Below are 60,948 nucleotides of genomic sequence, written 5' to 3' on the forward strand. Positions count from 1 at the left end.
TATTGTAATACTATCTCCTTTGTCGAAAGTAAGATCAGTTGCTACAGGCTCCTCTATTAAAGCGCACAGCGGTAAAATTGCATACGCATGTATAAGATTATCTTCATGTTCTCAAGAGCTTTAAAATCTAGTGAAATGAATTTTCCAACTCTGAAAGTTATAGCTTGTCCTTAGTCCACCTTCAACAGCTTAGTGATCCTCTATTCATATGTAGCAAAATCTCCAACTTCCCTGATGAGACTCCTCGTAAACAAAATGCTTCTGTTTATTTTCTGAATACAAATCTTTATATCATAAAAGGCAGCCATCAGAGATGAATTATCAAAATTTTACTTTAAAAATGACAAAAGACCACAAACTTGAAATCACAAATAAGGAATATACAATACATAAGTCAGATTTCCCACTGAAAATGAGAAACATAACCGGTTGCATAATGAATGTAATATTTAGAGGCATGGCTACACATCGTCGATGAGATAAATTGATTTTTCAAAGACATGAGACATATTATTATTGTTGGTTTAACGTATTGTGGATCTTTGATGAAAGCATGAAGCATATCTAGATATTATATTAGTTAGAACGTGTTCAATAGGTCCAACTACAAAATACACTACAAGAAAACATAACCTTAACGACTACAATATTAGTAGCTATTTAGTCGTAATATAGGCTTTACGACTAATTAGCTTCGAAAAACGATTGGTCGTTAGAAGATGGTCGTAAATAATTATTCGAGGCACATTGGTCGTAAAGTTACGACTAATGGTGTTAGTCGTAAAGCAGACGTAAATGTACGACTCCATTAATTGGTCGTAAGTTAAACGTAAATGCATTAGTCGTAAACCAAACGTAAATGTACGACTCAGACACTTGGTCGTAAGTTAAACGTAAAATCATTAGTCGTACATGTGACGCACATTTACGTCTCATAAATTTGATGGACATAGGTCGTAAACTTACGACCAATTTGCTTCTACGTCGATGTTTATTTGTCGTAATGTAACGACCACTTTACATCGACGTTAGATGTTCAGCTGAAATGCGTCTGTGCTTCCAATACAATAAGGACAAGATAACTTTCCATGCGTCGTCCAACCTGACAACATCCCGTATGCAGGAAAGTCACTAATGGTCCACAAAAGAACTGCTCGCATTGTAAAGTTTGTTCTCGTTGAACAATCATATGTCTGCACGCCTGTTGACCATAATTCCTTCAACTCTTCTATCAAAGGCTGTAGAAAAACATCAAGGGACCTCTTCGGATGCTTTGGCCCATGTATCAATATACTCATGAAAAGCAATTCCTTTTCCATACACATCTCTGGTGGAAGGTTGTATGGCGTTAAGAAGACTGGCCAAAGAGAATATTGTCTTCCAGACATTCCAAATGGATTAAAGCCATCTATGCAGAGCCCAAGATAAACGTTGCGGGGGTTGCTTGCAAAATCAGGGTACACCGAATTCAAGTGTTTCCACGCTTTTGCATCAGAGGGATGATTGATCTCGCCTTCCTTCTTAGTATGTTCTGCATGCCATCTCATCGCTGCTGCCGTCTTTTCAGATTGATATAATCTCTTCAGTCTATCCTTGATAGGTAAGTACCACATCCGCTGGTACGGCACCCTATCCTGCCCACGTCCTTGCGTTTTATATCGTGGCTTCTTGCAAAATTTACACTCTAACAATTCTGCATTTTCTCACCAGTATATCATACAATTGTCTATACACACATCAATCATCTCCGAAGGTAAACCAAGGCTATGAACCAGTTTCTGAATCTCACAATAAGATTCATCACACTGATTATCTTCAGGCAAATACTCTTTAAACAACTCAGCCCATGCATCCATACAAACTTCAGGTAAGTTATGATCAGTTTTGATATTCATCATCCTAGCTGCCAAGGATAATTTAGAAAGACCTTCTCTACAACCTTCATAAATTGGTTCATTAGCTGCTGCTAGCATTTCATAAAATCTTTTTGCATCCAAATTAGGCCCCTCTACATTTTCTACCTCCTCTATTACTGATCTTGTTTCACAAAATGCATCTGTAACCATATCATGCATCCTATCATGATCTACCATATGATCCTCTTGAAGGTTACAACTTTCAGAAGGTAAATGTGGTTCCTCTCTGTTACGAACATTTTCAACCTGATTACTACTACTAGCTTCATTCCTATTATCAGCTTCTCCGTGGTTAAACCAGATATAGTAATGTGGAGTAAATCCTCTATTTACTATATGTTTCCAAACTGTTTCACTAGCAGAAAATTTGGTATTGTTGCATTTACGACAGAGACAGAACATTTTACCCGTTTTTAGTGTGAGAGACGTCTGTCTGGCGTGGTACATGAACATCTCTGCTCCGTTGAGAAATTCTTCTATTACTCTTCCGCTTTAATCTTTATGCGCATACATCCAACTCCGAAACTCATAGATATTTCTAGGCATTTTTTTTTACTCTTTCTCGTTTTTTTTTTGTGCATCTTAAGAATGAGGGAGAAGATCATATTTATTGGGAAATTTCGATTTTGGTAGGTAACAATGTTACAACGAATTTACGTTTGATAATAACTTAACCACCAATGTGCAACTGCATTCCTCGTAAATTGGTCGTTAATCAGATGGTAGATTTTTGATGTTACTTAGTCGCATATTTACGACTACTTTACGACTACTTTAAAGTGTAGTCGTAAACGCGAAGTTAATTTACGACCAATTTTCGACGAGAACTATTAGTAGAAAACTTACGTCTAAGTTACGACGAACTTTCAGGTAGTCGTAACTTAGTCGTAAATGCGAAGGTAATTTACGACTACACATTTGTAGTCGTAAATCGTAGTCGTTACTCCCACGTTTTCTTGAAGTGATATGACATGTCACACGCACACTAAATTCAAATGGGTTGCCTGCCTATTCCCCTCCCTAGATACACTGACCCTATTTATTCCATCCCAAACTATCAAGCTCTCCATAAACCCACCCAATCATATACTTTCTCTTTAAATTTCCCCCCCAAACTTTTTTAATCCCCCTCTTTAATCAATTTCGAAATCGCAATTAGATAAATTATAGAAAACAGTGATTATCCAATTTAAAAAAAAACAGACTCGGCTTAAATTAAAAAAAAAAAGTGAATTGTGTTATGAAAGATTAGCCGCAAACGTTGAAAAATAAAAAAAGATGTAGGGTCCGCTGCACTATTTGCACAGTGAATTTCTCTTCTATATAAACGATCATTTCGATCGATTGTAAACACACCATTCCTTCTTCTTCTAATAACACATCCTCTCTTGTTATCAGTGTTATCTTCTCCTACGGGTATAAAATTTTGCCCTTATTTAAATTTCTTCGATACAATAAAATTCTAGTTTTTTTATAACACGTTATCAGCACGATCACTCTGCAATTCGGTAAAATTTATTTGTATCATTTATACCCTGCTATAATGGTCGGTATACCTTCTCTACTATTATTTATATCATGTTAAAATGGCCGGAATACCGCCTATATTATTTATTGATAATTTAATTAATTGGTCGGCCAAGTCGCCTTATATTCTGTTTATTGTTAATTGGTCGGCCGAGCCGCCATATAATTTATTTATTACTCTGCATTGACCGGCTGAGCCGTCGCGTGATTTGTTGTCATAACATAAATATTTCATTGCCATAATTTTTTTTACTTTTATTAATTTTTATGAAATTTTATAGATTTGATTGACCGTTTAATACAATATTTTCAAACTGATTTTTGGTGCACTCGATTTAACCCCAACGGTCACAAAGAATAAATTTCAAAAATTTTCCCCTTTCCAAACGGTTATGAACAGTATTTTTCATCTATAAATACACTCATTTTCACTTCATTTTCTCATCCAAAACATTTCATCTTCTCTCTAATATCTTCAAATCGCTCTCCTCCGATTTTTCATTTCAAGAAAGATGATTCGCGCATTTTTGTTTTTATGTGCTATTTTTATTTGTGTTTCTATTTATGGTTTATTCGTTGGAGAATTTACTCCGGGTGAATTTAAGATGAATATCGGTTTACTTTTCTTTACATCGCTTCTCCTTGTAATTGCTTGCATGATTAATGTAATCGATTCATTTTAATATTAATAATATTCTAATAATTTTTATTTATGTGCTTTAGAAATACAAATGGCAAACATCGAGAAACTCCAGTTCCCGGCGTTAAAAATAACTGGCGAAAATTACGCCGGATGGGTCACAAACGTGAAACCATATCTGGTGATGAAAAAGATAACCGAAACAATTGTAATCGGTAACAAATCACCACCCGAGCATATAGCCGAAGCGATAATCTTCCTGAAGAAGCATTTAGATGAAAATCTAACGCACGACTATGCAAGCGTCGAGGACCCAGCTGAACTGTGGCAAACTTTAAAAGAAAGGTTCGATAACCAGAGACAAATCAACCTCCCTCACGCTCTAGAAGAGTGGAAAAATCTGAGGTTCCAAGATTTTCAGAAGGTTGAGGATTACAATTCCGCTGTCCTGAGGATAGTTGCACTCCTGAAGTATTGTGGTAATCCTGTCTCTGAGGCAGAAATGATGAATAAAACATATATCACTTTCCACAAACAGATTCACTTCTTGCCCGAAATTTACAGAAAATGCGGGTACACGAGATTTTCTGAATTGATGGTTGCGCTCATGTTGGCTGAAAAGAACAATGAGCTCCTCATCAAAAACCAAAATTCCCGACCTACGAGAGCCAAAGCATTCCCTGAAGTGAATGCTACGGCGGTAGAAAATTCGGAAAGAAGGAACTAGACCGACCGAGGTTATGGTCGCCGTTTCAATAATAAACGTGGAAAAACTTACAATCCCAAATGGAAGGGATCTAACAAGTGGGTTAGAAGCGTGAGACAGTGTGTTACAAATGTGGTTGTAAAGGACATTGGTCCCGTACCTGCCGTACTCCTCCACATCTTTGTAAGTTATATCAAGAATCCACGAAAGGCAAAGCTAAAGAAGTGAACCTAACTGAAAACTTTGAAGGGACATCGTACCTCGATGCCTCCGACTTCGCTAATGAGCTGGACTAAGATTACTCCTGAAGAGAGCCGAAATAATAAGACTATTGAATAGTTTTCAATATTGTCATGTATAATTATTACATTTCCTGTTTTAAACAAATAATGATGTTTTAACATCACCTTAATGTATAATTATTGTGTTTTTCCTTATATGAATGAATTTTATTTTTTCTTTTATTAATATTTTTGATAATTTCAGAAATGGATCAAAATGCTAATGGAGCAAATCCAAGAAACGGATTCGTGAAATATGCATACCAGATAGTGGAACAACGCACACTATTCTGAGACAAAAGAGATATTTCTCTGATATAAAACCGACAAGAATTGTCGTCAATACAATATCAGGTCCTGCAGACGTGATTGAAGGAACTGGTAAAGCAAACTTTATATTGCCGAATGGAACAAAATTTTCCATAAATAATGCTTTATATTCTCCAAGTTCTAAAAGGAATTTGTTGAGTTTTAAAGACATATATCTTCACGGATATGATACTCAGTCTGCAACTGAGGATGGAAAGAAGTACATGTATGTAACTTCTGATAAATGTGGCAGAAAACACATATTGGAAAAGTTTCCAGAACTTCCTTCGGGACTACATCATACTTATATCGATGAGATCGAATCAAATCTTGTAGTAAAACGGAACCAGAAAAGTTCACATTATGGCATGATCGCCTTGGGTATCCAGGCACTACAATAATGCGTAAAATTATAGAAAATTCACATGGTCATTCACTGAAAATCCAGGAGATTTCTCAAGGGAATAAAATGACATGTGTTGCATGTTCTCTAGGAAAATTGATCGTAAGGCCATCGCCAACCAAAATCGATAAAGAATCACCAAAGTTTCTTGAAAGGATTCAAGGCGATATATGTGGACCTATACACCCACCTTGTGGACCATTCCACTATTTTATGGTATTAATTGACGCATCTAGTAGATGGTCACACGTTTGTCTATTATCATCTCGAAATGTGGCATTTCCGAGATTTCTAACTCAGATAATCAAACTGCGAGCACAGTTTCCTGATTATACTATTAAAAGAGTTAGACTAGACAACGCTGGTGAATTCACATCCCAAGCATTCAATGACTATTGTATGGTAATGGGAATTGAAGTTGAACATTCAGTTGCTCATGTTCATACGCAAAATGGTTTGGCTGAATCTTTAATTTAGCGTCTGCAATTGATTGCAAGACCATTGATCAGGAGATCAAAACTTCCAACCTCTGTATGGGGACATGCCATTTTGCATGCAGAAGCACTCATTCGGATCAGACCGAGTGCATACCATAAGTATTCCCCACTACAGTTAGCGTTTGGTCGAGAACCAAACATTTTCCACTTTAGAATCTTTGGTTGTGCGGTATATGTGCCTGTAGCACCACCACAACGTACAAAGATGGGACCACAAAGAAGATTGGGAATATATGTTGGTTGTGATTCTCCATCAATTATACGATATCTGGAACCATAGACTGGTGACGTCTTTACGGCTCATTTTGCCGATTGTCATTTTGATGAGAAAGTATTCCCAGTTCTAGGGAGAGAAAACAAAAATGTAGAAAATGATATCAAATGGAGTGTACCTTCATTACTATATCTTGATCCTCCTACTAAAGAGTCTGAACTAGAAGTTCGACGAATCATGCATTTACAGAGTATAGCTAATCAGCTACCTGATGCATTTGCGGATACCAAGACGGTAACTAAATCTCATATACCAGCCGTGAATGCTCCTGCTTGTATCAAAATATCAAATGAGCAAGGAAAAACGGACGATACACGAGAGTCTAAAACACGCCTGCAGCGTGGCAGACCTACTGGTTCTAAGAATAAAAATCCTAGAAAACAAAAAGATGTCAAGGTAAATGACACATCCAAAATAGCAGAAAGTATTTTGGAAGAAACAAATAATGAGGATACTGAGAAAGTTGAGCATCATGAGTCGGAAAGTAATCATGAAATTTCTATCAACTACATCCATAATAAAAGGATATGGAATAGAAATGAACAAAATGATCTTGATGATGCTTTCTCATATATTGTGTCAAGTGAAATAAATGAAGAAATCGATGAATGTCAAAAGAGACATGATTGGGAACAATGGAAAAATGCAATACAAGCTGAACTTGATTCGCTTAATAAACGAGAAGTATTTGGATCTATTGTGCTCACACCTGCAGATGTGAGACCAGTTGGATACAAATGGGTTTTCGTTCGAAAACGAAATGAGAAAAATGAGGTTACGAGATACAAAGCCCGTCTAGTGGCTCAAGGTTTTCCTCAAAGACCTGGAATCGATTATGAAGAAACGTATTCTCCAGTTATGGATGCCATTACGTTTTGATTCCTGATGAGTCTAGCAGCTGATAAAAATCTAGAGATGCGTCTCATGGATGTTGTTACAGCCTATCTATATGGATCATTAGATACTAATATCTACATGAAAGTTCCTGATGGATTTAAAATGCCAGAAGCATTAAGTTCCAAACCTAAAGAGTTATGTGCAATAAAATTGCAAAGATCATTATATGGGTTAAAGCAATCTGGACGTATGTGGTATAATCGTCTCAGTGATCATTTAATAAAAGAAGGATACGTGAATGATCCTATATGCCCATGTGTTTTCATCAAGAAAACGATATCCGGATTTGTAATAATCGCGGTATATGTTGATGATCTTAACATTATCGGAACTCAAAAGGAAATACAAAAGGCATCAGACTATCTCAAAGGAGAATTTGAGATGAAAGATCTTGGACAGACACAGTATTGTCTTGGCCTACAAATAGAACATTCACAAAATGGTATATTTGTGCATCAATCCAAATACACTAAAAGAGTGTTGAAACGATTTAACATGGATAAATCAACTCCTCTTAGCACCCCGATGGTCGTTAGGTCACTTAATATTGAAAGTGATCTATTTCGACCACCTGAGGAGAAAGAAGAGATACTTGGTCCGGAAGTACCATATCTAAGTGCAATTGGAGCGCTGATGTACCTTGCAAATTGTACACGGCCTGATATATCATTTGCTGTGAATCTTTTGGCAAGATTCAGCTCATCTCCAACTCGAAGACATTGGAATGGGATTAAGCATGTTTTTCGTTACCTCCAAGGGACCATTGATTTAGGCTTGTTTTATCCTAAAAGTTCAAAAGGTCAAATGGTTGGTTTTGCAGATGCAGGATATCTTTCAGATCCACACAAAGTCCGATCGCAAACAGGATACGTTTTCACGATCGGAGGCACTGCTATATCTTGACGTTCTCAGAAACAAACGCTCGTGGCTACTGCTTCAAATCATGCTGATATCATTGCACTCCATGAAGCAAGTAGAGAATGTGTATGGCTAAGATCAATAAGCCGACACATCTGTTCAAGCAGTGGAATTGACGAAAATATAGAGCCAACTATTCTATATGAAGATAATGCAGCATGTGTTGCTCAAACAAAGGACAGACATATCAAAAGTGATAGAATGAAGCATATTCATCCGAAGTTCTTCTCATACACTCAAGAGCTCGTGAAGAAGAAAGAGATTGAAGTAAGATATGTCCAATCATGCGACAATGCAGCTGATCTCTTCACAAAATCACTTCCGACTTCGGTGTTCAGAAAACATGTCCATAACATTGGAATGCGTCATCAGAAGGATCTGTGACTGCTCATTCGAGGGGGAGCTTACGTAGTTGTACTCTTTTTACCTTACTATGGTTTTTCCCATTGGGTTTTCCTAGAAAGGTTTTTAACGAGGCAGCAAAGACGTTAAGCGAGAGTGGATAGTGACACCGGTCCCCAAGGGGGAGTGTTATGAAAGATTAGCTGCAAACGTTGAAAAATATAAAAGATGTGGGGTCCGCTGCACTATTTGCACAGTGAATTTCTCTTCTATATAAACGATCGTTTCGATCCATTGTAAACACACCATTCCTTCTCCTTCTAATAACACATCCTCTCTTGTTATCAGTGTTATCTTCTCCTACGGATATAAAATTTTGCCCTTATTTAAATTTCTTCGATGCAATAAAATTCTAGTTTTTTTTATAACAAATTGGGAATAAAATTAAAATTAGAGTTTCTGTGTTCTTCACTCACGACACAGACGGACAACGAAGAACAGAGAGAGAGAGAGAGAAAGAGACGACGACAAGAAACAGAGACGACGACAACGAGAACCAGAGACAGAGACGACGACGACGAGAAACAGAGAGAGGACGGCGACTAAGAACAGAGGAGAGAGAGAGAGACAAAGAGAAGAGTGACCACGTACAGAGGAGAGAGAGAGAGAAAAACAATCCGAAAGAGTGACGAAGAACTTCTCCATTGATCATGAGCAGCTCAGCCTCATCTTCTTGGCGACAGAGAACAATGGGAGGTGAGGCTGTGATAGATGAGATAGGAAAGGTGGATGCAGAACATGATGAACTTGTGAATGATGTTCATGATCTGCGACAGAGTGTGATGAAGCACTTTGAGTTTCAAGAAACAAGGCTTGAGAAGATGGAAGAAGAAGCTATGAGAACTAAGATGAATGAAGAGATGATTGAAAGCGATGATAGGATATGGTAGAAAGGGGTCTGCTAACTGAAATGATCACATTCTCTTATGTGTTTTAGACTTATGAAAGACTCATATGTTATGTATTTAGTATCGAAAATGGTCATGTTCTTTATGTGGATTTGTGATGTTAAGTTCAGAACATGAGTTTGACTTGTTATGATCGAAAATTATGCTTGGTTTTGCATGTTTATGCTTAAAGTTTTAAGGAATACAGTGTTTGTTTTTCCTGTTCTTCTTTTCACTCTCTTCTTACGAACATCAATCTCATCCTGAGAGGAGTCATCCGAACTTTCTAGAATCTCTTTTCTCTCAGTTGGCATCTCATCCTCAAAATCAGCTACTGATTCCTCAATCTCATACTCAAATCGACCAAGATTATCCTCAGCTTCATCCATCTTATCTCATTTTCCAGATTGCATATCTTCCTCGTACTCTGTCTCATAACCTCCTTCTAAGTCTTTCTTCTTTGTTTCAACCATGGTGTCAGCACTTTCGTTTTCACCTCTTTCATCTCTGTAAAAAAAAATTCAAACTCAAATCCAGACATAAACAATCACGAAATCTAAGTTAAACAAGCTTAAAAATTCTCCATACCTAAAAACAACAGCCCCTTCAACATTCCTCACTGTCTCTCTCTCCTCCGCATCTTCCTTGTTCCTCACTGTCTCTCTCTCCTCAGCATTCTCTTCTCTCGTTTCTCTCTCTCTCTCTCTCTCTTTTTCTGTCATCTTCTTCGTAATTGTCGTGAAGCAGAGGCTAATTTCAATTAGATGCCAATCTGTTTTTTTAAGTCAGGTCGGGTTTTTTTATATGTTGGGTCGGGTGTGGTTTTTTTAATTGGACGCGTTTTTAATTTATCTAATTGCGATTTCGAGATTGATTAGAGAGGGGGTATTAAAAAATTTTGGGGGGGGAGGAGATTTAAAGAGAAAGTATATGATTGGGTGGGTTTATGAAAAGCTTGATAGTTTGGGGGGTGGGGGGGGGGGGAATAAATAGGGTCAGTGTAGCTTTGGGGGATAGATAGTGACCCAATTCAAATAGGACTCTAAATTAAGAATTTTTTACATCTAAAGACACTTTTTCACATTCAAATTACATTACAAGACACTTATCATTTGAGACACACTTTTTTTTGTCAAAAATATTCTTATGACCATAAACTAAAGAGAATCTCTCTCCTCTTCTTATTTCATTTTATTATTTTTTTTATTCTATTTTATGTATTTATTTACTTTTATCTCAAGTTCTAAAATATATTAAACAAAAATAATTGTCATAATAAACTATATATAAAATTTTCTATCTTTTAAGATCTATGTTCATATATATATTATATATATTAATGTGTAAACAAAATGTGGACGTGGACACGAAAGCGTGGATAACAGAATTATAAATTAGTCGTGGACATGAGCATCTTAACAGAATTATAAACTAGTTATGGACATGAACAATATTCATTCGATTACATTCATCATCTCGGGATCTAAATTCAATTCTAATCAACATTACAAGATCTATTACTCTCCGACAAAAGGTAAACGCTTCTTCGATTTTTCTCTCCGCTCATACTCACAATATCATCTCTTTCTCATCTTGATTGAAGTTTAAATGCATATAATTTATCAATTGAGCTGAAGAAGCCAAGTGTTTGTATTGGAGATAACAGAGTCTGTGTCCACGTTTTATGGTATAATTTTAGTAACATGAGTCTATGTCCACGTATTGTTGTATAGTTTTATGGAATCAAAACAGAGAGTTTGTCCACTTATCTACTATAAACACATTAACATCACATATCCACACATTACTCATCACTCATCCAAACATCACCCGTCCACAAATCACCCAACCACACATCACTCGTCCACAAATCACCCATCCACAACTATCCTTTCCATTAAGGACAAAATTGTCCATAATCTGTTGCTGGCCCACAACAAAGTGTGTCACATGTAAGAAGTGTCTCTAGGTGTAATAGAAAGTCAAAAAGTGTCTCTTAGTGTAATCAACTCGGTAAGGAGTCATGCTCCCTTTCGCCTCCAAAGTCGCTTGTTGTTGTTCTCTGAAGCACTTACTGGCGAGACACAGGATATGGAGTCCATACCTGAAGGGATCTGGATCCAGAAAGAAGATAGGGTTGAAAAGGTTGCTGCTTTGATGATGATGATTGAGAAACCTGCAAGGAAAGAAAAGGCACGCTCTGTCAAGGAGGTGTTAGAATATAGAATATTCTGTAAATAGATAAGATGCAATCTTTGTGAAATCTTGTAGTTACGATACTTGTGTAACAACCTTGGCTATTTATGCCGTGTGAATAGAACCACTCTCCTCAAGGAGATTAACCAAACTTTCATGGTATCTCTCTTCTCTATCTTTCTCTTTTCCTCTTTATCGCAATCTCTTTTATTTTTTCTTCTTGATGGTTGTTCCTCAAACTCATCTCGATAGAGCTTTTGGTGTCACAAACATCAAAACTCACATTCCAATCATCCTTGATTTGGAAGATCATAACTATGATGTGTGGCATGAACTCTTCCACATGCACTGTCTCACGTTTGATGTGTCGGGCCATATCGATGGTACGTCGCTCCCTGATGGTGACAATGATGCGGCTTGGAACAAACGTGATGGACTTGTCAAGCTCTGGATCTACGGTACATTGGCTAAGAAGCTATTCCGAAGCTCGTTCAAACCAGGTGGCACGGCAAGGGATGTCTGGATCCGCATTGAGAATCAATTTCGCAACAACAAAGAAGCAAGGGCGATTCAACTCGACAATGAGTTATGTACCACTGAGATTGGAGATACGACCGTTCAGACTTATTGTCAGAAGCTGAAATCTATCTCAGATCTTCTTGCTAACGTTGATGCTCCTGTAACTGGCCGAACTCTTGTCATGTATCTCTTAAATGGACTTAACGAAAAGTTTGATAACATTCTAAATGTCATCAAACATTGGGAGCCATTCCCTACATTTGACCAACGCAGTCTATGCTTGAGATGGAGGAAAAGCGCATCACCAAACCGACAAAAACAACAACGTCTCCATCTGACACAGCCTCTTCCTCTACTGTTCTCACGGTCACAGAGGACAAGCCAGTCAACAACTCTGCTCAACGCTCCAACAATCCGGCATACAACAACAACAACAGAGGAAACATGCGTAATAACAGAGGAAACATGGGTCATGGCAGCAACAACAACCGCTACAACAATCAGTCTTGGGGTCCTAATGCGTTCTGGCCACAACAATTCTTTCAATGGCAGCAGCAACAACTTCAACCATGGGCTATGCCGCCGAACCAGTTCCAGCGCGGCCTGTTAGGACCATGTCCCTCAGTCGCTCATCAGGCTAATATGGCTATAGTTCAACCTCAGCTTACAACTGATTTAGCACACGCCTTCAATACCATGACGTTAACTGATCCATCCGCAGGCGAGTGGTATATGGATTCAGGTGCAACAAGCCATATGGCCGCAAGTGAAGGTATTCTTGAGTCTAATCTGAATAAAAATATCAATCATTGTGTAACTGTTGGCAACGGTTCTCGGATTCCTGTAATCTCCTCTGGTAACACCTCTTTACCTTCATTCACTCTCCCCTTATCTCTGAATAAGTGCTTATCAAACCTCAAATTGTAAAGAACCTGATCTCTGTTAGAAAAATCACTAGAGATAACTTTTGTTCTGTTGAGTTTGATCCTTTTGGGTTTTCTGTGAAGGATCTTCTTTCTCAGACGGTTCTTCTCTGCAGTAACAGCTCTGGGGACCTCTATTCCATTCCTACAAATCTGCATCAACCATCCAACTCATCTACTGCTTTTCTTTCTTTCACGCCCAATGTTTGGCATACGAGACTAGCTCACTTGAATAATAAGTCTCTCTTTTCTTTACGTGCTTTATATCAAATTGCTTCTACTAATGACAACCTCTCTTCTTCTTGTGAGGTTTGTCAACTTGGCAAACAAATAAAACTTCCATTTCAAAAATCAGATTCTTTCACTACCAAACCTTTTGATATCATTCACTCTGATATTTGGACTTCTCCTCTTACAAGTATCAGTGGTTTCAAATATTATGTTATTTTCTTGAATGATTTTTCTCATTTCTTATGGGTATTTCTTTTGAGAAGAAAAAGTGAAGTGTTTTCTAAGTTTCTGCAGTTTTTTAAATATGTTGAAACTCAGTTTAAAACTCGCATTAAAGCATTGCAGTGTGACAATGGAGGCGAATATCAAAACTCCAACTTTCAGACTTTCTCTCACTCAAATGGGATGCAATTTCGTTTTTCTTGCTCTCATACATCTCAACAAAATGGAAAGTCAGAACGTTTGCTCAGAACTATAAACAACTCAATCTGGTGCCTTCTTTTCCAAGCTCACCTCGCATCCGGTTATTGGGTTGAAGCTCTTCACGCTGTGGTGCATATTCTTAACATCTTACCGTCAATGGCTATTCAAAATAAAGTCCCTTTCTCTGCTCTTTTCAAACAGAAACCGAGGTACGATCACTTAAGAGTTTTTGGGTGCCTTTGTTTTCCAAATCTAAACCACTCCAACCTTCCTAAATTGTCTCCTAGCTCAACTCCTTGCCTGTTTCTTGGTTATCCTTCTCAACAAAGGGGATACCGTTGTCTTGATCTTAAGACAAACAGGATCATAACATCACGTCATGTCTACTTTGATGAAAGTGTGTTCTCTGCTGCAGAAAAAGCTACTTCTCCTTCAACTTATCACTTTCTGCAACATGGAGATGAGCCATCCCCTATCTTCAAAGCCATTCTTCAAAACAACCAAAACACAACTTCTCAAGTGCCGGTTGCTTCTGTTCAAGCGCCAGCGCCTTCTCAACCGCTTATTCAACAACCTCAGGCAGCTCCACCGGCTTTTCAGTCAATGCAAACAAGAGGTAAAGCGGGTATCACAAAGCCAAAGAAGAAGTTTTCTCTTCTTTCAACTGTTTCGCCAATTCCCACTAGCCATAAAACTGCTTTGAAGGATCCGAACTGGACACCGGCAATGGATGATGCCATTGATGCTTTTATTGAGACAAAGACTTGGGATCTTGTTCCAAGGCCAATGAACACTAACATTGTCAATTCGATGTGGCTGTATAAGCACAAGTTTGATGCAGATGGCAAACCTTTTAAACACAAAGTGAGGCTTGTTGCTAATGGAAAGTCTCAAGAAGAAGGTGTCGACTACAATGAAACGTTTGCTCCCGTTGTGAAACCAGTCACAATACGCACGGTTCTTGATGTCAGTCTTGCAAATGGATGGCCAATACATCAGCTTGATGTCAAAAACGCTTTTCTCCATGGCCTACTTGATGAAACTATATATATGCATCAGCCACCTGGATACACAAACAAGACTCATCCAGACTATGTTTGCAAACTCAACAAGGCCATCTATGGTTTGAAACAGGCTCCTTGAGCTTGGAACTCTCGCTTCGCCTCTTTTGTTACTAACATGGGTTTCAAGTGTAGCAGGAGCGACGCATCTCTGTTCATCTACAACAAAGGTTCAAAGCGAGTGTACTTTCTACTCTACGTTGATGACATTATCCTGACGGATCAGACGATCACTTCCTCAACAAAATTGTGACAGACCTTCAGACTGAGTTTCCCATGTCCGATTCAGGAAAACTGCACTTCTTCCTTGGTGTTAAAGCAGAGTTCATTCATGATGGGATCTTTCTCAGTCAACAGGCGTACACAACTGACATCATCAATAGGGCAGGCATGAAAGACTGTAAACCTCTTGCGACACCAGTAGACTTGAACTCGAAACTAAAAGCAGAAGAAGACTATTTAATTCTATAAAATTCTCGATTTTTTTAAAAAAAAATAAAGGGTAAATTCGTCATTTCGCGCTCCTTTAATGAATCAGGGGCATATGGGATTATGTAGACCCATAGGAGATTTGCGAATTACATGGAGGGGCAGGCGAGCCATTTCCCCCCAAGTATTATGGATTTCACGAGTATAAAAGTAACAAAACTAACCCTTTTTATCTTATCATGAATGCTTCAGCTTAAAAAAAAAAATGTTTCAGCCTTTTTTCAACACGGCCAATCTCTTTCAGCTTTTCTTGGGAGTTTCATTCACGACTCTTGGAGCTGGCTCATCTGACCAGCAAGAATCAATAAGTAGGTCAAATGGTTACTAAAACTCTTAGATCACCTAGTAGAAATCTGAAAATAGATACGATCTTCCTTGTGAGGAATCTATTCTCCTAAATAATGAAAGTTAAACTTGGTTTGGGCCACTTCCTATGATAATGTATAAGTCTTCTAGTCATTCAGAGAAAAAGAACAATCTTGTACCGGAAAACCAATGTATAACGATAGAACCAGGGACGACAGATGAAAGGATACTTGAAGGAGATAACGATAGCCTACGAGACCTTCATTTGTTACACTGTGCTGACGAGCATCATAACTCTCGATAGAGTTTGTCTTAAGCAAAAGGTATTTTTGGATGTCTCAGTTCCCTACTTTGAGTTTTCTATTTAGAGATAACACTCAGTATGTAGACTTAGTAGTGAAGTAATGTGAGACTTGTTTTCTTTTTTGTTGAAGTTCCTCTGTGAAGAGAGGATGTGAATCTTTTTTTGAGTGAAATTCTACTAATTTGATAGGTTGTTGATGCATGGAGTAATGTTTTTGCCTAGTAGCGGTCAGATAAACCAGATGAAATTTGATTACAAGTCACAGAAGATAAGTATGATAAGATGTGGAGCAAAAGAAATAGTCGGTGAAATAAAACTCACTAGCTTCTTCTTCTTTACATATAGACAGATGTAACTGAGCAAGACAAGGAAAGTGGGATGGTATGTATTTGTTTCAGGCCACTCCAAAACCGCTCGTTCCATAATCATAAATGATTACTCTCACACGCTGAGTTTTAGTTAACTAAACACTAACCCTGTTCGTTTACAAAACGCGGCCGCAAGCGGTGGCGACTCGAAATTGCACTATAAACTCCGCGAATACAACACAGGTTAGTCAACACCGAATTGTTTATTCAGTCGCTGCGGTAAGTTGAAGCCAACAAATCTGACGCGGAAAATTTCTGCGGCAGTTACATCTCCATTTTCTTAACTCCGATAGTCCAGCAGCGATTGCTTTTAGTTTCAGCACCATTAAATTTGTTTTCGTTGTAGCTTTGTTGTTCGCCGCTGCGGCTGATCTCAGCGTTTATCAAACGAACATGACTACTATGTAACATGAAAAGAGAAGAAGAAACAGGGTGGTCCAAGCTTTGCTATTTTCTTCAATATCATGGATTCTTTACACATTATTAAAGGACCAATCAACATTGTAAGAAGCTAATGTAGACTACGAATTGGCAACACACAGTTTTTGTAGTCCATTACAAGTGCAAAATGTTTTATTGGTCAGTAGCACATAGATAGTACATAAACGAAGACCTTTCTTAAAATAGAGTTGAGAGAGAGATTTCAAAGATTGAAGGATTGAGAATATAAAAGTTTACAGTGACGAGTTGAAGTTAACATATATCCAACGATAGAAACACCGTCTAAGAATTCATTTTACAGAAACCAAACACGCATAGCCTATTGAATTTTGCTGAATTTAATTCGAGCTTGTCCTCGTTCTTTATTGTGGTCAAACACAAGCAAGCTGCTGTTTTCTGGTGAACAATCTGCAAACAAGTCATCAACAAAGGAATGAGAGAACAAAGATCAAGTACAAGATTCTTTTTAACAGTAAGTAAACAATCATAGTTACCGATCCCAATCATAATTTTCCTTTGATAATGCAGTAAGGAACTTCCATTTTCCTGCACAATGCTGGCAACCAGACAACCAACTCAATTGGGTCCACATCATGAGCAATCACAACTACCTTGTTCTGCAATCGTAAGAAAACAGAAAGAGTTTCAGGCAAGAATCCTGCAGAAAAGCTTTAGTTCCTCTGGAGTTACAGATCTGGTCAATGAGGTATGTAACATGGTTAAAATCATACTTCAAAACAATTGGCTTCTTGGACTGAAGAGGCTTTCCCTCGGCTTCAGACTGAGCCTTCTTGAGAAGACGTACATTCTTTGGCTGCCCAGTCTTCAGGCCTATACTTGAGGAGAATCTTGCACAGAGAAGTTGCTGCAGTTATACAAATATTGCGTAAATTAGCTACAAGGTAACCAAAACAGAGCAAGGAAATGGAAAGAGATGGAAGACGTACGTTCTTGTCAAGGGTCTTAGTGAGCTTATTGAGTGCAGGTGGGACCTTCAGCCTCTTTATTACAACAATATGAAAGATTAGGAGAACATCAGGTGGCCTAGCGGCAGTACTAACGTTTCTCACACACGACTATACGGGGTCGCCAGTTCGATACTCGGAGACAGCGTGATAGTACTGGGTTAGCTAAAAAATCCCTACGGGAATTTCTGGCGAGATGGCTCTTCGGGATGAGCCCATTCACTATAAAAAGTTCAACCTATACAGTATTAGAGAACGTCAGGTGGCCTAGCGGCAGTACTGAACGTTTCTCACACACGACTACCCGAGGTCGTCAGTTCGATACTCGGGGACAGCGGAATGGTACTGGATTAGCTAAAAAATCCCTACGGGGATTTCTGGCGAGGTGGTCATTTGAGGTGAGCCCAGTCACTATAAAAAGTTCAACCTATATAGTTTTATTTTACCAAAAAAAAAATATATATGAAAGATTAGAATCCCTTTAAAATAAAGTTTAATTCTGTAACAGAAATAAAATGTTATTATATTAGTTTTATAAATACATTGATACGGATTTAAAATATTTAGATAAAGCATGTCTTCACTTTTAAAATGTAGCAAGCTTACAAAATCTGATCAATTCAAAATCTAATGGACTTGATTTCAACATAAGCAACCAATAACACCCCCTAAACAGACACAATCCTTCCTCTCTTCTTATTATTATCTCTCACTCTCATCACATTCGAAGACCGGCAAGTCAAATAAGAAAATGAAGTCGTACTGGTCTCTCATTATCAGTCTTGAAGGAGTTCCTCATCTCATGTGTATCACCTCTGCCTCTGCACATGACCCTATCGTGTTGGAGAGAGCATCAGCTTTCTCGGAGGGTTAGTTTTCCACAAACTCAAGAGCTTCTTTCACCAGTGATATCCGAACCTGCACATGAGCTTTTGCCTGTTTGCACGGTGGCACAACATCACTCATCTGATGCTTAATCGCACGTGAGGACTTTCCTCTCTTTTTTACCATTTTTTTTTCTTTATAAGAAAAACTTCAGTATGAATTAAGAGTAGAATGAACACAGAACTTGGTTTACAAAAATACAAAATCTTAGTAAAATTATTTTAGAACTTTTCATAACGTAAATAGAATGTCATAGATAATCAGTGTTAGATGAAAACTCAGGACTCGGTGGTTTTAACAGGTAAAAGAGTTGAAGATGTCTTCCATCACACCTTTCCCATCTTGGGCATCATAGTAGAAGAAGTTCTTTACTGGGTCTCCTTTCCCTGATACTGCTTTGATCACTTCCTGCAATACCATCAAACCCCTCTCTTGTCAAAATTACAAGTTTCCAGGGAGAAGATATACAAATATGCCAAAAAGAGAGAGAGAGAAACCTGTGCTAATATTCCTCCTACAATGGCACAAGCTGGTGGGAATTCGATTGTACCACTGATAAGTCTCTCCAAGAGAGTATCCGGTATATGGCTCTCGCTCACAGACTGTTGCAATATTTAGTTTCTCAGTGAGCTTTGAGTGAGATTTATAAAGACAGAAAGAAAAGAAACACTCACGTTAGCCTCACAGAGTTTCTTTTTGGTTTCCAAGACTTTAACAAAAGATCAAGCAGTGAGCATTCTCCATGTTTACGCCCTTCATTCTCCTCAAACACTTCTATTACTGAAATATTAACACCAAAGTTTACTATGTTGTATGTATCTCTCTCTCTTAGGATCCCAAATATCAATTGTAGTAATAACTGTTAGCTGCAGTAGTAACTAGTAATCACCTCTCATAGCAAAGTAGAGCTTTGCTGTTCTCCTAGGAATCAGCTTCCAAGGTACTGATATAGCTTCCTGTGTCAATGAACCAACTTCTTACTTCTTATTCACATGTAAACACTATTCATAGCAACACTTAGTGTTAGAAGTACCTGAAAACTCGGAAAATGTTGTTCACATTCAACTGTCTCTTTAAGCTGTTTCTGTGGAAAACAATTTTCCAAGGAAAACAATACAAATGAAGATCAAATAGCGTATTGAGGGAACTGTTAATGGAGTCTAAAAATCTCCAATGGAATGTAATATGTGGCTGAACGCCAAAACAGAGTATATAATGCGTGTAAGAGATGCAACATCAAAATCATGTAAGTACCTTTGTGTACTTGTAATCTTGAAGATCAAAAAATATCTCACCACATGAGTCTCTACAATCTATTGTATAGAATGCCACACGCTTTGATAACTTCCGACATTGTTCATTGACAGACATCTGCAAAAGAAAAGAGAGAGGCAACGTTATACAGAAATGTATGGAGCAACCAAAAGCATGAAATGGATTGGGAGCTATACTGAAGATTTTATCAATACCTTGGTGGCACGACAGCCGTAGCCAATAACGACCACATCAAACTTCTCAAAAAAATCCAGTGCCAAGTGTTGTCAAATCACCTGAAAGATTTTGAAAGAATGATCAGATGATCAAAGTCATTATAGTCTGAAGCTATAAAACCCGTTTTGACGAGAGAGGTAAAACCTTTCACTACAGAGACAAGGACCATAGGGTTAAAGTCCCTGAGTGAATCACAACAGATCTCAGTCAAAGTTTTGCCTCTGTAAGCATTTTCATCGGGAGGAATCAAGAAGTTTGCGTTCAAGGCCTCCTCAGTCACTAACCGATCATCCATTAACGTCACACTACCAACTCTTGCCAGCACAGTGTTTTTGCAATACTACACACACAAATGGAACCAAAGCCAAAAAAACAATGTATCACTTCCAATTAAGTAAAGCATGACATCTAAGAAAAAAGATGAAAGAGTTACAGCTACCTCAGCAACAGTCCCCTTTATTCCAGATGCTAAGATATGAAATTTGGTCAATCTGCAAGCAAAAACATCAACCTCACAGTATATCATGAGGTGCCAATGTAAATACATGGACTGTATAGTATCAATAATAAAAGCTTCAGCAAAATGCAAATTGTGAATGAAACGAGTATTGCATCTATCAGTAGTAGTACCAAGAACATATCAAGTTAATACTCTACTAGAACATGAACTCAACACTATGATAATGTCTCATCTCAGACCAAACATAACGAAACTCAGAAGTTACCAGTTTACTAGCCTAGGAGTAGAATCCAAACTCTGTACTAACACGGAATGCGAAGTGCATAAAAAGAAATCGACTTTAAGAGTTTAGCACTCGAACCAAAGCGAGCTGAATCAAAACTGGATAAAGGCTGAAAGACACAAAGCTTTGAGAAATTGAGAGAAACTAGAATCAGTGTTTTGGAGTGAATGAGAAAGAAGTTACCTTCTTTGAGCATTAGCGCCCCCAAACCCTAATATGGCGATCGTACAAGGCAGTCTCCTGCTCCGTCAGCTCTTCTCCCTCCATTTTCAAACTCAATCTCACAATTCAGCAAATCTTTGCCTTCAGAAAATGGAGCTTGCGAAGTCTTCAAAGGTCTAAACTTTTTGGTCCAAGCGGTCAAACTTTATCTGCTCTGCCATTCCAGCTGAGAAAAAAATACACCAACAATGGAGCTATTAAAATCACACAGAGAAAAAGCAAGCAAAATGCATACACAAATAAGACAGTTCAGCAAGCTAATCTGGACACTGTATTGTACTAACCAAATGCTGAGAAAAACGCCTTGTACTGGCACTCGTACAGGGAGTTCAAGAACTCAGAAAGGAACGGTATCTTCCCAAGAACGGTCAAGATCTCAGGTGCATCAACAACCTGTCCCAAATTAGTAGCAATTTAGCATTTTACCCAAAAAGATTCACAGAGGAACTGAGACATGGATAAAAATACCTTTTGCTTAAGAGAAACTCTGTCCAGAGTTATGATGCTGGTCAGGACGGTGTAAAAAATGAAGGTCTCGTAGGGAAAGATCTCATAAGTCGTGAAGGTTGATATAGAATCCAGAAACAAGCTGGCAGCCTTCTTAAAATTTCTGGTGGACATGCAGTACAAGCCTTCATAGACCTTTAGTCTGTTCTTCCTCTCCCAGTCACCACCCTCTTCAAACAACCTGTCATGGGAGAACCGATCAACGGTTTTATTTTCCCTTTACATTAAGGGTAGTCACAGCCAAAGAGCCTAAGCAACACTTACTTTTTGGCTTTGTCAATGCTCTTTGATACCAGATCAAAGTCCATGTAGAAAAATGCAAGCTGCAGTGTGTAGAAGACAAGGTCCATCTTTTGCCCAACAGCAACAGTTTTTCCTTCTGTGAGTTTTAGTTGCTCCAGAGCTTTTTCCTAGACTCACAAAGCAAAAAAAAATTTAGTGATTTCTCTGAAGTGCGTAGTGAATACTAACTTTAACAACATGCTCAAGTACCTTATCACTAATCCTAATGAAATACAGCCCTTTAGCAAGATGAGCTTCACGGACTTCACTTTCTCCCAAATTTTCTTCTGCATCTGCAATCCTAAACAAAAGAAAACAGAAGGAATAATGTAAGTGAACATCAACACCACCTATATGTAAGAAAGGGATGGAATTTTAACATCGAAGGTCCAATATATATATATATATTGTATAATGTTGTTAGCCTTCGATAGAGCACAACAATATGTAATGATGATTATCTCCAATTCAAAATGCAAAGACATCATGTTATGATGGAAAAGCTCAGTCCAATCTTGAAGAAGATCATTGGTAACATCCAATTCAATCAAGACCTAACTCCACCCAATACGCCTCGTATTCTAAACACAGGACACTTATTGATCATTCCTTTCCATCAGTCTAAACACAGGACACTAGAAACTATAGCTACATGAATCGAGGAAGCTGAAGATATATAGAAGCAAGATGAAGAGGGAAGCTTAGCTTCATTACATCACCTACACCTAACTCCACCCAATCGGCCTCGTATTTTAAAAACTGCACATAGCTCTGTAACATCCAATTCAAGACACCAACTTATCATAATGCTAGAGTTGCTCTCCATCAGTCTAGACAGTAATAAGAGAGAATGCACTACCGATTATATCCATACGCAAAAAAAGTTGCAATTTATTAGTCGGAAACTATAGGTACATGAATCTAGGAAGCTGAAGACGTAACAAAACTCTCCAAGAAGGAAACAAGCAGAAACTTAGATATAGAAGCAAGAGGAAGAAGGAAGCTTATTAGCTTACTTCTCGTCGAGCTTTTTAAGCTCTTCCTCGTTACTAGCCCGCATAGAATCCAACAAGCTCTGATCCAATTCCAGCACAGAAGACGCCGCTAGGGTTTCGTACAAAGGAGCCATACCTTATTTAAAAAAAAAAAAACATCAGTAAACGAAAACCCACATAGAAAGTTTCAAACTTGTGTTCAGAGATTAGAGAAAGGAAGCTACTTTACCATCGGATTTGATGGAACTCAAGACGTCAGACTTGAGCTGGACTTTCTCGATGTCTTGGACATCGGGGTGAGTGAGGAGGAAGAGCTTGTGAGCTAGAATAAGGTGAGGCTGCTGAGTTCCTTCTGCTCCACCGTCCATGGTTGCTTGCTGCTACACACCTAATTGAAGAAGAAAAACTTGAGACTGATCTGAGAATTAGAGGACGAGTATAAATGAAATATTAAGTTATTAATGTTATGAAATAACTTATAATTTATAGTATCGAGAAATTTAAATAAGAGTAGAATTTAATAGCCGTACGAAGCAAATAACACTAGTATAAGGGAGAAAGTTTATTATAAGAAAGAAGAAGAAGATGTAATGGTTCTTTGATTATAAACTCTTGTTCTTGTTTATGGTGTACAAAAGAGTGAGATGAGTGATGGTATTTATAGTGAACAACAATACATAAAATAACAAAGATAGTGCTTAATTTGGTAAATGAGTGGGTGATCATAGTGTTTGATGAGTAGATGATCATAGTGCTTGAGTTGGTAAAGGAGTGGAGGATCATTTCAAAGTTTATCTTATAACACTCCCCTTGATCATCCATCTTGTATTACGTAATGCCTCGTTAAAAACCTTGTCATGGAAAACTCAATGGGAAAAACTGTAGTAAAAGTAAAAAAAGTACAACTACGTAAGCTCCCCCTCGAATGAGTAGTCATAGAACCTTTAGAACAATGATAGATTTTCATCTCTCAAATTGTAACATTCTCTTTGGGTGTCTATCTTTTGTATGTTCTTTGTTGCCTCGTTAAAACCTTGTCATGGAAAAACCCAATGGGATAAAAAAAAACCATGATAAGGAAAAAAAGTACAACCACACTTACTATCATATTTCTTTCCCTGGAAACAATATCTTCAGGATATGCATTTCAATCAACTCTCTTCAGAGAATTAAGCTTAAGAGAATAAACTCTATTCATTTCTATTATGATATCTAGGGCCTTTAGACTTCTTGTCCATAATTCTCTTTTGACTTAGACAATAGTTTATTGGTCTATTTGGATTTCAAACCAAATTTCTTACATATAATCGTATAGAAATTCGTCTCGTACATACGAATTATTCATTTGTAACTATAGAAGTTACTATTATGATTTTCTTTCTTTTCATATGAAATTACATCTTTCAGTAATGAAAAAGATTAATAATTTTTTTAAATAACACTCTTACGTATGGTATTTCAGGACCAAACATATACGAGCGTCTTAAATAAAATACTTTAAGGATCTTTATGATAACATCTCAGTTTTAGATCTCCAGTTTAGAATACATAAAAACAATATAGTATTGTCAAGAGTTTTCTTTCAAAATATAATTTTTCTATAACTCTTCAGGAGTTTTGATTATATTCAAATCATGATTCTATTGATTTATAATCTCTTGATAAATACAAATGGATACATTTGTTAACCTTATAATATTTCATATATCCCATAAAATAGTTTGTTTCAATTCGATCGAATATGCAGAGTTCCCGGGAACATGATTTTGATATCATCAATCCTTCATGGATTATACTTTCAGGGATTAACATTTTTCAAGTGGATTGTTTTATTCAAGTTCTTCCTTTATTACCAGACTATAAGGAACTTGAAACTAGTTGCATCTACCATATGAAATTATGTCTCTTCACAATCAATTTCATATTGATCCTTCTTTGTGTGCAACGGTTCATTTACATCTCACTTGTTTTACACCTTTTAGTGTATGGACTACTGGTCCAAATACTTCTCTATTTCACAAGAAGTTTATATCTTTGTCTATTGCATCTTTCTGATTTGGCCAATCATTTCTTTGTGTACACTTTTCAATAGACTTTCTTTCATGATCCTCTTTCTCATTTATTATATCAACTGCTACTTTGCATGTATAATATCATCGACGTCAATTTTCTTATCGGTTCCATTTTGTTTCATACATGACATAACTTATTGAGATCTCTTCATTTGTCTCAGGTACCTGAATTTTCGTCAGTCATGTTTAATTTCTCTTCTGGAGATCATACAAAACTATATTGCCTCGTTTTGACCATTATCAATATATGCTCCTTTTTCATTTACGAGGATTTATCTTTGGAACCAATCTGTCTACCACCCTGCAGGCGTGACTAGCAGTTTGATATTGTTCTTGTAGAACATTTATTCTTATTGGAGCATTTACAGCTGGTATATGTGACTTGATCACTATATTTATATGGGTCGTGTCTGGCAACTGCTTTAGTAAGTTTTGAAATGAATTATCTTTTGGACTTCTATTTCACATTGTGTTTAGCCCGAGGATCAATGATAATTCATTTCAACTTATTTTCTTTTCCAGCTGTTTATTTTCTCCCCCTTATGTTGGAAGTACTAACTCACTTTTAGAATTCATGTATAGCCTTACTTATAGTTTTCGGGGATGGCTCTGGATTCTTAAGTGTCAATAGAGATTTATATCCAACATATATTTCCAACCTCATTTAAAAACACATCTTCATTTGAAGCTCTGTGGCGGAGCAACATCCAACATTCTTAGATGAAAATGATTGGTTTCTGATTCTATACCAATGATGGGGAGAACTAGTGAAATTTATTGGCTTGATGCGATCCAATGTTGCTCAAAATGTTTAGCACTTATCTCAGTGAATGTGCTATAGTCGTTAAAGACTTTAAGAAGTGAATTCACCAATATTATAAAAATGCATAGTGGGTGATCAGTCCACTAACATCTTCGTTATTTATGCCAATATCTTATTTTGGCTGGTGAAAACCATATTACCCTTTTATCTTATGGGTAAGCAACATATGTCAAATCATTCGGAAGAATCTTCTGGTTCTTATATGACTATGCATATGACCTTTAAGTATATATTCGCATTATTAATGAACCAAAATGGTCTAACTGATTCATGCCAAATGTAAACTTCTAGTTTACTATACATTTATCTTCATTATACTAATCTTTGTGTAGTACAATATATAAGAGGCTGTAGATATTTTCTCTAAAATACTTATACTGCTTTGAGAATTATTTCTGATTGAAATGTATATATCATTTCGTTTGCTTATTGTCTCAACATAAGTGTCTCAAAATCTTACGGATTTACTTTGAGAAAAATTCATTAATCTTAGTTTTAGTGTAAACATAATCTTCTGGATGTTTGACTTATCATAAAAAGTGAGATTCTTTAACTCTTCCCCTCGAGAGTATAATACTACAGGTTTATCAATCTCGAATGTATCTCATTTTCTTAATCAACAACATATCCTACATGGGTTATGTATTTTTCGTAGATCCTTTTAACTTTTGATACTTATAAAAATACAATACCTTAAGAACTTTAAATTGCATTCTTAAGAACTTTAAATTAAATTTTTATGTGCAGTAATACTATGTATACTTCTGGAGCATCATATATATCCTCTTTTTAAGCATTCTATAAGTTTTACTACCTTGTATTGTACACACAATAAATTTTCTTTCATCTTCAGATGAATTCATAATTTTTTTCTTTATTACCATGTTTATTTTCTCAACTTTAAGTGAGAGTATGAGTTCTATAAAGAAACTCTTTGGACCTTGACCTCATTTATGCTCACGTCTAAAACCACAATTTATGAGTTTTTAAATGTCATATTCTCTTCAGGAGAATGAATCATAATCAACTAGACGTGATTTATCAATAGATATTTTTTCAATATATATGCATCATAAAACAATTTCTTGAAGAAATTTTACTTTTAAACTTAACATCCAACATAGTTGGCTTTATTTACCGACTTCAGGTCTTGTAATCTTTAAATGCAAAATACAAAATGAGCTTTAGGTAATCACTTCAGGTGATAATACCTTTTTTATATATATTATCTTCCAAAACTTATGGATCTTTTAGAGTCAAGCTTTAAACTTAAAATCCTCAATATAAATGGTAATAAAATCAAAATATTTCAAATATATATAAATATGTATTAACAAAGGTGTCTTATTATATCAGAAAATAAATAAAACTTTCATAGTAATTATTATATAGACTATATTATTACTCTCATGCTTTTTAACAAAGTTTAACCTATCAATCAATTTAATGAACAAATTTATATCACTGCCAACTTCATGCAAATTGATTTATCTAATCAAGTTTGTTAAACTTGTATAAAGCATAAAAATACTTATCTTATAAACAGAAGTATATCGGCGATGAAAGTTTCAGCTGTTCACGTTTCTGAATTGGCTGATAACTTGTACATATCTTTCCGAGAGAATACACAATCCTGAAAACTTTAAATTTTTGCTCATATAAACATGGCCATTACATTAGTAAATATCAACATATAATCCAAATTCTTTTATGATATTAGACCAAAGACTAATCGACAACAAAACTAACCGATTACAAATAATTTCTTTTATGATGTTAGACCATGAATCATAAAGTATGTTTCCTTAATACCATTAAATCATGAAGCATATTAAAGTATAATAAGCAAAATTTAATTCATAAAATAACTATTATTCTTACATATAGACAAGCGTTGATATATATATATATATATATCATCGTCTAAAATGACTATATATATATATATTTTTTTTTTTTTTTAGAATTTCGCAATTTTAAAATGAATCATTTATTATGAACTTCATAATTTAAAAACCGTTTACATTAATCATACAAGAAATTACAAGGAGAAGCGATGTAAATAAAATTAAACCGATATTCATCTTAAATTCACTCGGAGTAAATTCTCCAACGAATAAACCATAAATAGAAACACAAATAAAAATGGCACATAAAAACAAAAGTGCGCGAATCATCTTTCTTGAAATGAAAAATCGGAGGAGAGCGATTTGAAATTTTTGAGAGAAGATGAAATGTTTTGGATGATGAAATGGAGTGAAAATGAGTTGTATTTATAGATGAAAATTACTGTTCATGACCGTTGGAGAAAGGGGAAATTTTTGAAAAATTTTCTTTGTGACCGTTGGGGTTAAATCGAGTGCACCAAAAATTAGTCTGAAAATATCGTATTAAACGGTCAATCAAATCTATAAAATTTCATAAAAGTGAAAAATTATGACAATGAAATATTTATGTTATATGACAACAAATCATGCGACGGCTCAGCCGATCAATGCAGAATAATAAATAAATTATACGGCGGCTCGGCCGACCAATTAATAATAAACAGAATATAAGGCGGCTCAGCCGACCAATAAATAATAAACAGGATATAAGGCGGCTCGGCCGACCAATAAATAATAAACAGGATATAAGGCGGCTCGGCCGACCAATAAATAAATTAAATTACTAGTAAATAATATAGGCGGTATTCCGGCCATTATAACATGATATAAATAATAGTAGAGGCGGTATACCGACCATTATAACAGGGTATAAATGATACAAATAAATTTTACCGAATCGCAGAGTGATCGTGCTGATAACGTGTTATGAAATAACTTATAATTTATAGTATCGAGAAATTTAAATAAGAGTAGAATTTAATACCCGTAGGAAGCAAATAACACTAGTATAAGGGAGAGAGTTTATTATAAGGAAGAAGAAGAAGATGTAATGGTTCTTTGATTATAAACTCTTGTTCTTGTTTATGGTGTACAAAAGAGTGAGATGAGTGATGGTATTTATAGTGAACAACAATACATAAAATAACAAAGATAGTGCTTAATTTGGTAAATGAGTGGGTGATCATAGTGTTTGATGAGTAGATGATCATAGTGCTTGAGTTGGTAAAGGAGTGGAGGATCATTTCAAAGTTTATCTTATAACAATTAAGTTATTATTTATTCATATATATTGAAAAATACTTGTCTTTTTTTTTTTTTTTTGTAACCACGTAAATTTTATTAAACTGTAAAAGAATAATACAAAAAGTTAATTAACCAAACAGATCTGTAAATGATAAAATAGAGTAGAAGTACTTTGATGAATAGCATTTTTAGCAACCTCAAAAAAATAGAGTAGAAGTACCTTGATTATTTTCTCTATTCACAAAATCCAGTGAGCTTTCCGGAAGAAGTTGTATCCAATGACGTATGTCACACGGCAGATTCCCCAATTCCATATGCTCTTTAACTTGATTAATAATTGTACATAACTCTTGATTATCTCCTTCAAACCACACTCTTCGCAAACCACGAATCCAAACTTGTTGAAGTTATAAGGAAACTTAGAGCTTCCCCTTCTAAAGATGTCTGTATCCTTTGTACTTGAACACTTCCCGCACCCAAGAATTTTCCTGAATCATCTCTTAAAATCCATCCACCACCATCCATTGTATCTCCAGAGCTATAATCAAAGTTACACTTAATCCAGCCTTTCGGAAGAGGTTCCCATTTTGAAGATTTTACAACTTGTTGTCTTGACCCAGAATTATGAAGAACAACATTCCTGTACCATTCAGTATTTGCATCAATAGCTCGCCGAAGATTTTCTATAGGATGGAGGTTCCTCTTCTCAAAAATGAATTCGTTTCTTGACTTCCATAATAACCAAAGAATCCAAAACACCAATTGTCTTTTACTTTCATTCTCAGGTAAGGATTCCATGAATCCAAATAAGGCTTGTAGATTATCTTTCAAATTAAGTGTTAAAACATGAGATGGTAAAATACCTGAGCATCTCCACATCGCCATTGCATGAGGACACATAAACAAAATATGATTGATTGTCTCATCATCTTGACAGCATCTTTGGCAAGTTGGATCAATATTTATTCCCCGAGTACACAACTTTGTATAGGTAGGAAGAGCTCCAGAGACAACCCTCCATAAGAAATGTTTGATCTTCGGTAAAATATTGAGTTTCCAAATATTTCGTTTAATAATCAAAGAACCTTCAGGTCTGACAATGGCTTCTCCCTCTTGATAGATATGAGTTACTGTCCAATAACCCGACTTGACTGTATATCTCATATCCTTCGTGAAAGGCCAGACCAATCCATCCTCATTAGCGAATCTAGACAGCTTGATCTTTAACACTTGCTCTATATCTCCCGGCTGAAGATGTCGTTCTAACATCGGCACATTCCAAGAATAAATATCCTTATCAATGAACTCCTCTACTCTCATGTTTTGATTGTATGACACCTGAATCACCTTACGAGGTGGGATCATCGGTAACCACCGATCCAGCCACACATTTGTATTTTTTTTTCATCACCTATCCTTACACGAAGTCCCTGTTGAAGTAGTTCTTTACCTACTTGAATAGACTTATAGCCATAAGAGGCATGCTTAACATATGAAGATTGTAAGAAAGTCATCGAATTAGTTCTTCCTTTGTATATTCTACTTAAAAGAGAGTTAAGGTTTTGCCATATCCGCCAAGCTTGTTTAGCAAGTAACGCTTTATTAAAGCTATATAAATCTCGAAAACCCATTCCACCCTCTTTCTTTGGTAGACATAATCTTTTCCAAGATACCAAGGAAATCTTTCTTCTTTCATCTTCTTTTCCCCACCAGAATTCAGAAAGAATTGCATTTATCTCATCACAAGTGGTTTTTGGAATCAAGAAACAACTCATTGGGTAAACCGGTTTGGCTTGAAGAACATACTTGATTAATACCTCCTTGCCAGCCTGAGATAAGAACTGATTATGCTACTGTGAGGTAATATCTTTGATATTCTGAACAATTCCTTCAAAATCATTGACTTTACTTTTACCAAATTGTTCAGGAAGTCCTAAATATTTTTCCCCTCCACCAATGACATGAATATTTAAAATATTCTGAATTTGAGTTCTCCTTTGTTTATCTATTTTCGCACCAAAGATTATCGAAAACTTCTCCAAATTGACCTTCTGACCAGAGGCCTTTTCATATTTAACAAGAACATCAGCCATACATGATGCATTCTCCTCATTAGCTTTGTAGAAAAATAGGGAGTCATCCGCAAATAATAAGTGAGATACTGATGGACACCGTCTTGCTAATTGCATTCCTTGAAACTTATTTTCTCTTTGTGCTTTATCGATCATCTGACTAAGAGCTTCTGCACAAATGAGAAAAGGATACGAAGACAATGTATCTCCTTGTCTTATACCTCTTGATGGTTTGATCTCCCCAAATGGTGTTCCATTAATCAATATCGAATAGGTAACATACTTGACACAAGACATTATCCAAGAGATACAGTTCTTATGGAAACCCAACTTAGACATAACAGCTTCAAGAAAACTCCACTCTACCCTATCATAAGCTTTGCTAATATCTGTTTTTAGTGCCATATATTTCTCAGAGCAGTCCTTCTTTGATTTCAAAGCATTTATTAGCTCATGAGCCACTAGTATATTATCAGAAATTTGTCTTCCTGGAACAAAAGCAGCTTGTGATTCTGAAATAATTACTTCCAAGCAACGTTGAATTCTCAAACCCAAGACTTTCGAGATCACTTTATACGCAACTGAGCACAAACTTATAGGACAGTAATCACACATACTTGCAGCTTCAGGAAACTTGGGAATGAGACATATATTAGTATGATTAATTCCATTATCCATCACACCAGTTTCAAAAAATCTCTTTACCATCTGACACACGTCCGGTCCAATAGACTCCCAAAATTGATGATAGAATGCTGCAGTAAACCCATCAGGGCAAGGGGCTTGATCTGCACCAACCAAATTCAGAGCTTCTTTGATCTATGTATCTGTAACCAAAGCAATGAGTCTCTCATTCATGTCCATCGTCACCTTAGGTTGAATATTAGGCAAGCACTCATCAAGAGATATTGTAGGAGATGATGAGAACATTTACTTAAAATAGTCTTCAGCCACGTGAGCTATTGTTTCCTCTTGATAATGAATCACTCAATATTTATCTCTCATTTTTGAGATTTTGTTCTTACTTTTCTTCATTTTAGTCAATCCATGATAAAATGGAGTGTTTCTGTCCACAAGATTCAGTCACCTATTTCTGCTCTTGAGTTTCTAATACTCCTCTTCATCTCTATAAGCTAGATTAAGACTGCCACGGAGCTCATGAATATATTCAGTTGACATAGTATTATCTCTCATAGATTGATCCAACTGACCATGGATCTCAACTATACGGACAGCCGAGTTTGTTTGGTTCCTTCTTTTCCAGTTAAATTAATAATCTCTGTACGACAATGACCAAGCTTCTGATTCCATCCTCTAATAAACTCTGTTGGACCCCAATTGAAAAATACTTGTCTATGCAACTAAATAAATACTAATGTCAATTCGGAAACTTTTTATTTAGTGATTAAAGATTTTTTTTTTTGTCAACTTCAATTTTATAAGCCTCGTGGGCTAAGCAAGTACAAAGGCTAAGTTACAAAATTAATCCTGGCCCAGCTACATAATCGAAATTTTATCAAAAATATCAGTTCCGAATACAAACGTGTCAGTCGTGTAGAAAAGGCTTGCTACGTGGCATTCATCTGAGTAAAGGGGGGGGGACACCAAGCTTCTTCTCACCTCCGACGAAGACGCAAACCAACCGGAGATGCTTTTCCGATAATCCACCACAAGCTTGGCTCTACCACGATCTTGACTCCACTCAACCTTGTACCCTTGATATACCTCCCACCTTAACCTTGATTGCTTAAACCAGAGAGGCCTTTTATCCACCGTAATTTACGCCGGAGAAAACAAAAGTTCGATCGAGAGAAGACCCTTTGCCGGACCGTCAAAGTAACGCCAACTCTTCTGAATCTATCTCATAATCGACTTCAGGAATCCATCAAATTCAATCATCCTTCAAGAAGAGATGCTTCACCCTTACGCCAATTAAAGGCTATTTTTTTTTTTTGGTAAAGACGGATTCTCTGTGAAAGGGATTGAAGTGAACCGTGAAAAAGGTTTCTGCTTAGAAATCAACGGGATTAGAATTAAAACGGAGTGGAAGGTAAAAGATAAAACCGATCAAAACATGATCAGGATTTTATTAAAATTCAAACCAAACCGGAAAATAAACTTGAAGAACAGATCCTAATTTGGTTTGAAAACCAAAAACAAAATCACCTATGCAAAATTTATTATCCGCTATTCGGAAGAAAACATCGATCCTAAGATCGAAACTATATTACAATAAAAACAAAAAGGAGACGGAAAGAGGAGAACCTATTAAAGATTCAATAGTAGTTTCATTAGACTCGAACATCAGAGAATACAAGTAAACAGTAATTATATAAATTAATAAAAAATAATAATAATTTGGTGGCACATTATTCAGTTTCTCATGGTTTTGTCACACAAAGTGTTTTTAGTGTTGTGCTCCCATCAAAGATAGTTTTAACATATATATATATATATATATTCTCTCTGTATCTTGTAACTAGCTGCAGATTGACTTGGAGCTGCAAGGCCGATGAGAAAATTGTAACGAGGATGGTGCCTCCTGGTGTTTCAGTGCTAATGAGTCTTTCAACTGAATGCTCTCTCTGTCTAGAGTGAGGGACTCTAGTTCTTGTACAGCTCCAAAGAGGATGGTGCCTCCTGGGGTCTCATATACACCTCCTGATTTCATCCCAAACAAACGATTCTCCACCATGTTGATTCGTACTATTGTGTTTAGCTCAGAGAGGAGGGTAGCAGCCAGCAGGAGAGAGAAAGAGAGCCTTTCCCGTTGAGTGCCACGAGGAGTCCACATTCTGTCCCGATCTCAATATATCTGTTTAAGTAGAAGAGATCTTTACATCATGGAGAGACTTGATTAACAAGAGCTCCTAGACAAATCCTGAACTGCTGCCTATACTCTTTTTCAAAGCTGTGAGCTCTTTAGGTAACACAACTCAATTACAGTTAGCTGAGCTGTTAACAAACTACATACAGTCCATTATGCTCTTTCCACTATACTCACACAAGGACTTGTCAACATACCAAACAAAACTTTAGAGAAAGAAAGCTTACTCAGGCTGATCAGGAGCATCTTCGGGATCTACACTCATCATATACATATGTTTCTTCCGCTCGTTTGCTAGATCTTCCAATATATCACCCTTTCAACAAAAGAAAATAGAAACTGGAGCATGAGAATAACTGGATCATTTGCATCCAAGAAGGGAATATATATGAATTCTATATTACCTCATGACTAAGGTGCCAGAGGTTTCCTGTCCCTGCTGTAAATAGGCAGGAACGTCATGCTTCTTGGCATACTCAACAGCGTCTTCCCTGCCTAGGATTTCCCATTCTCTCCATGGTGCCACAACTTTAAGTTCAGGGATTCAACGAGAAGAAGATGAGCTCTAACCGAACCTGGTCACTCATTCAATAAGTGATGCAAGAATCGATAAGCGTGTTTTTCCCGACGTGACACTTTAGAAATAGCAAGACAATCCAAGTACTTGCCTGGTCATCATTTCCTTAGCCAATACCACCCATGTGAAACGGCATCAGCTCCAACCTCTGCTACTACATCTACCATTGCCTCCCTAATCATTTAGAAATTGTATTAGTGATAATAACAGAACATTCAAAAGATGTAATCAGATAGTAGAAATATTTGGGTTCCTCACAACATAATCTCTAAGACAAGCAAGGCTTTTCGTTCATATATGGCACCAGCTCTAAGACAAGGGAATATGTAATCATTGACAAACTCCTCTGTGAGAAGCACCACTAGCCTTAGCCTTTTGTTCCAAACCATCCAACACTTTTATGCCTGTCATATCAAAGCATTTAGAGGTTAATCTTGGTTCAAAAGCCTGCACGGAAGTACTCTATACCCAAAATGGAAAGATAGACGTTTTCACCTTGCAAAGATTAATATCTGCAACTAACTAAAGTGATGATGACTTGAGACAGCTTCTGGATCCTGTTTAGCTAGAAATCCCCTTGCTTGATTGTTGCCTGGTAAAATGCTTTCTTTGTCTCCAAAACACCTGCAACTTTGACTATCTTGCAGTGAAGCATGACAGCTCCCTGGATAAAAATATTATTTCATGTCAGTTATAGAAAAAAGAGCTCGTAAATTAAAAGTTACTGAGCGTATGTTAGTGTTGTTTACTGATCAATGAAGTCCACTGAAACACCAAAGGCCTTTGCCATGGCATCAACCGTCACGCTCTTGTAAGATTCCAACAAACTGAGAGTAAACCACCGTTCTCACTTCCCTCATGTAGAACCGGAAATGTGGGTACAAGCAACGGTCAAACTTATCTGCTCTGCCATTCCAGCTGAGAAAAATACACCAACAATGGAGCTATTAATTATCACACAGAGGAGATAAAAGCAAGCAAAAAGCATACACAAATAAGACAGTAAAGCAAGCTAATCTGGTCCTTGTGTTGTACTCACTAAATGCTGAGAAAAAAAATGCCTTGTACTACTGGCACACGTACAGGGAGTTCAAGAACTCAGAAAGGAAGGGTATCTTCCCAAATTAGTTGAGCAATGTAGCATTTTACTTCACATAATGAAAGAAAACAAAAAAAAAAAAAAAAAAAAAGTCCAAAGACAGAATGTTATCTATAACTAAATTCAAAATAGAGGAGTGAGACATCGATAAGTACGTTTTGCTTGAGAGAAACTCTATCCAGAGTTATGATGATGGTCAGCACAGTGTAAAAAAAATGAAGGTCTCGTAAGGAAAGATAGAATCCAGAAATAAGCTGGCAGCCTCGTTAAAATTTCTGGTGGAACTTACGGAATGGATACGGCGATCCCGCCGGGTTTTTCTAGGTCTCTGTCGGGGTCTATGGGAAATCGGAAGCCGCGGAATGAGAAAGCTGTAGAGATTCCAGATGAGGTTATCGAACAAGCAGATCTCCTTTGGGACGACTACTTGATTGGTAAATTTCTCGATACTGCTCCACATGTGGCTAGAGTTCATGCGATTGTAAACAGGATTTGGAATCAAGGAGAAATGAAGCAGCAGATTGATGTTCAAGTAGTGGATGACACAACTATGAAGTCCAAAGTTCTGAACCCAGTGATGAGAGCTCGAATCGTTCAGAGAGGCATGTGGAACATAGGAAATGTACCTTTGGTGGTGATGAAGTGGACTCTGGATGACTTGAAGGAGAAACCTGAAATCAAGTCAATACCGATGTGGGCGTATCTTAAAAATGTGCCGATGAACATGTATTCATGGCGGGGGCTGAGTTTCATCGTGAGTGCAGCTGGCTTTCCGGTTAGGCTTCACCCAGAGACAGCGTCTTGCTCGAACTTCAAACTAGCAAAGATTTTTGTTAATGTTGATCTATCCAAGGAGTTGCCGGATAAAATAAACTTTACGAAGAAGGGGAAATCACATTTGGTTGAGTTCATCTATCCTTGGTTGCCGCTGAGATGTAGTACGTGTGGAAAATGGGGACATGTAGAAAAAGTCTGTGTTATGAATAAGAAGGACGGATCAGAGAAATCAGTTACGCAGATCATACATGAGGATACTGAGAAGAGAGTTGGAGATATGGAAAAAGAGAAAGAAGATAGTAAGTCGAAGGAAAAGGAGATGGAAGAGAATATTGGATCAACAAAGAAGAGTTCTGATCTTGAGACAATTAAAGAGATGGAAGTTGAAGAAGGGGAAATAGAGGAGAACTGGCAGGATGTAACTCCAAAGAAGGCTAGTAGAAGCTCAACTTTAAAGTTTGGTCAGGTGAAGATCTTGACGCCTTCAAGGTTTCCAAACTTACTGGAGGTAGATGAGAAAGGGGATGTGATAAATGTAGTGGAGACTGAGGAGATTCTGAGTGTAGTGGAAGAGATACTGGAGGAAGGTGTTGATACAGAAAGGGTAATAGAAGAAAATAAGGAGAAAGAGAAAGAAGATATTGATGCAGAGCGAAAGGAAAATGACTGTGAGATGCAGAAGGAAGGGAATAAATTTGAAGAAAATCAGAATCAGGGTATTGCGGGGATTCAGATTTCTCAGGAGAACTGGCCTGATTTGGCAAGTGCTTCTAAGATCAGACCTTCTCTACCTAGAAGATCAAAAACGTTGCATCGAGCGGTTCAAGTTCCAGAATCGTTTGGAAATATGGGGAAACGCAGTAAAAACTCATCTCAATGACATGTTTTTTCTGGAACGTTCGGGGGTTTAACAAGCAATCAAAGCATCGAGTGGTAAATAAGTGGATTCAAGACAAAGGGTTACAATTTGGAGCATTGTTGGAAACAAGAGTAAAAGAGAGGAAATCAACACAAATGATCTCATCGGTATTTCAAGGTTGGTCAGCTGTAAATAACTATGAGTATAACAGAAAGGGGAGAATTTGGGTGGTCTGGAGTCCACAAGTTAGAATAACCCCGGTTTTCAAGTCAGATCAGATCATAACAATGTCGGTTTTGCTAGAGGGGAAAGAGGAGGAATTATTTTGTTCATTTGTCTACGCAGAGAACACTATGGAGAAAAGGAAAGAATTATGGAGAGATATAAAAGATCATCACGATTCACAAATGTTTCTAAATAGAGAATGGATTATTATGGGAGATTTTAATGAGGTACTTGATGGGGAAGAGCACTCAAGTTATCAGGATTCGGGGTTGATGACTTCGGGTATGAGGGATTTTGAGAGTGTGATTCAGCATTGCAGACTTTTGGATATGGGTTTTCAGGGTCCAAAGTTCACATGGTGTAATAAGAGAGATGAAGGGACTATTAGTAAGAAGTTGGATCGCATTTTAGTGAATGAAACTTGGTTGAATAAGCGTACACAGGCTTATGGAGTTTTTGAGGCTGGAGGAGTATCTGATCATTTAAGGGGAAGATTTCATTTGGATGTGGAGGTTACTAGGAAAAGAAAGCCGTTTAAGTTTACAAATGTGGTTGCAGAAACAGCAGAGTTCAAGGAGATCATTGCGAACTACTGGAGAGATACTCAACCTTTGTTTCAATCAACCTCAGCGCTCTTTAAATTTTCAAAGTACCTTAAAGGGTTGAAACCTCATTTGCGATCTTTAAGTAAGAATAAACTGGGGGATCTTACTCAGAAAGTGAAAGAAGCTTTTAGTGATTTATGTGAGAAACAAGAAAGATTGATGGAAGCTCCTTCTATGGAAAATGTTCAAGCAGAGTATGAAGCTGTAGTGAGATGGCAACGGGTTTCAGATATTGAGGAGAAGGTGTTGAAACAGAGATCAAAAATACATTGGTTGCAAGTTGGTGATAAAAATAACAAGGCTTTCCACACTGCAGTAAAGGTTCGAGAAACAAGAAATGCAATCAGAGAAATCAAATGTCCTGATGGAAGTACAGTAACTAAACAGGAGGGTATAAAGAAGGAAGCTGAAAGATTCTTCAATGATTTTCTTACCTATGAGCCACTGGATATTGGAGGAAAAACAGTTGAAGAGATTCAGAGTTTCGTTCCTTTTAGATGCAGTGAAGAAGAAAGAGGAAGACTTATAAGAGTGGTTTCAGAGGAGGAGGTGAGAGAAGTTGTATTCAAAATGCCTAGTAACAAATCTCCAGGTCCGGATGGGTTTACAAGTGAATTCTTTAAATCATCATGGAGTGTGATAGGAAAAGACTTCACAACTGCTGTACAATCTTTCTTCAGCAAAGGCTTCCTCCCAAAAGGTTTAAATTCTACCATTCTGGCGCTTATACCTAAGAAAAACAGAGCACAAGAAATGAAGGATTATAGACCGATCTCGTGCTGCAACGTGCTGTACAAAGTGATATCAAAAATCATTGCCAACAGATTGAAAAGTACATTACCCCAGTGTATCTCGTATAATCAATCTGCATTCGTGAAGGACAGGCTTCTGGTGGAGAATTTATTATTGGCAACAGAGATAGTCAAAGATTATCATAAAGAAGATGTCTCACCTCGCTGTGCCATGAAGATAGATATTGCAAAAGCTTTTGACTTAGTTCACTGGCCGTTTCTGTTGAATACATTAAGAGCTTTGAACATGCCTGATGAATTCATACATTGGATCAAGTTATGTGTGTGCACGGCCTCGTTTTCAGTACAAGTGAATGGAGAGCTTGCGGGTTTCTTTCAGAGCAAGAGAGGATTGAGGCAAGGGTGTGCTTTATCTCCCTACCTGTTTGTGATTTGCATCAACGTTCTCTCTGGTATGCTTGACAAAGCCGTGGAAAGGAAGCAGATTGGTTACCATCCTAGATGCAAAAACATTCTACTCTCCCATCTATGTTTCGCAGACGATCTGTTGGTTTTCACTGATGGTACGAAAAGGTCTATCGAAGGAGTGCTCAGGATATTCAAGGAATTTGAAAGCTGTTCTGGTCTAAGGATAAGTTTGGAAAAGTCCACTCTATATACTGCAGGCATAAGTGACAGTATAAAAGAAGATATTCTTGCATCTTTTCCTTTCTCAACAGGTAGCTTACCGGTTAGATACTTGGGGTTACCTCTCCTTACTAAGCGCATGACAGTGAATGACTATCTGCCACTAGTAGAGAAAGTACGAAAGAAAATGAGCTCATGGAGAGGGAGACTTCTTTCGCATGCGGGACGCTTGCAACTTATAAAGTCTGTCATCACAAGCTTAGCTAACTTCTGGATGGCAGCTTTCAGGCTTCCTAGTAGTTGTCTAAAAGAGATTGAAAGGCTCTGCTCGGCTTATCTTTGGTCTGGTCTTGATCTTAAAACAACAAAAGCGAAGGTTAGTTGGCAAGACATCTGTTACCCAAAAGAAGAAGGTGGATTGGGGCTTAGACCTTTGAAGGAACTAAATAAAGTGTATGGGCTGAAACTCATATGGAGGTTAATGGCAGAGACATCGTTGTGGGTTCGTTGGGTTAAATGCTATCTGGTTCGGAAAGGTTCATTCGGGTCTATTAAAGAAAATACTAGTTCGGGATCATGGGTCTGGAGGAAGTTACTGAAACTAAGAGGTCTTGCAAAATAGTATATAAAGAAGGAAGTGAGAAATGGAGAGAGTACATCTTTTTGGTATGATAGCTGGTCAAGATTTGATACCCTAAAAGATCTACTTGGAGAACGAGGTCCGCTTGACTTAGGAGTTCCTGATCACTATTCTGTTGCTGAGGTTAAAAGAAGCAGAAAGAGGAGTAGGAGGAGAAGAAATCACAGAGTGGATATTCTAAATCAGATAGAAGAAGTGATAAGCAGGCTTGAAAATGACAGTGATGAGGACATTGTATTATGGAAGCATGCAGAAGGAAAATTCAAAACCAACTTTTTGACAAGCAAAACCTGGAACCAGATTCGCAATGTGAGGCCGGTATGCACATGGCATAAGGGAGTCTGGTTTTCTCAATCAACTCCGAAGTATGCTTTCACTATGTGGGTAGCTATCAAAGGGAGATTGCAGACAACAGACAGAATGCAGCAGTGGAATAGCTCCATTAACACAACATGTGTGCTTTGTAATGATATGCCAGAGTCTTGTGCTCATCTTTTCTTTGGTTGTCGATACTCTGGGATGATTTGGAGGAAGCTTGTGGAGGGTCTGATGAGAGATGCGTTTACTGTGGACTGGAGTGAGCTAATATCTATAGTCTCGAAGTCATGGGTAACACCTATAAAGACCTTCATACTCCGATATGTAATGCAGGCCACAGTTTACACAATCTGGGGGGAGAGAAACACACGCAGACATGGGGAGAAGCCGAGAAATATTGATTGCTTGACAAAACTTGTGGACAAGTATATGAGGTTGAAGCTTTTATCACTAAAGGGTAGGAGAGACTATTATGAAGATGGTCTGATAACATGGTTTGGTGCACAACCAAACTCATGATTTATATAGACAATTATTTGGTGTTTTCATAGAGTTGTAAGCAAAACAGAGTAACACTCTTGATGTAATACAGTTTTTCTGAATAAAATTTAACATTTATTCAAAAAAAAAAAAAAAAAATTCTGGTGGACATGCAGTACAAGCCTTATAGCCTGTTCTTCCAATCCCAGTCACCACCCTCTTAAAATTTTCTTTGCAAAATCCTAAACAAAGCAGAGAAGAGAAGGAATAAGTAAAGGTGAACACATCAACGCCACATAAATGTAAGATACGGATGGATATTGAACACCAATAACAAAGGCAGGAAAGGTTTTATACAAACAAAAACATTAGGCAATGAAAAGAAACTAATCTTTGATGAAGAAGCAAAAAAATCATTAGTAACATCCAGTCCAACCAATCTGCCTCGTTTTCTAAAACTGCACACTAACTCTGTAACAATCCAATTCAAGACCCGAATTGATCATAATGCTACAGCTTCCCTCATAGTCGAAACCAAACCGAAGCTGACTTTTAAAGGCACTACCGATTGTATCCACCACATAGGCAAAAGTTGTAAATTTTTACATCGGCGCCTCTATTATTTAGCAACAATCGGTATATGAATCGAATCTAAGAAGCTGAAGAGGAAGAAGGAAACTTACTTCTCGTTGTGATTGGAATCCAACAAAAGCTCTCTGATCCCGCAGTTGAAGAAGAAGAATATAATGAATCGCCGATAACCGGTGCTATAATGATCTGGTTTAGCTAAGCCATTTCCCAAACCGGTAAGTCATAAATAAAATCCAATGCAGAGTCAGTCAGTTAGTTAGTTGGTTAGTTAATTACCAAGATTAAACAAAAAGTTAAGAAGAAGCTTAATCTTTTTTTGTTTTTTTGTTTTTAAGCTTAAAAGCACAAACTAACCTTTTTATTCTCGCCTCGTCGTCGTCTCTCAGACTTCTTCGTTTCTTCCGTCAAATCAAAAATGGTAGACACCGTCGAAGCTCTCATCGAACAACTGATTGATAGAGCTTCCGGCTGGGCTCAACTCGAGTACTGGCATATAGGTCAAGAGGAGGATATTCGTCAAGCTCTGGAACTAAGGTAGCTTCAGATTTAGGGTTTTGACATTTGAGATTTTTTCTGGTTTCATAGATCTAAGTTTCTAGGAGTGATTTACTTGATTGATGTGGTTTTTTAGTGTGGTGAAGACTCTGCTGAGAGTTTAGCGATATATCTCAAAAATGGGAAGCGTTTGCTTGAGGCGTCTAAAGGAGAGATTGGCGAACGTGAACGATCTGTTCTTGTTGATTTAGCATGTGAGATGCTCAAATCTGCAAGGAAGATTGTTCTTCTTGGGAGAAGAAAGCTCTTTTCACCAAAAGAAATAAGTTGAGAGAGTCATAACTTGGCTTGGTGACAGCTTATTTGTCTTGGCTCTTAAGAATTTTAAAGAAGCTCTGCAGATGCTTGAGCATACCTCCTTCTCTCCAAACCAGGCTAAGCTGTATGCTCTTTTTACTCTTGTTTTATCCATGTTTGTTTGTGTGTGCTTGTTTGTTGACGTCTTGATGCTCTGAAACACTGCGAAATAAGTGTTGCCATGTCCAAAGAGTTGATCAAGAAGATGAAGACTGTCGATGAGTACTTTGGCTCAGAAGAAGCTTAAAGTTCGTGCTAGGGATGTTGAAGGAGAACGAGAAGAGGAACCTGCTACCTTTTTGGCCAAGAAGAGGAGGCTGGAAGATGTGATGTCTTTGACCCGTGAATCGGAAGATACTTAGTAGTAAAAAAATAGAAGAGAGAGTTTATTTTCTTTTGTCTCATCAACCCAACTGTTCATGCATAGACATAGACTTCTCTGTTAAATAATCTAACCTAAAAAAAAAAGCAAAGACAAGACTTGATTTTTGCCTTTTCTTATCAGTGAAATGTGTTCACTGTAGACTAGAAGTCTTATCTTTTGAGGTCCCAACTAAAAAAAGTATTAACAACTAACTATTCACCGTTTGTGTTCTTTTCCTAACTTCACCCAATAACAATTTCAAATCATAAATAACTCTTATTGAGAGACTAACCAATTTATTCACTCTGAGTTGAATTAGTACTCTATTCAAGACTGATAGAGATCCATATTCCTTTGTATAGATAGACCTTTGTTGTTTCGTTGTAAACATTTTCCTTAGTGCTCAAATAATATTTTTGTAGTCCCACTAGTGACAATTAATCTTTGTGCTAAATTTGAATACCATCGTTTCAAGAATCTATTGTCAGTGAGAATCTTTGTGCTAACTTACAATATACCACCGTTTTGTTGTAACCAATTGTTCAAATAATTTTGTCACTTTATATATCAAACGAATATTAGGGAGATCTCAAACAACTCATCATGCGTGATTCTTATTAATATGATTACGGGTGTATACATAGGAAAAAGACTATTTGGTCAATATACTACGTAACAGGCTATTGGATCAATAACAGTAGATTCTTTAATTTAACTTCTTTTTTTAATTCTAAATTACACATTCTTATACAGGAGAGTGGTCACTCTCCCTCGAGAGCAGGTCACTGTGACAAGATATCTCTAGCTAGACCATCAGGGTATCAAATCAGCACCTTAAAAAATATCTCAACTTTACTTTTCGCAAGAGAACAATGAACAGAAGATATCCAATAACAAATTAATACGAAGATTAGAAAATAGCAAGTGTTATGAAATAACTTATAATTTATAGTATCGTGAAATTTAAATAAGAGTAGAATTTAATACCCGTAGGAAGCAAATAACACTAGTATAAGGGAGAGAGTTTATTATAAGAAGGAAGAAGAAAATGTAATGATTACTACATTCTTTTTTTTTTGTCATCTGTTGAAATATATTCATCATCAGAGAAGTTTACTACAAGGTTCTCTCACCGTCACAGACTCATTTTCCAACGGCATAACGCTTATATCCAAAATTCAGTTTTGTTTCTCAAACCAAAAACCACCAAAGAGATCAAACAGAGGGTAAAACTCTCTCACTGTCAAGCAATGTCCACAGCCACCGAGGAGGACCTGTCGCCACATAAGATTGAGTTCTAAGTTCTTTAGTCACGCTTTGTGCAATAAGAAAAGCCCCTCTATTAGTTGGACGTTCTTCAACAACAATCCTCCACCATTCAATCCTTGCTAATCCGATCATCATCTCATGAATATGATATTTGAATGATGGCCACACTCTCGGTCTAGTGATCATTTCAACTGTTGTGGAGTCCTCAACCGCAAATATGATCTTGTTTTTCCGATGACTTGACATGCTTTCGATTGCCCATAGAACCGTCAAGTGGCGAGCTTCATCAATATTTGCGGAGTTGAAGAAGGCTTTTCTGCTATGCATAAGGACAGATCCATGTTCGTTTCTTAAAATCCAAGCAGCTCCACCCATCTTCTTATGTTTATCCCAGACCACTCCAATGTTGCATTTTAGCCACCCCGAAGGAGGTTGCGACCATCTCTTTTGTTTCACAGGGGCGAGAGACTTCTCCTCTTTAATCCAATCTTCCTCCTTGGCACGTGCCATAAACCAAAATTCAGCTTCTTCTCTGGCTTTTTGAACCAACATGTCTGCTTCCTTTGCTACTCCATCAAACACAACTCCATTTCTGTTTTTCCACAAAAACCAGATTATCCATGGAAACACACGTACCGTCTCCTTTGGAGCCACATATTTTTCCTTCTGCTCAAGCAAGTGATGAAAATTGGAGAAATATGATCTTTCGTCAAAGCCTCCTTGAGGTGTAGGTATATTCGCCAGAGCCCATACCAGTCTCGCAATAGGGCATGTGAAGATTATGTGGTTAACAGATTCACCTTGGTGACCACAAGTTTGGCACACAGGGTCCATCTTGATTCCTCTCTTTATGATCAGATCCCCCGCAGGGATAGCATTGCAAAGGGTTTTCCACATAAAACCTTGTATTTTTGGGGATGTAGCAGTTTTCCATACAACTGCTTTTAGGATATTAATCGATGGTTCTGCCACTGCTTCTCGAATCTCCTCCATTCTTGTCAAACGGTTCTTCAACCAGTAACCCGACTTGACAGAATAGCTTCCGTTTCTGTTATGCATCCATACCCAAAAATCACTCTCGTCAGTGATAGGCTTCATCTTCATAATGCTCTCGATATCTTGGTCGAAGAAGAGATCGCTTAAGATACCAGGGTCCCAAGTTTTTGTGACAAGATCAATGAGACTGCAAACTTTAAGCTCCAAATCTACCAAAATGTTTTTCATAAGTGGTCTTCTCATTGGTTCTCCTACAATCCATTGATCCATCCAGACATCCACTGATACTCCATCACCAACCTCTTTCCTTAAGCCTTAGCAAGGTGGTTCTATATACACATTTTTTTTTAAAAGATTTTTTCCTAAAGTCAATATGCTTTCTACCTCATCGAAACAATCATAAGCTGCTAGCGTTTTAGCAAAACTTTTTTTTTTTTTTGAACAAACAAAACCTTTATATCTAACCTAGTATTTGTGTGTTCGTCGATTTTTGATTGCATGTCAATGTCATGCAATTTTCTTGGGCTCCTTAACATGTTCAGTATGTTTTTAGCATTATCTTATACTGAAGTTTTTTATATGTCAACCTTACATTCAAGTTACTCACCTATTTTCACAGAAACATAATATATATGACCGATGATTGATGAGAGGTCATGTGATTAAGATATACATTTGTTATATCATTTACAAAGTCATTTGATGGTGTTAGGCCATGTGCTTATGGATTATCTAGCGTATCCTCACATATAGTCATTTACATTACATTCTGATCCATAACGAAGTTCCATCATTCCATGTTATATTTATTCCAAATCAATGTATTTCAGATTTTTTTTTTAATGATTTTAGATTGTTAGAAACACTTGTTATACAAAAACAAGTGTTTTTTTTCAATCAGTAAACATTAAATTTTTGTTATATCTTATTATATAAAGTAGACAATTCTTTTCTTCTCATTCAGCAACATCATCAAATAAGTTATCCAGAGCGTGATACCTGCCATGTATATCAATCCGTATCGTTTCATTTAATTTAGTTTACGTACACATTGGGCTTCGTTTTCTATTTGGCCCATTATTTCTGCACACTTGACCCAACCCATCTCGAGTATCTTTACGTGTAAGCACGGCGTTTTGATATTAGGGGCCGTTTTCATCTATTCTGTTCCAGATCGAGGAACAACTTGAGTTTTAATAGCGTTGTTTCATCGTCTTCCAAATAATCTAAAGAGTCACCAGTTAAAATCCATCCTCTTAAAGTTTCTTAAAATCTATCACCATGATCTACCTTGAAAGGCGGTGGAACTCTGACTATAAAAAGGTACGCTTTACTACTGATAGAAGAATCGACGAAGATGAAAAATTGATTCTGTTGTTCAGTTACAGAGTTTGTTACTCTGTTTATATATTACAAAGAACCGGTTTAAATACACGGTTTAATGCTAAACCAACTATACAATCCCGGTTAACTCTAATACCTCAAGATGGCATGTATATCGAAGAGAATGACATCTTGCTTAACAAGCTATGAAAAAGAGCAGAATATAAAGGCTTAGTGAACACATCCGCGAGTTGATTATCTGACCGAACGTGTAGTGTCTTGATCAAACCCTTTAAAACCTTCTCTCGAACAATATGACAGTCAATCTCCAAACGCTTAGTTCGTTCATGAAATACCGCGTTGTTGGCAATGTGAATTGCTGCGGTTGAATCACAAAAGAAAGCCACAGGTTGATGTTGTGGCGCCGTGAACTCTTTGAGAAGATTAACCACCCATATTGTTTCTCGTACTGCAAACTCCATAGCACGATATTCTGATTCAGCCGATGAGTGAGATACTGTATTTTGTTTCTTGGACTTCCACGAGATCAAAGATGATCCAAGAAACATACAATATCCAGAGGTAGAGCGTCGAGTATCAGCAGAAGAACCCCAGTCTGCATCTGTGAAAACCTTCAAGACTAAATCAGAAGTAGCTGAATAGAACAATCCTTTGCCAACAATACCTTTCAGATAGTGAAGAACCTTATACGCAGCTTTGAGATGAGTAGCGGTGGGAGCAGATGAGAACTGACATAACTTGTTGACAGCAAAGGTAATATCAGGACGTGTTATTGTCAAGTACATCATCTTACCCACCAATCTTCTGTATAAGCCGGGATCAGAAAGTAGTGGTTCTTTACTATCCGTTCGGAGTTTGATACTTGGATCCATAGGTATTGTAGATGGTTTACAAGCAAGTGGCCCTGTTTCATCTAGAAGCTCCAAGATATACTTCCTTTGACAAATTGATATTCCATGGCTTGCTCGAGCAATTTCAAGACCAAGGAAATACCGAAGAGGACCAAGATCACGCAGTTTGAAACTCTGTTTCAAAGCATTCTTCAGCTGATCCACAGCTTCATCATTGTTATTGGCAATAACAATGTCGTCTACATAGACTAGAACTGCCATATAGATACCATTGATATTTCAAATGAACAAGGTATGATCTGAATGTGAGGTTTGAAATTCCAGTGATGTCAAGGTAGAACTAAACTTTAGAAACCATTGACGAGAAGCTTGCTTGAGACCATATAGAGACTTGTTCAATCTACAGACAGGATTTGGTGGCAGAACTGTCCCTTCTCGCGGAGTGTAACCCGGTGGTAGAGACATATATATCTCTTCATCGAGATCTCCATTGAGGAAAGTATTGGAGATGTCAAGTTGAGTAAGACTCCACTTCTTAGCAGCTGAAACAGCGATCAATGTCTTAACGGTATTCATCTTAGCAACAGGAGAAAAAGTATCAACAAAATCAATCCCCTCCTGCTGTGTATAGCCTTTAGCAACCAGACGAGCCTTATAGCGTTCTAAGGTGCCATCAGCATTCAGTTGCACCTTGTAGACCCATCGGCAACCTATAGCATGTTTCCCTGGTGGTAAAGAACAGACAGACCAAGTATCAATTTTCTCTAAAGCAATTAACTCCTCATTCATTGCTTTAATCCATTCATCAAATTTCTTTGCTTGATTGAAGGATGTCGGTTTAACATGCTTTGTAACTGCACAGACATAATCACGATATCCCTTGGTGAGCTTCTCATATGATAAGTGAGCGGCAAGAGGATATGGTATGTCTGTAGCAGTCATGTTGCAGTAGTAATCTTCCAGATATGCGGGTTGCTTCAAAGGTCTTCTAGAACTAGATTCTGAAATTATAGGAACTTGATTATCAACCACAGTATCTTTGTTCACAACTGCAGGAGTATCACCACTCACAGCTACAGGAACATCAGTAGAATCTGTGTGAGTCTTGGTCACATCATCAGTCTCCGGATAAAGGTCATGCTGAAGATCTGAATCTTTGATCACAGATGGGAAGATATCTTCATGAAAAACGACATGACGTGATACAGAAGTTGTATTTGTATCAAGATCCAGTACTTTATACCCTTTGAAGCCAGCTGGATACTCTTCTGGGACTGTCTTGCTGACTGGAAATGGGAGATTAGGTGTGCAGAGATCTCTTTACAAAGGCGCAAGGGAACTGGCGAGATTTGCGGGACTGTTGAGTGGTCCGAAGCCGTCACAAGGATCTATCGTCCTCTAGATCAGCATCCTTATCACTGTAAAATTTTATATTCTCAATCCTTCAATCTTTGAAATCTCTCTCTCAACTCTATTTAAAAAAAAGTCTCCTATTATGTACTGTCTCCTCCTATTTACAAATAAAACACTCTACACTTGTAATGGGTTAGAAAACTATGTTGTTGTTCCTGAAGCACAACATTTGTGTACTTGTTCATCTATTCTTATACCTTTCAGGTTCACTTTCTAAACGATCATCATCTCCAACAATCCCGTTGCCATTCATATCCTCTTTTCTGTTTTTCAATCAGTGTAATATCAATAGTGGTATCTATTAGCTTTGACAAATCTTTGGAAAAACATTGTTCTGTGTTGCAATTCGTTGTCTACATTAGCTTCGTACAATGTTGCTTCGTACAATGTTGCTTGGTACTGTAATAATGTGTAAAAGAATCGATGATATTGAAGAAAATATCATAGCTAGCAAATATGATAACGTTACAGATGATTTGGACCACCCTGTTTCTTCCTCTCTTTCCATGTTACATAGTGTTGTTAAACTAAAACTCAGCGTGTGAGAGTAATCATTTTTGATTATGGACATTTGATGATGGTTTTGAGTGGCATGAAACAAGGTACGTACCATCCCACTTTCCATGTCTTGCTCAGTTACATCTGTCTTTGTAAAGAAGCTAGTGAGTTTTATTTCACCAACTATTTCTTTTGCTCCACATCTTATTATTTAATATCACTAGTTGCTTCATACTCGTGGTATTAATGTCTTCTTTTACCATGTACTTCTCTGTGGTCTACTGCCAAAAAAGTTTAATTTTCACAGTGATGTATATAGATCCTATGTTTCCATGCCATTTGTTTCCGAGCCAACTGTTTATACTGCAACATATCCCCCTTCTTTACTTAACAAGTTCATGTTAGTACTCAGCACTGGAAATACTCCTCTGGTACATGAGAACCAACAAGACAAGTCCCCTGAGGTGGAGATATCTGATTAGAGTGAAGAGAAAGAATACTGTTTGGTCACTGTGTTGTGTTTTGTGCAGAAGACAAAGAGAGGCAAAATTTTAGTTAGTACAGAGATGATCTCTGCAACTAAATAAATCAACAAGTATTTTACATGATAATTTTGTTTCAAAAAAAGAAACAGAAACAGAATGCTAATAACTTTGCAGTGTAAGAAAGAAAAATCATGAAGCTCATGTGGTGGGGTCGCAGGTATCGTGAGTGCAAAAGCCAAAACAGTGCAAATGAGTCTTGCTCCAAATATTATGACCAAGTTATGATGGCCTAGCCTGTATATGTATCTGAAAACCAAGGGATTCCAAGTTTCAAAAGTACATTAGTGCTCTTGTTTAGATGTTGAGAAGAACAAAAAGCATATTAAAGATATCATACAGTACTTGTATTGTTTTATCCTCTCTATTCCCGAACTAAAACTGATTAGGAACCTCAATTTTTTTCTAAATTGGAAAGGGAATTTCATGTTCTGTTTTGGGATCAAGGAATTATAAATCTAGGCATGGTCAACGAAAAAAAAAACAATTCTAAGATTAGCCAAAAGTTTGTTATATTACAGTAGAACATCTATAAATTAATACTCGATAAATTAATAATCTCTATAAATTAATAAATTTCTCTAGTCTCTACTTGAGTAGGTTCAAAATTTGACATAAATCTATAAAATAATAAGATAATAATTTTTTAGAGAATTATATGTAAAGATATGGTCCCATTAAAATTATAAATTAATAATTTATATGTATATATATTATATATAAGTAAGATCCTATCATTATATTGTTTGTTTTATATTCACAATGAAATTATTTTTATATATTTTTAACACTTAATATATTTTTGATGAGATTTAGTAATATAATATTTTAAACCATATTTAAATTCTATACAATATATATTATATACACCAAATAATAAAATAAAATTAATATAAATGTAAAATTTCAAAAAATAATAACTAATATCTATACACTAAAATCAAATATATTTTTTTATCTTTGAATAAATATATCTTAAAATAAGAAATCTAAATAAGGAAACTTTCATAAATTAATATCTCTATAAATTAATAAAATTTTAAAGTCCTAATATTATTAATTTATAGAGGTTCTACTGTATATTGATTGATAGTTTGTTACTACTGATAGATACATTACTCGTTTCATTCACATTTTGCCTAAGAAGCTCAGCAAGATCGTTTTGCCTCTATCAAATGCTCTCTTCATGACGGTGTAAAAGCCTAAAATAACACACATTCACCGATTCACATCTAAATTGGAAAATCTTATTAGATCTTAAATCTAAATTGGTCTAACAGATTCAGGTTTTAAATGATATGACTCATAAATAGTATGGGTTTAAATAGAGACTTATTCCATCATCCATAATTTATATTTGATATGTTTTTTATTAAATTTTTATAATGTAAAATATTGCGCAGTTTCAAATCGCGGATCAAAATCTAGGTTTCAATTAGTAAACATCGCTTAATCGTGGAATCGTCGAAAAATACTTAAGCTGCAAAAAATTTAATTAAGCTGCAGAAATTTTTTAAATTTGCGGAATGGCGGAATGTATATAGATTGATTAATTTTTTTTATAATTTACTTTTATTATAAGACAAATAAATTTCAATAATAAACTAATTACTACAAAATGTGAAAATAACGAAAAATTTACTAAAAATACTTTACTTCTTATTATAATTATTTTACTTATTTTCAATACATTTTAACAATAGATTGACATCTTATAATATTATAAAAAAAGTTTAATATAATTTTATCATCAAAATATTTATTACTATTTATTTCTTAATATAGATGGATTTGTTTTTAATTAAATTTTAGCAATGTAAATATCCCGCACTTTTAAAGGAGTAATCAAATTTTCAAATTAACGTTAGTGTTTAATTAGTTGCATAACAAAAAGTGTTTTTATATGTTAAAATATAAAAACAATAAACTCATTGGCCTTCTTAATAACCGGTCTGGTTCGCTCTTCCAAATAAGCTCTGTTTGTTTTTTCGACGCTGACTCCGGCGGTTGCGTCAAAAAATTAAGTCATTAATGACAGAATCACGCATCACTTGTGAAGCACGATTCACTGATTTCCAGTCACTGCGGCAACTACTAGCCAGTATAACGGACGTAGAATAAAGCAGCGTCGAAGATTCTGCGTTTCTGACAATGTATTAGCCACTACTTTGGATTTTCTGCGTCTCTGACTTTGTTATTTTTGTCTCTGTCACAGAGTATTTTTTTGACGCAACCATCGGACGGGGCGACTACGAAAAGAACATGATAGTTGTTGTAAAAAGGTACAGTCTTATAGCTTCTTCGATTTTCTGAACTCTTTTAATGCGGGGAGCACAATGTCGCAAGTGAAAAACTTTATTAGAAAAAAACGAAAAAAAGGAGTACGGTATTAAACAACAAAAACGGATCTGGTGGTCGTAAGTTAGATAAAAGAAAAAGTTAAAAAATCTCAATTATTGATAGGGTAAATCTTATTGAGAAAGAAAAAGGAAACAAACATAAAAAAAAAAAAGTAAATATTATAGTTTTGTTCCTTGTTCGGATAGAATTAGTATTCAGAGTACCCTTTATAAACAAGTTGGAGCAAGTGCTTTCTCTTGGAAAAAACAAACAAACATGATGTCAGTTTATGGGAAAGCAAAACAAAGCACGATGAAGAGGAATTGTAGGAAGAAACAGAGGAACTACTGTCCGCAGCAGGCATGTAAGTTATCTGTGTTGCCAGATGAAATCGTAATGAATTGCTTGGCCTTTGTCTCAAGATTGGACCACGGATCATTATACCTGGTCTCCAAGCTGCACCGCTCTCTAATGCTTTCCCCGGAGTTATACCAAGCCCGATCCCTAATGGGTTGCACCGAACACTGCATCTATTTATGTTTAAGCATCCCTTCAGACCCGTTCGCACGCTGGTTCGGCTTCTACCCAAAAGCCCCCGTAAATCATCCTAGTCGGCTGCTTCAGATCCGGCCACACTTGTATCAGCCTCCTGAAGCATCTTCCGTGGTGGCCCATGGTTGGGGTATCTATGTGATTGGTGGGATGATTGGCAGGAAGCGATCATCCAGGGTCTTTTTCCTGGATTGCCGATCTCATACGTGGACCAATCTCCCCTCCATGGGGTTCGCTCGAGCTTCTGCTGCAGCTGGCGTGGTGGACGGGAAGATATACGTTTTTGGAGGTTGCAAGAAACCAAATTGGGCAGTGGAGGTTTTTGATCCAAAGACGCAGACTTGGGATGCCTTGCCTCCTCCGCCAGATGATCTGAACTCCTCTTCGGCCTTAATGCACGAAATCGCACTGATAGAGGAGGAGAAGACAAAGAAGATTTTCGGTTTGAATGACAAAGGTGATGGACTGCTTTACATTCCGAGTCAAGGCATATGGAAAACAGGGAACTCGGATACCAACGAACTTAGAAAGGGTTGGCATGTGATCGACAATGTCATCTACTCTTGTGTAACCGGTGGGTGGATATTGTGGTGTGAGGCAAGTGATTTGGAGGAGTCCGCGGTTGGGATGAAGTGGAGACAAGTTATGGGCTTGGAGGATCTAAGGGGCACCCTTTGTGCCTCCAAAGTGGTCAATTATGGTTGGGGTTTGCCATCCCTACACCTTGACGGTATATTTCCCGGTCACAAACTGAGCAACTCTGGTCCCAACATGTTACTCTTCTGGGACTCTCCTGCTAATAGGAAATGGGAGATTTGGTGTGCAGAGATCTCTTTACAAAGGCGCAAAGAAACTGGCGAGATTTGGGGAACTGTTGAGTGGTCCGAAGCCGTCACAACGATCGATTATCCTCTACATCGGCCTCGTCACTGTAAAATTTTATATTCTCTATCCTTCAATCTTTGAAATCTCCCTCTCAACTCTACTTTGAAAATTTCCAAGCCAACAACAATGTAAGTGGACTAGATATACATTATACAAAGATATACATTATACAACTCATAGTTTTGTCATACAAGGTGTTTAGTGTTAATACTCCTCCCCCATCAAAGATCGTGCCCTCAAAGTTGATGATCTTGATATCACTTGAGAAGCAACAAGACAAGTCCCCTGAGGTAGAGATATCTGAGTGAAGAGAAGAGAAATAATACCATTTGGTCGCTGTGTTGTGTTTTGTGCAGAAGACAAAGAGAGTCAAAATTTTAGTTAGTACAGAGATGATCTCTGCAACTAAACAAATCAACAAGTATTTTCCATGATAATTTTGTAAAACCTGTATCAAAAAGAAACAATAATGCTAATAAGTGTAAGAAAGAAAAATTATGAAGCTCATTTGGTGGGGTCGCAGCTATTCGTGAGTGCAAGCCAAAACAGTGCAAATGAGTCTTGCTCCAAATATTAGTCATGATGGCCTAGCCTGTATATGTATCTGAGATTAGCCAAAAGTTTGTTATATTACAGTAGAACATCTATAAATTAATACTCGATAAATTAATAATCTCTATAAATTAATAAATTTCTCTAGTCTCTACTTGAGTCGGTTCAAAATTTGACATAAATCTATAAAATAATAAGATAATAATTTTTTAGAGAATTCTATGTAAAGATATGGTCCCATTAAAATTATAAATTAATAATTTATATGTATATATATTTTATATAAGTAAGATCCTATCATTATATTGTTTGTTTTATATTCACAATGAAATTATTTTTATATTTTTTTAACACTTAATATATTTTTGATGAGATTTAGTAATATAATATTTTAAACCATATTTAAATTCTATACAATATATATTATATACACCAAATAATAAAATAAAATTAATATAAATGTAAAATTTCAAAAAATAATAATTAATATCTATACACTAAAATCAAATATTTTTTTTTATCTTTGAATAAATATATCTTAAAATAAGAAATCTAAATAAGGAAACTTTCATAAATTAATATCTCTATAAATTAATAAAATTTTAAAGTCCTAATATTATTAATTTATAGAGGTTCTACTGTATATTGATTGATAGTTTGTTACTACTGATAGATACATTACTAGTTTCATTCACATTTTGCCTAAGAAGCTCAGCAAGATCGTTTTGCCTCTATCAAATGCTCTCTTCATGACGGTGTAAAAGCCTAAAATAACACACATTCACCGATTCACATCTAAATTGGAAAATCTTATTAGATCTTAAATCTAAATTGGTCTAACAGATTCGGGTTTTAAATGATATGACTCATAAATAGTATGGGTTTAAGTAGAGACTTATTCCAGCATCCATAATTTATATTTGATATGTTTTTTATTAAATTTTTACAATGTAAAATATTGCGCAGTTTCAAATCGCGGATCAAAATCTAGGTTTCAATTAGTAAACATCGCTTAATCGTGAAATTGTCGAAAAATACTTAAGCTGCAAAAAATTTAATTAAGCTGCAGAAATTTTTTAAATTTGCGGAATGGCGGAATGTATATAGATTGATTAATTTTTTTTATAATTTACTTTTATTATAAGACAAATAAATTTCAATAATAAACTAATTACTACAAAATGTGAAAATAACGAAAAATTTACTAAAAATACTTTACTTCTTATTATAATTTTTACTTATTTTCAATACATTTTAACAATAGATTGACATCTTATAATATTATAAAAAAAAGTTTAATATAATTTTATCATCAAAATATTTATTACTATTTATTTCTTAATATAGATCGATTTGTTTTTGATTAAATTTTTGCAATGTAAATATCCCGCACTTTTAAAGGAGTAATCAAATTTCCAAATTAACGTTAGTGTTTAATTAGTTGCATAACAAAAAGTGTTTTTATATGTTAAAATATAAAAACAATAAACTCATTGGCCTTCTTAATAACCGGTCTGGTTCGCTCTTCCAAATAAGCCTTGTTCGTTTCTTCGACGCTGACTCCGGCGGTTGCGTCAAAAAATTAAGTCATTAATGACAGAAACACGCATCACTTGTGAAGCACGATTCACTGATTTCCAGTCACTGCGGCAACTAGTAGCCAGTATAACGGACGTAGAATAAAGCAGCGTCGAAGTTTCTGCGTTTCTGACAATGTATTAGCCACTACTTTGGATTTTCTGCGTCTCCGATTTTGTTATTTTTGTCTCTGTCACAGAGTATTTTTTTGACGCAGCCATCTGACGGGGCGACTAAGAAACGAACATGATAGTTGTTGTAAAAAGGTAAAGTCTTATAGCTTCTTCGAATTTCTGAACTCTTTTAATGCGGGGAGCACAATGTCGCAAGTGAAAAACTTTATTAGGAAAAAACGAAAAAAAGGAGTACGGTATTAAACAACAAAAACGGATCTGGTGGTCGTAAGTTAGATAAAAGAAAAAGTTAAAAAATCTCAATTATTGATAGGGTAAATCTTATTGAGAAAGAAAAAGGAAACAAACATAAAAAAAAAAAAGTAAATATTATAGTTTTGTTCCTTGTTCGGATAGAATTAGTATTCAGAGTACCCTTTATAAACAAGTTGGAGCAAGTGCTTTTCTCTTGGAAAAAACAAACAAACATGATGTCAGTTTATGGGAAAGCAAAACAAAGCACGATGAAGAGGAATTGTAGGAAGAAACAGAGGAACTACTGTCCGCAGCAGGCATGTAAGTTATCTGTGTTGCCAGATGAAATCGTAATGAATTGCTTGGCCTTTGTCCCAAGATTGGACCACGGATCCTTATATCTGGTCTCCAAGCTGCACCGCTCTCTAATGCTTTCCCCGGAGTTATACCAAGCCCGATCCCTAATGGGTTGCACCGAACACTGCATCTATTTGTGTTTAAGCATCCCTTCAGACCCGTTCGCACGCTGGTTCGGCTTCTACCCAAAAGCCCCCGTAAATCATCCTAGTCGGCTGCTTCAGATCCGGCCACACTTGTATCAGCCTCCTGAAGCATCTTCCGTGGTGGCCCATGGTTGGGGTATCTATGTGATTGGTGGGATGATTGGCAGGAAGCGATCATCCAGGGTCTTTTTCCTGGATTGCCGATCTCATACGTGGACCAATCTCCCCTCCATGGGGTTCGCTCGAGCTTCTGCTGCAGCTGGCGTGGTGGACGGGAAGATATACGTTTTTGGAGGTTGCAAGAAACCAAATTGGGCAGTGGAGGTTTTTGATCCAAAGACGCAGACTTGGGATGCCTTGCCTCCTCCGCCAGATGATCTGAACTCCTCTTCGGCCTTAATGCACGAAATCGCACTGATAGAGGAGGAGAAGACAAAGAAGATTTTCGGTTTGAATGACAAAGGTGATGGACTGCTTTACATTCCGAGTCAAGGCATATGGAAAACAGGGAACTCGGATACCAACGAACTTAGAAAGGGTTGGCATGTGATCGACAATGTCATCTACTCTTGTGTAACCGGTGGGTGGATATTGTGGTGTGAGGCAAGTGATTTGGAGGAGTCCGCGGTTGGGATGAAGTGGAGACAAGTTATGGGCTTGGAGGATCTAAGGGGCACCCTTTGTGCCTCCAAAGTGGTCAATTATGGTTGGGGTTTGCCATCCCTACACCTTGACGGTATATTTCCCGGTCACAAACTGAGCAACTCTGGTCCCAACATGTTACTCTTCTGGGACTCTCCTGCTAATAGGAAATGGGAGATTTGGTGTGCAGAGATCTCTTTACAAAGGCGCAAAGAAACTGGCGAGATTTGGGGAACTGTTGAGTGGTCCGAAGCCGTCACAACGATCGATTATCCTCTACATCGGCCTCGTCACTGTAAAATTTTATATTCTCTATCCTTCAATCTTTGAAATCTCCCTCTCAACTCTACTTTGAAAATTTCCAAGCCAACAACAATGTAAGTGGACTAGATATACATTATACAAAGATATACATTATACAACTCATAGTTTTGTCATACAAGGTGTTTAGTGTTAATACTCCTCCCCCATCAAAGATCGTGCCCTCAAAGTTGATGATCTTGATATCACTTGAGAAGCAACAAGACAAGTCCCCTGAGGTAGAGATATCTGAGTGAAGAGAAGAGAAATAATACCATTTGGTCGCTGTGTTGTGTTTTGTGCAGAAGACAAAGAGAGTCAAAATTTTAGTTAGTACAGAGATGATCTCTGCAACTAAACAAATCAACAAGTATTTTCCATGATAATTTTGTAAAACCTGTATCAAAAAGAAACAATAATGCTAATAAGTGTAAGAAAGAAAAATTATGAAGCTCATTTGGTGGGGTCGCAGCTATTCGTGAGTGCAAGCCAAAACAGTGCAAATGAGTCTTGCTCCAAATATTATGACCAAGTCATGATGGCCTAGCCTGTATATGTATCTGAAAACCAAGGGATTCCAAGTTTCGAAAGTACATTAGTGCTCTTGTTTAGATGTTGAGAAGAACAAAAGGCATATTAAAGATATCATACAGTACTTGTATCGTATTGTCCTCTCTATTCTCGAACTAAAACTGATTATGAACCTCATTATTATAAATCTAGGCATGGTCAACGAAATCAAAAACTCAATTCTAAGATTAGCCAAAAAGTTATGGAGGAAAAAACGGTTACAGCAAAAATAGGAGAAGGTTCATTTGTACTTCAAAAATACAGTATGTTGTCTTCTTACTCTTTGATTATACGATATCTTCTTCTACATGGCTACATGGAGTAGAAGATATCGGTACATACTCGATGTAGCCACGTTGAACACTAAAATAATAGTTCTCAATATAACAAGCTATCAATCAATATAATTTTTTTTTGGGTAAAATGTTTAAGTATTATTACCAATTTTCCATTTGTGACAGAAGATACAGAGGTAAGTTGTAGCAGAAAACAAAAATAAATCTAAACAGCACAAACAAAAGTAAGCAAGCCAAAACAATTGGAGGAAAACATAAGTTAAGTAAGTCCCCAAGAGAATAGTTAGGTGCTCAAGAACTGACCCAAGACGAGCAAAAGCAGACTCGGTATCCAGACAATGCCGAACCCATCAACCAAGACTGATTGACACAGAACCAGGGACCAACTCTTGCCTCATACCGCTCATGTTACAGCCAACACCAATCCGAGATCCACATACGAGAGCAGAGCAGGCCAAGGCATCGCAACTCAGGTTCACAGAGGACAGAGGAGAAGAAGAGATTACATTGAAGTGGAAAGGCACAGCTTCAATGTGGTAGGCGGCGGATGTAAACAAACCGCCACCACCGGACTCGATACTCGCTCCAACGCCAAAATACACTGAAAGCGGACCCGATGACAGCAACGATAACCGGAACAGCAAACACCGGACGAGACCGGAGATCCATCGCCGGCGCTGGGATGTAGGGCCCAGGATGAAAACGATGCTTCCGGAGAACCGGAGAAACCTACCAATCTCCGCCGAAAGTCACACCGACTAAGGAGGAGGACTCCCACTGAGTCAACTTGGAAGAAACGCCGAGATCTGAAAAATCTGAAAATTAATATAAACCGAAAATCTCTATATTTTATAGTCTCAAATCGAATTTTTGATTTAATTAGTATATCTATAAATTAATATCTCTATATATTAATAAAAAAATTTATAGTTTTGCTCTAAACCCAACATTATTAATTTATAGACGTTTCACTGTATATATATTATATATATAGTTTAATGATGTAACATTTTGAATGTCTACAAATATTTTGTTTTTTTTATTACAAAATGTTTCAAAAACAAAAGCTTCTACAGTGTATAACATAAATAGATTAGATCATAAAATTTCTTAACAATATCCATCCAATTTATCCTAACAAATCCAAGTTCCTAATCCGATAATATATTTAATAGTCAAAATTTTACCACGCAAAATCAAAAAAAAATATATAAAACTTGTTACAATATTTGGTACCTAAAAATGAAGAAGTTTAAAAATATTTCAAAATCACTGATTTTAGTTTTATGCTATAATATAAAAAAAACAAGTTTGCTATAACGACAACACGAGAATTTTGGAGAATAAAAAGCTTTTACAATATAATATTGCTTACATTTATATAAAAAAATGAATATTAAATTGTTCTTTATTTGTATTGTTGCGATTCTTTGTATTTTTCTTTATTTGTATTTGAAAACCAAAGTATGGTTTAAAAGAATATCTGTTTAAATTAAGTAATCAGTCAATATTAAGTATGATGTATAAAAAGCGTGTGTATAGTAAATGATAGAATTATGAGAAGTTCCAAAAGTTAAAAGAAATTTTTTTATCAATAGATAAATATAAGAATCGTCTAGACGTTATTTGTGAAGTGATTTCACGCATGTCATCTCCACAATCAATTTCACCACAAAAATGTGACATGAAATAATAAAATTAATGACACGGTTTATGGTTAAAAGTGACATGGACAACAACATTTAGTGTTAATTTCAATTTTTGGTAAGTTTTGATAATATGGTAATAACTCATAAATCATCATTAAAATAAATCTATTCAAATATGTCATTACATAATATGACAATGGAAATATAAAAGATTTTAAAATTTCTAAATAGTATTTAAATATATTTTTATAATCATAAAAATTTTATTATTAAAAAATATTTTCAAAATGTTATACAATCCTTTTTTAAAAATTTAATTTTTAATCGTGATATCATTTGTTTATTTTTGATATCTACAAATTTTAGGAATTATTTTTTATTTATTTTTTAATAATTATAAAAAAAATATTATCTGAACCGGTAGTAATTAGTTCATAGTTTAGTGTTTATTTTTGTAAAAAAAAAGTTATAAAAAAATTTGTATCAATTTTACTGTATACAAGTTAATTTAATTTATCTTAACCAAAATAAATAAATGAATATCTTTGTAAAATATAATTTTAAATATAACTTGAAATTATTTTAAGTAAATCAAAATTTTTTATTTTATTGTAATTCTATGTTTAACTAAATTAGTATTTAGTATTTTTATTAAAATATTAGTTCAAAACAATAAAATATAAAATATTAACAAATTTTTTAAAATATAATGTAAACTTTTATCACTGCACATGGTGCAGAAAAACATCTAGTCTAAATTAACAGTATAGATAATGAGCATGGTCTAAGTTTTTATATGATTTTTTTGCTCAAATTTTTAGAGTATTTAGTGGAAGCGATATAATTGGATGTTGTTGTTTTTCAAGACTTTCGAACAATTTAAGTCTTACCGGATCACTGATTACTAAAAAAGTACCAAATAGATTAGTTTTATTTAAGAAAAACTTTTTCTCTCGTTATAATTTTGAAAAGGTTTTTTAAATATAATTAGATTCTGATCCGCGCTTTAAAAACGCGGAACTGTTTTTTTCAAATAAATTAGTATAGGTTACATATATTTATAAGTTTAATTTCTATAACTATACATTCCGTACCTAAATA

The 60,948-nt window shown here is 36.4% G+C and overlaps 3 protein-coding genes, 4 long non-coding RNA genes and 2 pseudogenes across 11 annotated transcripts; 3 read left to right on the forward strand and 6 right to left on the reverse strand.

The window, feature by feature from the left end:
- Positions 1-17,038: 17,038 nt before the first annotated feature.
- Positions 17,039-18,372, reverse strand: LOC106438853. The gene is made up of 3 exons (XR_001287464.3): positions 17,650-18,372; positions 17,413-17,535; positions 17,039-17,326 (listed from the first exon to the last, which is right to left on the reverse strand). It is a non-coding gene; the product is annotated as an uncharacterized LOC106438853 (long non-coding RNA).
- Positions 18,373-18,952: 580 nt separating this feature from the next.
- On the reverse strand, positions 18,953-21,623 carry LOC125591542 (annotated as a pseudogene).
- On the reverse strand, positions 21,504-23,476 carry LOC125575686 (26S proteasome non-ATPase regulatory subunit 6 homolog). Its single transcript, XM_048766825.1, has 6 exons — positions 23,238-23,476; positions 23,030-23,144; positions 22,203-22,314; positions 21,996-22,141; positions 21,693-21,912; positions 21,504-21,617 (listed from the first exon to the last, which is right to left on the reverse strand). The coding sequence occupies exons 1-6, from the start codon at positions 23,374-23,376 to the stop codon at positions 21,504-21,506; spliced, it is 846 nt and encodes a 281-aa protein (XP_048622782.1). The 5' UTR covers positions 23,377-23,476.
- Positions 23,477-33,368: 9,892 nt separating this feature from the next.
- On the reverse strand, positions 33,369-34,535 carry LOC106427361 (annotated as a pseudogene).
- A 65-nt stretch (positions 34,536-34,600) lies between these two features.
- On the reverse strand, positions 34,601-42,016 carry LOC125591549. 3 transcript variants are annotated; one of them, XR_007327608.1, is made up of 6 exons: positions 41,838-42,016; positions 41,576-41,678; positions 35,260-35,428; positions 35,006-35,174; positions 34,769-34,914; positions 34,601-34,684 (listed from the first exon to the last, which is right to left on the reverse strand). It is a non-coding gene; the product is annotated as an uncharacterized LOC125591549 (long non-coding RNA). The 3 variants fall into 3 exon arrangements; XR_007327607.1 differs by lacking the exon at positions 41,838-42,016 and having other exon boundaries at positions 41,576-41,805; XR_007327609.1 differs by lacking the exon at positions 41,838-42,016 and having other exon boundaries at positions 34,625-34,684; positions 34,815-34,914; positions 41,576-41,805.
- Positions 41,828-42,822, forward strand: LOC125591548. The gene is made up of 2 exons (XR_007327606.1): positions 41,828-42,017; positions 42,115-42,822. It is a non-coding gene; the product is annotated as an uncharacterized LOC125591548 (long non-coding RNA).
- A 9,376-nt stretch (positions 42,823-52,198) lies between these two features.
- On the forward strand, positions 52,199-53,896 carry LOC125591546 (putative F-box/kelch-repeat protein At5g03000). 2 transcript variants are annotated; one of them, XM_048765946.1, is made up of 2 exons: positions 52,199-53,517; positions 53,584-53,896. In XM_048765946.1, the coding sequence occupies exon 1, from the start codon at positions 52,229-52,231 to the stop codon at positions 53,468-53,470; it is 1,242 nt and encodes a 413-aa protein (XP_048621903.1). In that variant the 5' UTR covers positions 52,199-52,228; the 3' UTR covers positions 53,471-53,517; positions 53,584-53,896. The 2 variants fall into 2 exon arrangements, with proteins under 2 accessions (XP_048621903.1, XP_048621904.1); XM_048765947.1 differs by having other exon boundaries at positions 53,592-53,896.
- Positions 53,897-56,035: 2,139 nt separating this feature from the next.
- LOC106375308 (putative F-box/kelch-repeat protein At5g03000) lies at positions 56,036-57,788 on the forward strand. Of its 2 annotated transcripts, none has more exons than XM_013815179.3 (2): positions 56,036-57,409; positions 57,476-57,788. In XM_013815179.3, the coding sequence occupies exon 1, from the start codon at positions 56,121-56,123 to the stop codon at positions 57,360-57,362; it is 1,242 nt and encodes a 413-aa protein (XP_013670633.1). In that variant the 5' UTR covers positions 56,036-56,120; the 3' UTR covers positions 57,363-57,409; positions 57,476-57,788. The 2 variants fall into 2 exon arrangements, with proteins under 2 accessions (XP_013670633.1, XP_022550183.1); XM_022694462.2 differs by having other exon boundaries at positions 57,484-57,788.
- Positions 57,365-59,135, reverse strand: LOC125591550. Its single transcript, XR_007327610.1, has 2 exons — positions 58,502-59,135; positions 57,365-57,892 (listed from the first exon to the last, which is right to left on the reverse strand). It is a non-coding gene; the product is annotated as an uncharacterized LOC125591550 (long non-coding RNA).
- Between the last annotated feature and the right edge of the window lie 1,813 nt (positions 59,136-60,948).

This window comes from Brassica napus, chromosome C8 (assembly GCF_020379485.1).
Source record: "Brassica napus cultivar Da-Ae chromosome C8, Da-Ae, whole genome shotgun sequence".
Classification (NCBI taxonomy): domain Eukaryota; kingdom Viridiplantae; phylum Streptophyta; class Magnoliopsida; order Brassicales; family Brassicaceae; genus Brassica; species Brassica napus.

Coding starts and splice junctions, on each gene's coding strand:
- LOC125575686 (XM_048766825.1), bottom strand. CDS start 23,376: ATGGACGGTGGAGCAGAAGGAACTCAGCAGCCTCACCTTATTCTAGCT. Junction 22,315..23,029: donor CTTAAAAAGCTCGACGAGAA/GTAAGCTAATAA, acceptor TCTTTTGTTTAG/GATTGCAGATGCAGAAGAAA. Junction 22,142..22,202: donor TACTTGAGCATGTTGTTAAA/GTTAGTATTCAC, acceptor TTGTGAGTCTAG/GAAAAAGCTCTGGAGCAACT.
- LOC125591546 (XM_048765946.1), top strand. CDS start 52,229: ATGATGTCAGTTTATGGGAAAGCAAAACAAAGCACGATGAAGAGGAAT.
- LOC106375308 (XM_013815179.3), top strand. CDS start 56,121: ATGATGTCAGTTTATGGGAAAGCAAAACAAAGCACGATGAAGAGGAAT.